A 72,089-nucleotide genomic window follows, 5' to 3' on the forward strand; every position below is an offset into this window, starting at 1 on the left:
TGAAATTAGGAACCATAGCTATTTAACCAGGCAAATGTTCTATGTGTAACTTATATAATACGGGTATACTTAAGCATTGCATATTAAGCTGTACATTCCTTTTATAAGTTCGGACAGAAACATTCTACAAGATATAGTAGATATACTTACCGTAGAAGATTTTGTTTGTTTCTTTAACCAGGATAATGACCAAATTGTAGTCGTCACTTGGAAGTATGAACCGCACCATGTAAACCTGAATGTTGATGTGTGGGAGCTGCTAGATGTGCCGCATAGCAGATTATATGCTTAAACTATATCCGGTCTTTAAATATGATCATTTGATCTGATGTTGTCATTGTATAAAAATTGGTGACGAAGAGACATAGAATTTTAAATACAAAAAAGTATCTAGAAAATGTCCGATAGGACCAAAAATCATACGAAAATCGACATCACATGTTGTCGAACGTAACGTGATGTTTCTTAGAGAAAAATTTATCAATGTAATTGTTGCACCAATGAGGCATTCAATCTTGCTTTGTGAATAGGAATATCTAATATCTAAATTCCTTTGTTCCATCATTAAATATGTTAAGTGTTTTCCCATCTTGTCATGTGATTATCAACTTTCATAATTCGGAATTTCCTTGGCGATAAGTGCAAACCAAAGAAATAATTAAATTTTTTATATTTCGTTTTACAGTTTCAACACTTTCCTGTCTGTCTGTCAGTCTGTCAGTCTGTCAATTATATCTTCAGTTTTCTAGTTACCTGCATTGTCCAATTTACTAAGTCCATGTGTTGTATATTATTTTCTTTTTTATGTTTGTTCTGGTAGAGTTACCGTTTTAAGTTAACTGTTTTCAAAAGTTTGAATTGTTCGAAATAATAGGGATTTTCTTCCCAATGCATAGTTTACCTCAGCTGTATTTGGTAAAAACCTTTCGGAAATTTGGGTCCTCAATGCTCTTCAACTTCTAACTTTATTTGACCTTTTAACTTTTTTTTATTCGAGCGTCACTGATGAATCTTTTTTAAGACGAAACGCCCATCTGGCGTTCAAATTATAAGCCTGGTATCCTTGATGAGTTTATTATAACTTTTTATGCTGCCATTTTGAACAAGGGCTAATATGCAAGTGGTGCACATGATACGAAACATTAGGTGGAAATGCCATGTATCAGTGCTGTGAAATTTCATACGATCTAGAATTAAAACAGGTAAAGATCTGTTTGTATAAAATGTCTACCTAGCGCCGTTGATCATTTGCTTGTTTTGAAAATATTTCTCTTGTGTTTTATTATCTAAGTGACCGAAATACTTTTGTCTGTAGCCAACGCTTACATCGTACTTATTCAGCTTTACCCGTGTCCCTAAACATGCTAAAGCATTATTGATAAATGATAAATAGTTAGTAATACATACTAGTCAGTAAAAGATTATACAGAGGAAAGCATTTTCCATGTATAACTTGATAAAAATTGGATACACTGTACCATGCTAAAACATTTACCAGTTGGTTAAATATTTTGTTGGTTTTTTTTATGAAAATCATTGATTTTAATCAAACACACGATTTTTTTTTATTCGCAACCTTATTGATATCAAAAAGCATTCTTCACCCAAAATTTCGAAAACCGGTTTCAGAACTTAAAACTTTTAACACAAACATGGTCTGATTAAAATTTTGAATACCTCCGAAAATACTTGAATCTAAATTAGAAATTAGAAATTTCGTGCTTATTTTTGTCCTAATTTTCCGCTTAATAAAATTGATCTCTGATTTCATGAACACGGTGTTTTCTTACATTCTAACTTGGTAAGATTTTCTTTATCATACATGTCATTTGCATATGCTTTGCAATTGAACATTTTTCATTTGTTAATTTAACAGTGTTTCCTATTGATCATATTTCGTTATAAATTTGAGTTCAAGCTTGTGTATCGTTGCTGTTGCTGACTAGTACAGTTAATGTTATTATATTTGATTATATATATATTGAAAAAGTTATAATGAATCCACACGAGTAATGAAGAAGGAAAAACATATAACGTTGGAAATGCAGTTATATATTCACAGTCATCTAAAAACAATAAAATAATATACATATATATATACATTTTGTTTTAACAATAACATATATTATCTATCTTTCTAGTTTTAGTTATTCACAATTATATTTTTATTTTTTTTACACATAATTTAATATATTTTTTCACAAGTCATTTTAAGAAACAACAACCTAGAAGTCAATATATTTCACGTCGTGCAGATGAACATATACACTGATTCGGGAAAACATTTATACTGAAGTGTCAATTATTCACAATTTATTTTGTTTTTGTTCACTCATAATTTAATATATTTTGTCACAAGCAATTCAGTGTTTTTTTCAAGAAGTAACACTGGAAAACTCGCCAGAGTTCCCGTCGTGAATATTCACAATCATTTTGTTTTCGCAGACTAGTGATACAGTTTATTTAGTCACAACTAATTCGGTGATTTAAGAAATACTAATAATACTGTAGAACTCACTACAATTCCCGTCGTGAAGATGGACATAGATACTGATTAAGGAAAACATTTGCACTTGCAGTTTTTGGTTTTTGAATATTCACAATTTATTTTGTTGTCCCTGACCAATGATATTTTATGTTTAGTCACAAATAATTCTGTGATTTAAGCAATAACACTTGAAAGTTCAATAGAGTTCCTGCAGTGAAGATGAACATAGGCACTGATTCAGGAATACATTTACAGTACAGTTTTCGGTTATTGAATATTCACATTTGGTTTTTTTTCCCTGACTAATGATATGATAAATTAAGACACAACTAGTTCGGTGATTTTAGAATTGACACTGGAGAACTCAGTACAGTTCCAGTCGTGAAGATGAACATAGACACTGATTCATGAAAACATTTACACTTGGGAATTGTGAGCACCGTCCATGAACATGAATCATTCAAAGTATTTTCCATTCTTATATTTCACTGGTTCTTATCATTTGAAGTCAAATTCGCGGAACATCTTTTTGGTATCTTGGATGGCTTGAGGTGTAGTTCTGGCTTGAAATTGTCCCTGTAAAACTGATGACATGATCGGCGAACCAACAGGTGCATCCTCAACACTACTTACGCTTGCTCGTCTATCCCGAGTGTCGCCGTCGATACTGGCTCGTCGATCATTACCAACACTGTCAACACTCGTTCTACGTCCAATAAACCAAGAACGCTTCTGTTTCTTTGGATCTTCTGGTAATTTGTTCATTTCCGGCGCATAATGCTTTTCTTTTACCAAAAAAGAAGCCCTCCATTCCTTATTATCCATGGCTTGCAATATAATGTAGTTCTTTAAAAAAAAAGATGTAACTATACATTACAAGTATAGAAGCTGCAATCTTATAAAACTAGATAAAGGTTTTATCCCGGCTCTCCCATCTTGGTGAGTTTTTTTTTTTTTTTTTTTGGTTTTTGTTTTTTTGTTGTTGTTTTTTTTTGGGGGGGTGGGGGGCGACTTTGAATGCTGATTTTTAAATATACCTTCACTTTGTTTTCTATACAAATGCATGCATTTCATTTCAGTATGTGGTTGTGATCATGCAACAACTATCTACTATTTGCATGTAGAAAACGACTTATTATAATTACTGACGAAAATGCAATATAAATAATAGTCAGGCAATGAAACAATTTTAACAATAGTTTTCAAGTTCATTTTCAGCTGCAGTAGGAACAACATTCTGATATTTCACGGCTTTAACTTATAACTTTAAAAATGTTTAAATAGAAACAAAAATAACATATTCAAAATATTTTTAAATCGTATTATTTCAAATATCTGATATACATGAAGCATTTCCAAATATATCTATGGTAACGTGCGAGTTTAAAAGAAAAATAAATTAAAAACTGACACGCTTACCGTTGTAAGATGCTATAGGATCCGCAACAAGATTACTTTGCGGCCAAATCAATAAACATCTCTTTTATATGAATAAACATTGGCTTTCTGCCAGCTACTACGGAGACAACCTTCGGTTTAAAATCGATCATATCTAGATCTCCAGATAAAACGGATGACAAAGTATACATAATACGAAAGCTATTTTTAAACATCTGCATATAAAGTAAGTCAATGAGGCAAGTTTAAAATTAGCTTCTTATTTCGTTCACCCATAAACTGTTTACTCTAATTTATTGTGAAAAGCAAATCAAAAATATACGATGAATAATTAATCAACATAATTAATCTTAATAACAGTATGTAAACAATGACCAATGTACAATCCCTTGCCATTTGTCTTAAAATAACTCTAAATTTAAATTTAAATATTTGACAGACTACATATTGAATAAAAACAGTACATTGATAATAAAATAATTCACGTGTCCTATTTTGTTTTTCTGTTGTGACCAAGGCCGTTGGATTTCTTGTTTGAATTATCTCACATTTTGTCATGTTGAGGCTCTACGATATGGGATTTGCCTTTGTTGAAGGCTTTACAGAGACCAATAGTTGTTTACATGCACGTCTTTTATTATGTGGATTTTTTCTCATTGGCAATCATACCACATTTTTCATTATTTCTATATTATATTTTTCTCAGGTACTGACACAGGAGTAACGAAGAAAAGGCAAACCAGATAAAGGAAAAGGAAAACAGAAACAGGAACTAGTATACAAATCAAATATCTATATATTGTATAAGGCTCCGAAAGTCAACAATAAAAAAATCGGATAATAAATTCTTTAACATTCAATATAGAATCTAGGTAGTGATCAATATTACTGTTTCAACGACAATGAAACACAACCATCTTTGCATCAGCCATTGGATGTGTTCAAACACAAATTATACCCATACATACAAGAGAACCTAACTAAGGTTATAACTCCCTACTGAAGGAAGCCAAGAAGTGGCAATACCTCACATGGCCCATAGATAGAAATCACATGAACTCATAGCGGGAAAAGACCACATGCGTCTTATAACTTGAGACTTGCTAGTCAGACCTTATTTGTCCTCCTGAAACCAGAATCCTTCTTCTAAGGCGTGTGAGAACACATAATGTATAACTAGCTAACAGATAATGTGTACATAGACTTGCTCTATTCAATTGGGACGATGTACACTTAGATATATAAAAATAAAGAATGCAATGTAAAATGAAGGTTGCAAACACCACTTATATGTTACTCCTCCAATGTAAATGCGTAAATTATTGATTCAGAACGGCAATTATACAAACATACGAGAAGGCCATCGTATGAACTTTATCTGCTAGTCCGAATTTCGTCTCAGTCGTCTTTTTATTGATTGTTTCATTTGTTGATTGCTCTGGTCCAAATTATGTAGATCGTAAGCACCCGATTGTTTCTATCATTGATAGCAACACGATGATCGTCAGGAAGGGATCAATGAGGACAGGTTTTTCGCAGTGTGTAGTACGAACAGCAGATTAAGGATGTATGAATACACGACTATGTTTTTTAGGGGCATTGATTCTGAGTAGGTAGGAAATCGAACTAAAATTGCTGTAATAAAAAAAGAGGAAAAATTTGAAAGATTTCAGTCAATCACCAAAGAGAGGCAAAAGATACCAAGGGGACTAATTGACAATGTCATGGTAAAAAACTAAAAAATATCGAAAGAAAATTAAACAACAGTTTACAAAGAGCAACATGAACAATAGACTCAGTAGCACGAATCCCACCAAATCCGGGGGTGATCTCAGGTGCTCAAGACGGGTAAGCAGATCCTGTTCGTCTTGGCGCTAATGTGAGTACAAACCCGGTGACAAGTCTATTTCGGAAAGGTCACATTCGAGGAATAGATGACGTCATTATGGTTACGACAATTGGAACATATACCCGTCCCCAAATGTTTCATTGAATATCATTTGATAGTTTTTCCCGGGGAGCGGCCAGTGTAAATAGATATTGATTTTTTAACATACCTTAAAGTTTGATATTTGTGTTATTCCCTTTTCATGTAAAATTATTCCGTTGATGGTAGTTTATGGATTTTCCTTCGGCAGTTAACATTTTCCGTCAATCCTTTTCTTGACATTAAATTGATATGACCTTAACTATTTCGGAACGAGGAAGGTTTGTATCTTTTCTCAATACCGGATTACTCTGTTGATGTTCAACTATTATTATAATCAGGATCTCTAAGCCGAACTTCTTGTGGTCTAACAACTTCTTTAGGATTGAAAATATTCGGTTTTAAATGTTGAATGTCTGTATGTATTGATATTTAAGTTTACACAAGGGTCGGTTCAAACAGGTTTCGCTATGAATATAGACAGAAAAGACACCATCCGACAAATTAAAGTATTTAAAGCCATATTTTAATAAATCCGTGTTGGCTATTTGGGTCTTCAGACCTTGCTGCCGTTAATGTTTTAACATCCTGGGTTTGAATCCCGTTGAGGGAACGATTAAAAGTAGCTTATTCAAAATTACAGCTCTCACATTGCTTGGTTAATCAAGGAGCTAGAAGAATATATATGAATATAAATGTATGATGTATAATAAGTTGACTTTTGCATTGAAAAAGTCTGATAGTATTGTTATTTATCTGCGTTTTTATTGTATTTTTCTTATCATTTTTGACTTAATATCAATATGACATAAACAAAAACATAGAAGTTTTATTTCAAATCGGTACACATACATTACAGTAACATAATAGCCTTAAACCAACATATGTGTTACATAATCATGCAAACCATTTTTGTTCAAATACAATATACTTTAAACTTTCTTCCAAATGCGAACAGAGTCGATTTTGAGTGCTGAATCATCTCCATGCCACGTTGGCATCCAGAGATTACGGGCATTCCAGAATTTTTCAGGTGACTTTGGGTCATGATTTGCCCACGGTTTATTGTAGCCAGCATTTTGTACACCATCAGGAAAGAATCCATTTGTTCCTCCAACTGCTGTATTCATTTGGAGGTAAAACTGTAAAACAGTTGTTAGGTTGTTAGTTAAAGTTTTAATAATTCATTTGAAGCAGTAATTACTTTATGCGATTATAATTTGATCAACAATATCAAATGTGTTCGTTTACGACTGGTTTCAGCATTATAACAAATATTATTATCTCCATCTTTACGAAAAAATCATAAATATCGAGAAAATCTTTTCTTCATGTAGAGGAACCATGAGTAGATAGACCTTGCTCTATACATGTCCCTCTAGTTTAAAGGAAACAATTCTGAACAAAACAAGACGAAAGGTTCCGAACTGTATTGAATGTTGAAGATGTTCGACTGAGAATTTCATGATGTTTTTACTGGTTTAGGAGGGGCTTTAATTGCAGTTGTGCTTTAATTAAAATACAAAGAAATAGCAAAGCACATAAATTCTTAGACAACAACAATAGTTCATCACTATCTAGAACTCTATAAAAAACAAGGGTTCTTTAAGACAATGAAGATTCTGTTAGATCGAGAAAAAAAACTTGAGTGCATTATGTCAATGAGATTCTGTTAGATCAAGAGCTCGACAAAACAAGGGTGGATTATGTCAATAAAGATTTTGTTAGTTCAATAACTCGGGGAGAAATAGGTGCATTATGACAATGAATTTCCGTTAGATCAAGAACTCGAAAAAACAAAGGTGCATTATGTCAAAGAATATTCTGTTAGTTAAAGAACTCGAAAAACATGGATGCATTATCACTCGTATCATGGACTCAATCGAAACAATCCTATGGGAACCATGTGATTATGTGATCGTATCTGAAGGTGGACGAAATAATCCCTGGGCAGCACAAAGCGCTTCACACAATAGAAGATGAGTTTTCTGAAAATTATTGAAGAAAGACTTCTCACTCGAATTATAAATATTTAATTAACATCACTCACCAGTAAAACTGTTCTTTGATAAAGGAAACACAAAAAAAATACAATTTGTAAAATTTCGAAATAGCTGCAAAGGACGATATTACCACAAGGAAGATATAACACACAATATGAGCAATCACAATGAAAATACATAAACGTTGACATATTCGACGTCATAATATACTGAAAACCAAACAATTGAAAAAAAGATGAAATAACAGCAAAATATGAGGAAGGCACTTAATCGTGAAACATGTTACTAATGAAAATGAAGCTATTGATTTATGGTAACTTTTGAGATACAAGCAAATTTAAATGATCAGAACAGGGACTTATTGCCTGCTACACATTGTTTCTGTAATTTTTTTTTCAAAAAGACTTAAGCTAACACATATAAATCTCCGAACTTTAGAAAACCATAAAGGAAACTTCAATCATATGTAACCCTTTTCTTTTTAATTTTCCTCTGTATGTTACTACCACTATATATAATTTAACCCTGACATTATAGTTAAGCTAGAAATATAACACATAATCTAAGTATATCTTTGTTTTGCCTGCTATCAATGTTCTTTTCTGTGTTAATCTCAGAGCCAAAAGTTGAGGCACACAAGTGGGATAAATACTTTGAGAGTTATAAATCGTAACCTATCCTAAAAGGTAAATCCAGAAAAGCGCTTTTTTAATAACGTGTTGTTTTCATTTATTTTACAGCACTGGGTAGATACCTCTGCTGGTGGACTATCAGTCCCCGAGGGTATCATCAGCTCAGTAGTCAGTACTTCGGTACTGGCATGATTTATAACAACCCTTTCTAAAATTGTCCGTTTATAAATTTAAAAATTATGAAGAAACTTAGGTTTCAACTCCCTCAGGCAAAGTTGACCTTGGATGGATTTGGCTATTGTTTTAGGCACTTTTTTGGTCATATAGCTCTTCAACTGTTTCGGTCCTTATACATTCTCGGCTTTCAAATATTTGGCTTTGAGCCTTCCTGATGAAGGTAAATCCAGAATTTATTTTACTAAACCAATTGCAATAAATCAAAAGTCAACTTGTCAAAAGGTGTTGCAACGTGGCCTTTGTAGTACTGGTTAAATTATAAACTAAGAATTCATAAAAAATTATTCGAAATAAATATTGGCCAAATCATTAATAAATGACACGGTCTGCAATGGTACCGATCTATAACTTATACATAGAAATTCTGTTAATTTGTACAATGCACATTTTTTATTAACCTTCATCAGAAACGCTTAGAGTTAGTAATGAAAATTAAAAATAGTCTGTGTAAACTTCCATGCTTTTTAAGTGCCAGTGTTCTTAATATTGGTTGTTGCTCTGACTGTAGATTGCAGTTTCAATATGTTATGGTGGGTTTTACGCTTTAATAAGCATATTAAACTTATGAGTTTGAATGTCTCTTAGGTATCTTTTGCCTCTCTTTTAAAATGTTAGATTTCATGGGACCATCTATCTCAAGGTTAAAATGGAGTAATGTCAAAATTAATATGAAAAAGTTATCTACTTCTCTGTCAAATGGTGCATCACGACCACCATTAGACCACAAGTTATTTCCAGAAAATCCTCCAAGTCCCCAATATCCATTGTGTGGTGTGTTTGCCGTTAGTACAGGTTCGTCATCCACAGACAGGCTGAAAATGTATAAATCTATAAAATAATGTCTATGAAACAGATATCTCAGCATGACAACACTGCAATAAGTGGCTAATAATTCAGCCTATGGCAAGTTTTCGCAGATATTACCAGGTTGTTGCCATGCATTTGGATGGTGGGATGAGGATATGTAATAAATGGTTTTGGTTTTTTGGGCTAGATTTATAAGGTAATAATATTTCCGAATATTGCTTTGCATATTGAAAGTTTTCGGCTACTAATATAACGGATAAGTAAGATGACGTATACGAATGGAAAAACCTTATTACAGTAAAACTGAGAAAGGAAATGGGGAATGTGTCAAAAAGACAACAACTCGACCAAAGCGCAGAACACAGCAGAAGGCCACCAATTACAGTGTATGTTATTTTATGTTAAAGTGATAGTATTTACTTACATGATGTGATCTTCATTCCAATCCATTGTGTACTTATGCATTTTTTCACCCCAATTTCCACTAGATAGATTTCTGCAATTAAAACACTATAAGATTATATGAAATGTGTCAGTGAAGCTGCATAGGATGACCAAGAAATCATCTCTCCCTTTTAAATCTCGTACATTTCTATGCCAATAGATAAAAGAATATGTGGTATGAGTGCCAATGAGACAACTCTCCATCCAAGTCACAATTTGTAAAAGTAAACCATCATAGGTCAAAGTACGGCCTTCAACACGGAGCCTGGGCTCACACCGAACAGCAAGCTATGAAGGGTCCAAAAATGACTAGTGTAAAACCATTCAAACAGGAAAACCAACAAGACTATAGCGTCACATAATGTCTAATGTTATGACTATTTAAATAAATATAAAACTTAAGTCTTATTCATACGTATCAAAACAAATCTTCGAGAAACTATCAGAACGGATTCTGACTAGGATTTATATATCCTGTCACCAGGTATCCACTGATCATGACTTTATAAAGCACAACTATCAGTCTATGTTTAATAAAAGACCGTTAACGAGTTACTTAGCAGCTGTAGTTTTCTGCCAAGGGTCTTGATCCCAGTGAGGTCCCCAGTGAAGAGTTGACATCATACGCTGTATTCCAATATCTCCAAATTGCCTGTTACCTTTAAAATATTCAAATAAGACCTTGGATGTTGATTGTATATTGTGCAATGCATCTGTACAAGAGCAATAAAAAATACTCTCATTAACCTATTTAAAGCAAAAAAAGTACGAACAGAGGGATATTCTTTGTTTATGTATTTTATGTAGGGTATGCGTCAAAAGTAGTTTATTTTTTAAGATATCTCAATGCCATAACTTAAATTGGACATTTCTTTTAAAAAAATGATTTTACACGTACCACCTTAAGTGGCAAAGTTGTCACAAGACGGTTTCAATTATTTATAAGACTTTTTGATTTTATAGTTACCTGTGCAAGAGTACAATTATGGCTTTCTAAGCTTGTGATTCTGAGAGTTCTTTATGAAAATGAATGCTAATCGGTAGGTTTCACTGGTTTAATCGTCTATATTCAGGTCTAACAACCAAAACATAAGTGGAGGGAAAACAGACAATGTAAAGATAAGGAAATTGCCAATGAGACAACGATCCAACACACTCCAAATGACGTGGATGTGGGCAACCCTAGGTCACTGTACAGTTTTCAACAAATAGCAAAACAAATACCGTATAGTTGTCTATTAAAGACCCCGACATGACAAAATGAGAAACAATTCAAACACCATTGTGAATAAAAAAAACGTTGAAAAGACAAATCCAGAACAAAACACTATGCAGAAAACTACATTTGTACTTATTGAACAATATTAACCCCATCCAACTCATGTGCGCAGGAAGAGTAAACAGTTCCTACGCTATTAGTTGCATGAGTAGTTGCTCATGGCAAGTCGGATTCGTTGATTGCACGATCGAAAATACTAGAATAATACTGTTGTTACAGAAAGTGGAACATACTAGTATCCACGATAAAGATGTTCCATAACGATCAACCAAATCATATTGGCGTCCGTAAAACATAAGAGGGGTTGACTTAAACTTTACCATTAAGAACCATTGGTTCAATAGGTTTGTAAGCAGCAACACTCTTGAAAGGAAATCGTGATAGAAGGCATAAACCGTGGAATATTGTATTACTTGGTAGTTATATGTCAAACGGTCCTAATTGGCAAATTCTAGATGTAAGCCATGATATGAATCAGACTTAACTCTGTCTTAAATCTCAATTTATTCGTATAAACGCCTTACCCCTGACGCTGACGACGATTTAATGTTGCTTTTCTTTCGTTATATTCTTCTGGCAACCAACGCAGTTTATCTACACATATTAAATTCCATAGAAATAATGATACTCACACCTCGTTTCCACCATATCTATTTCTCCAGACATTGGCCATCCTCCATAATGTTCTTCCTTTGGCATCAACCAAATAGCTGATATATAAAAATTGTTCGGTGAATAAATTTGATAAACAGTGCATATTTAGTACATTCAATATGCTAAAAAGAAAATAGAACTTCAACTTATTAGTATTTTAACAAGGTCAACGAACTATGATTGCACGCACAAATCTATCAAATACGAATGATTAAACGAAAATTTCATTAAAAAAGTGGTTCTAGTAGCCTTAATATTTATTTTCTTGAACCCAATTCTTGTAAGGCATGCCTATTGATTTTAAATAATCCAAACATCTTCCATGTGGTAGTCTATTTTAAAGAAATTACGCTTGGACCAAGTTGAAGGCGTTATAATTGTTTTGACTGGTGTGCTGACGGATATCCATTTTTTTTTTAAATAGAACATATTTTGAAAAAAATCATCTACAGAAATACTGCACGAATTCTTTACTTAGCATAGCTATATTATTATCAATTCAAGGCCTCCTTACTGCCAGCCAGTAGATAATAGATATGTAAAACGTTCATTTATTCTTGAATGTATATAAAGAATATACCTATACGTTTTATAAAATAGTTATAATAGATAAAAAATATACATCAGGTATAAACAAAAATAGCAAAATTACAGAGGATGTTGCTATGATTTCTCAAGGGGAAAATGTTTTACCTTTACAACATAAACAGTAAAAACATTGTTTTAACAAAAACTGAACCGAAACATATCAATCTATACATATTTTTACCTGGCCATATCCAATCTCCGATCGGCATCTGAGCCACAACTTCAACTCGTCCATATTTGAAACTAACTTTTGATATAACCTTTGAAGACATAATTGGTGGTATCATTGCATCTTTAGAGTTCCTAAGGCACCCATAAAATTCAGATTTGGTGCAAGATCCCCACTCTCCTACGAAAGAAATTCAGACAAGAAAAACAGATATGTTTATGAAAAGTGTTCAAATTTGATTTGCTTTTGATTGGTAGCTTATACTGTCTTAAAAAATATGTTGTAGCTTTAAAGTTAAAAGTATCCAAGAATTTGAACATTATGTATCGGATAGTCTATGAAATAGTAGGTACTATGAAATTTAGAGCAAGGGGCTTGCCCCGTGCACTTAATTTCATAGTATATACCTTTTCATAGACTATCCAATTTAGCACATATTTACAACTCAAGTAATCTTTTAATTGGTCTATTGAAAGTTTATTTTGGCTGACTACTTGTATCATAGGTGGAGTTCATTAACTAAGTTTTATGTTTTGTTAATTTACTCACTAGTATTATAGCTATCATATTTGTTCAATTTGTGACAGTGATTTACCAGATCATGATTTTATAATTGCATCAAACACGAATTGGAAAAATGGGGGTTTCTAAGTCAATTTTACATAAACATATGTGATTTTAAAAGGTCCTCGACTCCAGAATGAAAAGATAGTGGCTGCTAGTGTAAGAATGTGTATTAATATAAAGCGGTGTTTTACTACGTGTACTTCTTTACATGGTAAGATGACAAAATAAATTGACCAAAAACAGGCATATATTATAAACATTAAATAGCATTCGAAGCTTTACATGTGTTGAAAACATTTTTCAATTTCACAGTAAAACTAAAGCTATAATAAATTTGAAAAATATAGATATATGTGCGCGTAGATAGTCTAGAGGATAGGCATTAAAAAGCAACTACCAATAGATTTTTTTTATATTTCAAAGTAAAAATTCGTAAGGGTTCCGCGGAACCTAGTGTCTCGCCTACTTTTTCTGTTAATTGCAGGCTCAACAAAAATGAGGAAGTAAATCAATAAAAATATTCCACTTGATACTATCTTTTGATTGTAAGAAGCTTCTGTCCAAGTTTGGTAAAAATCAAGGATAGTTTATGAATCTAATAAATGTTTAAAAACTTTAACTGCAGACTGAATATAATGTTAACTGGGAGAAAACAAAATTTCCTTCTAGATACTAGCTTTTGGTCATAAACAAGCTTCTGTCCAAGTTTGGTACAAATCCAAAATAGTATAAGAAAGTTATTAAAATTTTAAAAACTTTAACCACAGAGTGAATGTGTTGTTTCTTGTCAGAAAATCTAAGTCCATTTAAAAGTAAAATACGGAAAAAATGGATTTATTTTTTTACAAAATTTCCTTCTAGATACTAGCTTTTGATCATAAACAAGCTTCTGTCCAAGTTTGGTACAAATCCAAAATAGTATAAGAAAGTTATTAAAATTTTAAAAACTTTAACCACAGAGTGAATGTGTTGTTTCCTGGCAGAAAATCTAAGTCCATTTAAAAGTAAAATAAGGAAAAAATGGATTTATTTTTTTACAAAATTTACTTCTGGATACTATCTTATGATCATAAACAAGCTTCTGTCCAAGTTTGGTACAAACCCAGGATAGTTTAAGAAAGTTATTAAAATTTTAAAAACTTTAACCACAGAGTGAATGTCATATTTCCTGGCAGAAAAACTAAGTCCATTTATAAGTAAAATACGGAAAAAATGGAATTTTATTTTTACAAAATTTACTTCTGGATACTATCTTGTGATCATAAACAAGCTTCTGTCTAAGTTTGGTAGAAATCCAGGATAGTTTAAGAAAGTTATTAAAATTTCAAAAACTTTAACCACAGAGTGAATATTTGTGGACGCCGCCGACGACAACGACGACGACGACGACGACGCCGACGCCGACGGAATGTAGGATCGCTATGTCTCGCTTTTTCGACTAAAGTCGAAGGCTCGACAAAAACTAAAAGCTTTATCAGAATATAGATATAGGTGGCATATTCCCTTTAGACATTATCACGGTTTATAAAATAAAATTCATAATGAAATGGATCAAGTTCCTTACGAAAGTTAAAAAAATCATTATTAAGTTGCCTTAATGTTCAATCACAAGGTTTCATAGTACACACTTTTTTGTATACAAAGTATTTGCATGGTTGATAGATTACCACCATTATAAGATAGCAATGTACTCTAATCAAGGTATATTCAGGGTCATATTTGTTATTCTTTATGTAAATGATAGAATCTTGCAAGTGTTAAAAAAACATGTTTTAAAACCAAAGATTTTAAAAGCAGGATACATAAAATTCAATGTGAAAACTAATTACAAGCATTTTTTTTTTAATTTTGGACACAAGTTATTCCAAAATAGCCAGTCGCAATTTTTTGTCTTCAATATATTGATTATGATACAATGAAGTCTTACCCTTGTGGTAATTCATGCAAAGTTACTTAGTACACGGAAAAAGTATGTACGATGAAAATTAGAAGGCAAATTCAAGCAATTTGATTGGACGAGAAGTTGTAAGTATGTGCTAAATAACAATCAATTATACTATTCAAAAACAATTAGGCTTTATATTCATGCCAGTCTACTTCTATTCTACTTTGTTTAAATATAGGCTACTTAAAACACAAATTTTTGAATCTATTTATTAAAACGTTGACATTTCTATTAAAGGACGATTCACTTCTGGTTTCTCTCTTTCTTCTTTTTACTTACATATTACTTTTTTATTTATTTTCTCTTCTTTACTTTTGTGTTAATTTTCCATTTTATTCCTTTCACTATGTATGACTTACTTCTAACGTCAAGGACTCCATGATGAAGGAAATTCTCGCCAAATTTCTCTGCTGTTGTTGTCTTAAATTATAAAAAACAGATATATACTATTCACGTTATTCTAAGTAAACAAAAACGGGTTAAAATGTTTATAATTTATTTTAAATCAGATTGATTGGTTGATTAATTGTTGTTGGTTATAGTAAATACCACTTTCAGCACTCTTGATTATATCATATCATAAATTAATAAGTTTCTCGTTTAATATTCAGTGGCTTGTTGTTTGATATTCAGATCTTCGAAATGATTGAGAACAGCAGCAAAAAGAACATACCAAATGGACAATAAAAATACAAAGGTCAAAGGGAAACCGACAAAACAATGGCACAAATCTGAAAAATAACAAAAAGACAAAATAGTCTACAAAACACTACATAGAAAACTAAGGACTGAGCAACACGCCCCACAAAAACCAGAGATGATCTCAGGTGCTCCGAAATGGTAAGCAGATCCTGCTCCACATGTGGCACTGTCGTGTTTCTCATGGTAAGTGCAAGTTTAACAACAGAGGAGAGGGAGATCCGATATAAGATGAACCAACATCATACATCAACAGAAAATATATACACCACCAGAACTCGATTATCACCAATTGTGCACTATCCATCTTAAAATGACTAAATAGTCTTGTAGTAGGGTGCACATCTTGAATGCGCGACCCGTCTGAGAGACTTTGCCGTACAATAGAATGAAAATCGACTCGTGTTGCTTTCCCGCCAAGCATCTGACATTTAAATGTAAATGAGCCCAGAGTACGAAAAATAAGTCCGGATTGGGTCATATGTCTTCATGTGGACTATTACTTTGTGAAGTAGCATTTTAAAAATCTTGCTTAGAGAACAGTCTGTTACAAGCATATCATTATAACATGTTCTCGTTCTAAATACTTGAAGTATAGTTAAAATATTATTTTTTAGGCTTTACACACAGCCGTCCTATATTATCTCTCGCAAAATTTAATGCCGTCAATTGAAGCTAAATATTTGCTTATAAAGGGTTCATTTTTGTTTTGTTAAATGTATTACAATCAAAATTATGGAAACATTAAAGCAATGAATGGAACCTGCTTGGTAAATTTAACCAATAAGATGCTCTTGATGACGTCACACAAGATATGAGTTTGAACTCTATAATTCTATACACATTTTCTACCTACCGGTTTAAGATAAAGAACACCATCTCTAACAAATGTGTTCGTTGTTTCCGGAGAATAAATTTGAAATTCCCAGTTCTGGAAAGTAAAGAAAACAACTATTTTTCACAAAGAAAACCGAATTTTCTTCAAGGCGTTTGTTATAAAAAAAAGACAGAAAATATGTTCTCAACATTAATTCTTATGTTGCAACAAACATATTCTCTTAATAAACGGCGTCATGTATTGTCAAACCTATACATATCACTAGTAAATATAGCTTTTGAACTCACATACACGTTTTGATCTGGAATAATCTGCAAAATGTGGACAAGAAAATATTGAGTATCGGCCACTCTTTAAGTCATGCAGTTATTCAAGCATTTCGCTTGCAAATTTAAAAAAAAAGTGAACTGAACATTTATAAGTTCAAAAAGTTTATATCAATTATTTATTTATTTATATTCATAGATAATGTTTTTCTAAATGTATTTTAATATAAAAATCGAATATCAATATGGCAAAATTAATAATCACGATTTTTGTAAACATATTATCATATAACTTTGATAAAAAGAACTTTTGACAGTGAGGGCCATCTGAGTAAAGAAGCAAATACAAAATAGTTAACACCGTACCCCACCACCAAAAGCTGAGATTTCATTCGTCCATTTGCTTTTGTCAAAACCATTATCGAAAGTATCTTCAAATATAAGCTGCAGTCCTCCTGGTATTGGTGGCTTGGATGTTAGCCCTGTTGAATTAGTGAAACTCTCAAAAGTAGTGTGCCCAGATCCTGCGCTACTTGTGACAGAGCTTCCGCTTCCTGCATGTAAAAAAAATAATTTATTGCATTACTTTAATAAAGATGGCTGCTAAGATTTTGAAGATTTGACTGGAGTTTACAAAATAGAGAATAATACTCAGAAAAAAAGAAATGAGAATTATGTGGTGCTTAAATATATAGAATCGGGAACAATGGGGTGCTTACAAAAATGGACAAAAAATAAAGAATAGAGAAAAATGGCCTAAAGAATTCTAGAATTTAGAAATATACATGATGGCAAACCCTTATTAATAACTGTTTGAAGTTTATTTAAACTGCATTATTTTTATATTATGTTAATTCTGTTATTTTAACAACCAATTGTTGTTAACCTTTTTGTGTAAACCGTTTATTCTCCAAATATTTCATATTTCTTATTTCTGTATTTTTCCAAATTTTTTGTCAAAGATGTATAAATCTAGCTTTGTCCAGCAATACCTTAATATGCAACATTTAGTAGCTATGGTTAAACTTACCAAAAAGCTAGGACATATCCGTCTTGACTTGTCCCATGCCACTGGTTAAACTTATCCAAAAGGTAGGACATAACCCTCATAAATCGTCCTATGCCATTGGTTAAACTTACCGAAAAGGTAGGACATATCCGTCTTGACTTGTCCCATACCACTGGTTAAACTTATCCAAAAGATAGGACATAACCCTCATAAATCGTCCTATGCCATTGGTTAAACTTACCGAAAAGGTAGGACATATCCGTCTTGACTTGTCCCATGCCATTGATTTTGTAATATAACCAGTAGTACACAATGTCGCCTGAATGAACCTGGACCCCTGTGTTCCTGTGGTGCCAATATCCGTCAGCTTTAAACGATAAACATAAACTGGTTGCTGTCGTCGACTGACATTTTATTTTAAATCTTAAATTCTGCTATAATGACAAGACATTTTCACTAAATTTATAAACATTTAATTATTTACATGTATTAGTATACTGACCAAAATCAGGAAATCGCCGAAAGAAGGTTGATCAAGATGCATTTTAAGATAGAAAAGATGATTTCGAATTCTAAATGATAAAATTTTGATAGAACTCGATCATTCAATAACAGTTTAAATACATCTCAGTCAACACAATATTTCAAAACCTGTGTTTCTTATTCTCATGTTTTTGGTAAATCTCTCTTCATGGCACGACTTTATTGGTGTTTATAAAGTTGTCAACCGACGATCATACCAGGAACGAGTGTCCGCTTATTTTGTCCCTGGTATTTGCTCACAGATGTTAAAGGAAGGTCTGGATGGGGTTTTTAGAATAGGGAATAATGTGCAAACAAAGGATACACAAAAAATATAAAGAATAGAGAATAATTTGCAAAAAATAAACAATGGAGAAAAATGGTCGAAAAAATAAAGAATACAGAAATGAAGACCACTCTCCCTACCCCCTCCCCCTCCAAATGATCCTAAATCCAGACCCACTAAATGTTTTCATAGGTTCTTTTACTTCTAAGTTTCTAGTTAGTTCTTGTTGACTTTCTTTTATGTTTACTTTCTTTGTGGAACCATCTAACCATTGCGTTTCAGATGAGTCGGTTTTGGTCTCATTTAATAAAATCGTACTGTAACATGAAATACTTACCAGACTTGTGGACTATTTCATAATTTAAAGCGCCTGCTCCTTGCGCTCCAGACAAAGGTTGATTTACACTGTAATGAATGCCGACTTCTTGTAGGCCCGATACATCTGAAATCATTCAACAAAATAACAAAAGTAAAATAATAATTATGTTCACATGAGTTTCACTTAACAGTTCATTGATTGTCAAAGGAAAGATTCAGTCGAATTTTAACATATAACTTGTACTAGAAAACTATCGTAAAACAGAAGGAACCATTACAAGAAAAGCATATACACTGTAAGACATAGAATAACTTGAGAATTAAAATATGCAACTATACAAAAAGACAACACTTCATCCAAGTAAAAGACTAAAGTTGCTACGTGCAATGAAAAAATGAAGAAAAAAAATGAAAAGATAACAGAACCTGTTGGTTTATAACATCAGAATAATCTATAAGTATTATTCATTATTATTATACAGTATTTATAACAGCGCATTATATAATATTAAAATTACCCTAAGCGCTTTACAACATATATCAATTCACATATATAAGTATTTACAAAAGCATATAAAAAACAATCATAAACAATAAAAAAAACAAAAACAAAAACAAAAACAAAAACCGATCACTAATAGAAAAAAAAGAGATGTTATAAAATCCTAAATAACTGATTTCATATATGTACTGTCGTGTGAGAATATATCAAAGTCAATGTCATGCCAATGTAATCCCAAAAATCAGTAGAATGAAGAAATAAAATAAGACGCGCAAACACATATCATCTGAGTAAAATTATGTGAAAGTTTCACGATATCCTGTCAATCGGTTCAGCAGTACTTTGCCGCAATACAAAACAGAGGGACAGATTGACTAACGGTTGGAAGGATGAACGATATATATACCACCCGCTCTAGGAACAATAATAAGGAGATATGGTATGATTAACAATGAGACAACTCTCCGCAAGAGTTCGTACTAGTAAATTTTCGATGAGTTTTGACCCCGAGTTTTGTAACCTTGAACCGTCTCTGTAAATAGTAAATAGTTATCTGCCAAAATTTGTACAATTTACCTGGAATTCTAAACTCTATCCCTGGTGACAGTAGCTGTATTTTTGCCTCGGGTAAATCATTAACCAAGAAACTGTAGGCAAAACTCACAAGAAAAGTCCCAAGTACAACAACAGTATTACAAATCATTGGTGTGTATATAAGGCTGTCAATATATATAGAACAGTTATATGTATATCAAATATGTACTAACATGCTAACCTATTTTATTATCTTTAATGGTACACGAACACTGGGGAATATTTCTATCTATAGTATAAAGATATGCAGAGAAAAAGTTTAAAGGTAGTACAGAAGATAGTATATTGCACATTCTAGCTTCTATTGTCTAATATAACTCCTTCGCAAATCATGCAATCTTCGTCTATATCTTTTATAGCAGATCAAATGGTGGAGAGATGCATAGATGAAAGGGTGATAAGCTTGCCTATCATTTTAAAAATCGGTTCTCTTAACTTTGATAAAATAAAAACAACAAACAACAAACAACAAAAACTGAACAGCAATATCACGATATAATTGAGAAATAGTCAGTTTTTTTTATGGTAATTTTATGTATAAAGCAAAAAACGTTCAAGAATTGTTGTTTATAGTTTGTTTGGCGCTATAGACTTATTGAAAATGTTTATAATTATGCTGTTGGTTGTTCTGGCACCATTGGTTCTTGCATTTTTATGATGGATGTCGATTCGCTCTTAAAAATTTGAAACACGAATAAATATTGTGTTTATTTCCTGTTCTGTATCGAAATCCGAAGCACAAAAGATGGGGTATGATAAGAGTCAATTTAGTAAAATTCTTCAATCTTTTTAAAATCATGTATTTTCTATTGTTAAATGAATATCGTGATATAATCTGGACATTTCAGTTCAGAACATGTCAACTGTAATATGACTAGGACTTCATAAACATGTTGAAATTGACGTATTTTGACTAAAATTGCCATTTTATATTTATTTTTTGGTAAAATATTTATGAAGCAAAGCTTTCCTCGAATGCTATTTTGCTTGCAATATAAACATATCTCCATATGGCATCTTGAAGCAAATTATCATTTGGGGTAAGGTCTTGGCTCATATATAAATATTTAGGACATGATCGCAACATCAGCCTATTTTTACTGTTTTTTGCATATTTGCATTAATGTAAGATATTTGAAGCTCTGACAAAAATAAGTAAGACGCAATCCAATTGAAGCTTTAACACAAAAAAAGTAAGGCACAATTAAAATAATATCATGTTTGATGGGTTTATATTTTATAATACTTCTGGATTTTCGAAATCAAGGAGTAATGTGTCCTTATTCTACCTTCTCATTAACTAAAGGCGTTGCGCAATATCATGTATTTTCTGCTCTTTCATTGACATTGCTGTATGAAATCTACTTGAAAGTACAGCTGCCGATATTAGAGTGTAAGTTTGCATGTTTTCAATTTCATCAGTTCTTTGAATGCTTTTAGTAACTGACTATTCTTGTAAAGTTTTAGTTATAAGCCAGGTACTTTTGATGACATTTTACTTGCACCAGCCTGTTCTTTTTTAAATATGCATTAGAGAGGGAAAAAAGAATATTAGATGTTTTTTTTTTTTTTGCTAAACCGACTTTATTGCAGTTTCCTCTTTGTAAAATAAGTGGTTTTAAATCTTAATACGAATAAGTGTACCTTCTTTGGCCTGTTTTACTGATTGTGGTTGACTTTTATGTTAAAGTCTTTAAAATCAATGTCTTAGTACAGAAACTAAGCATCATCAATACTATGTGAAAATTAGGTTAAGGTCAGATGAACCTTACAACCAGTCAATACACAAAATATATTTTATTATATCTGAAAAACGGACCGTACCATGAAAACTTTACGTTTCCTCTTTGTAAAATAAGTGGTTTTAAATCTTAATACGAATAAGTGTACCTTCTTTGGCCTGTTTTACTGATTGTGGTTGACTTTTATGTTAAAGTCTTTAAAATCAATGTCTTAGTACAGAAACTAAGCATCATCAATACTATGTGAAAATTAGGTTAAGGTCAGATGAACCTTACAACCAGTCAATGCATAAAATATATTTGATTTATAATATCTGAAAAACGGACCGTACCCAGAAAACTTTACGTTGACCTATAAACCATGAAAATGAGGCCAAGGTCAGATGAACCCTGTCAGACGGACATATACTGTAACACTTTACAATAATTTCAAACAAATACAGTTGACCTACTTGTATTTCTCGTAGAGTCTGAGAAAACTAAACTTTGATCACTGATCCATGAAATGAGGTCAATGTCAGGTGAACCTTACCAGACATACATGTACACCTTACAATGATTCTATATACCAAATATAGATATCATATTAGGCATAGTAAGAGAAAATCATGAGAAACAAGAGAGCACACGCTGAAATGTCTCGCCTGCTTTATTGACCATGATGGATTAAATGTTGAAACCCGGTCTTAAAAGTATCATATAAACTTAACATTATCAATGATCCATGACAACAAGGTGAAGGTAAGATAAACTGTGCCAGACAGACATGTACACCTTACAAACAATCCGTACACCAAATATAGTTGACCTTTTGCTTATAGTATCTAAGAAACAGACGTAACCAAGAAAACTAAATATTAACCAATGAACCATGAAAATGAGGTCAAGGTCAGATGAACCCTGCCAGACAGACAGATGGACAGACATGTACACCTTACAATTATTCTTTACATCAAATACAGTTGACATATGCTTATAGTGTCTGAGAAGAGGACCAAACTACAGAAACTGAACATTGACCAATGAACCATGAAAACAAGGTCAAGGACAGATGATACCTGCCAGACAGGCATGTACAGTTTACAATCATTCTATACTTCAAATAAAGTTGTCCTACTGCTTATAGTATTTGAAAAACGGACTTAATCATGTAACTTTAACTTATCTGATCCATTAAATGAGGTCGAGGTAGACCTGAAAGGAACTCATATATCAAATCAAGGATTTCTATATAAACCCTAGACCAAACATAATAGTTATCCTATTACTCATAATAAGTGAGAAATTTTCATGACAAAAATACTATAAATTTTGTTTTAAGGACAATGGACATTAGACAGATGGAAACTTCTATCTTAAGGCATCTGTATATAAAGTATGAAGCCTCCAGGTCTTCTACCATCTGAAATATAAAGTATGAAGCCTCCAGGTCTTCTACCATATGAAATATAAAGCTTTATACAATAGTTTAAGCCGCAGCCAAAGCTGCCGTCAAAGCTGACTTTCGTCACAGGCGACTCAAAAACTATAGTATTTTCAGCAGTACCTGATCCTTGAAAATGCCATTTTATGTGCATATTTTTATGAGGGATGCTTATATAATATATGGCCTTTACAGAATGGTGGTATTTACTTATATTAAATTGTTTCCTTATTGGGTTATTCAGAGTTCAAAGAGTTCCATTCCAATGTTCTTTAAACAATTTTTTCAGATAAAATGTACTAAATGTGTGTCATAGTGAGTAGTTGAGTAAATTTGCAATCTGATATTTTTATCAAATTATATTCAGTTAAGTTTACATTTTTTCAAACAGAAAAATTACCCAATAAGGATTCCTTTTGCACTGATATATTTCTCCTTGTAGTTCCTGTGTAAAACATGTATGTGAAATGTCCCCAACATTTCAGCCTCTAGGTCAATTAGGAACAATTGATTTCTGCCAATTTTCCATCATTCATATCAAATAAGTCCGCAATATAACTTTTAATAACCCAAGGTCCAAATATTGACTTGTGTGCTTTTTTTTCAATTTAGTTGAAATGCATATCTTTTTACAGTTACGTTATCTTCAATCTTGGACTAATAAATGACTATTGATCCCAGCTTAAATTGAGAGATTACTTTAAATTAATTACAGTAACTAAAAAAAAATTCTTACTTACCATAAACAGAATAATTTTTTTTTAATTTTTTTTTCATTTAGATCTATTATGTATCAAATGTCTAACATACTATTGATGTCAAGAGTTCTGTATTAATTGTGTAATTAATATCTATTACAGGTAAATGATTAGTAAGGTCTCACAAATACTGGGTTATTTAAACTGTTTAACATATATATATATATATATACATCTGTAAATTGCCACATGTACTAGAGGTTTCCTCGTTACAATCTTCTCACTTAGTTATGAGAGTCAAAATGTTAGTAGTGTGGTCAGTAAAGATTGACATGAAAGAGGATGAGTTCCAAATTATAACTCCATTTTTTTTTTTTTTTAATTGTTTGCTGATTTTGACTGATGTCAATCTTAATTGTGTTGTACCTCTACATTTACTTAAACATAATGACCACACTAGCTAGAAAACTGTCGAAACTAATGACATACATACTTAAATACTTACAGCTCTTAAGATACAACCCAAAATTTTACACATTTATCATTAGAATAGAAAATGGAAATGGGGAATGTGTCAAAGACAACAACCCAACCTAAGAGCAGAAAACAGCCCAAGGCCACCAATGGGTCTTCAATGCAGCCAGAAAATCCCGCACCCTGAGTCTTCAGATGGCCCCTAAACAATAATATATAAAAGTTCAGCGAAGTGGACGCAACAGTAAACCTGAAACATATAAATGAACCAAAATTAAAAAACCATACAAGACTAACAAAGGCTAAAGGTTCCTGACTAGGGACAGGCGCAAAAATGTGGCAGGGTTAATAGATATAGGAAGATGTGGTAAAAGTGCCAATGAGACAACTCTCCATCCAATTTACAATTAAACATGTTTTGTGAGACCTCAACCCTCCCCCTATACCTCTAGCCAATGTAGAATAAACAAACACACAGCAAAAGGCACAGTAAAACTCAGTTCATAAGAAGTCCAAGTCCGATGTTAGAGTAGGTATTAACAGAAGAAACTAAGCAAAATGACAATGATAAACATAAATTAACAAAGGAATACTAGCAGTTACTGACTGATGTAAATATGATGAACACATACATTTAGAACCTTAATAAAAATTTGTCATGTTCTGAATATTTTTTAATAACTTTCTGATTTTTATATGGAGTAACAATAAATTTTTATTCAGCATTGCATGTTAATATTGATAATATAAAAAGAAGATGTGGTATGATTGCCAATGAGACAACTCTCCACAAAAGACCAAATGACACAAAAATTAAGAACTATAGGTCACCGTACGGCCTACAACAATGAGCAAAGCTCATACCGCATAGTCAGCTATAAAAGGCCCCAAAATGACAAATGTAAAACAATTCAAACAAGAAAACTAACGGCCTAATTTATGTACAAAATAATGAACGAAAAACAAATATGAAACACAGCAACAAACGACAACCACTGAATTACAGGTTCCTGATCTTTATCTGAAAGACTAAATGTTTCTTCAGTCATTTGACTTTATAAATGTAATGGATGTTTTTTTTCCCACTATATCTTTAGTCAAAATTTTGTTGGTTGAAAAATTGGGTATTCATGACTTCAAACTCTTATTTGTGATAAAATGGGGGGAATAACACTATAAGAATTATAATTTGATCTTAAAAATCAGAATGTTGAAGAGAAAAATATATAAAACATCATAAATATTATTTGCTACAATAATATTGTATACATAAACAATAGGAAATCAAATCTTTAACAAACATTGTAGTGCCAATCTGAAATATTTAAATTTCTGCTATAAAAAAATACAAAAAGGAAAACTAGAAAAATATATTATATTGATCCAATTTTCTATTACACTCTGTGTAGATACTTGCATAGTAATTTCATATTGTATACATTTTTTACTACTCTTGGCTAATAGAGTATATTGAATTTCCAAGACGAATATGTGTGATACATGTTGTTGTAAATGTGTGCTCTGATTTTGAGAGTTTGTATAAGTTATTTTGAAGTTATTCATAGTTTTCAGTATATTTTAAAAAGCAATTAATGTACAATTCATTTTAAGTAAGTTAGCTGTATAGTTAACATCAAATATGGCCCCACTTTGTAATGTATTGTTCAAACATTACTTTAGGTCAATATTCTAAGCTTGTACCCAAAAGTGTACACTTATGAGTTCTTAACTGGAAGAATTAATGTGACTAGATTAGTTTAGGCAGAATAGTTAATTAGGTAAGCAGATAGTTGTAAGCCTCACATCTTTGGGATTTATTTGCATTCTACAATTTAGGATATTCCAGTTTGGTCCATACGAAAATACAAGAACGTTATTTTAGTAGTTCTTCCCTCTATGTAAATTATATAGCTGTTGGAACATTGTCCATGCTTATAAACAAATATCAGATGTTCCAGAGATTGTACAATTATTATTCAAGTTTAATAAACATATCAGTTTCTACTATGGATCATTCATTCACGCTACCAATGCTGAGAGAAAGCAGACATCAGAATTGACAGCCAAAGTTATTTATCCCTCGTAGTTTCAAGTTTTTATTAGTTTTATTGGTATTTCTTTGCTTTGGGAAAAGACAAGACATAGCAAGAAGCAGAAATTACGATAAATGTAAATATTTGAATTTTTTTTCACATTATTTAATATCTATAACATATATCAATAAAGCATAGTACAAATATAGAAAATTTTTGTTTTAAAATCTGGATACATAGAATGTATTCTTTAAACACTGTAATGGATATAACCAAAGGTATGTTAAGTTCATAAGAATAAAGCAATTGAGCCAATATAGCAATGCAGATAAAAGAAAAAAACTATTTTAATATCTAGTTACTCTACTTGTGTTTTGAAACTGCCTTTAATTGATGTTTTAAAATTTTTGATTAGTTTTTCTTTCAGTTAAATATGGAAAGTCAACCTATATTTTATCTTATTTTCAAAATTTATATCAGATTAAGTTTTAAGCGATGCTAACATTAATTTTAGTTCAGAATGTATAATGGTACACGAAAAAAAACATTCGTTTCCTTTAACTGTTCTGGTATTTCAAGATATAATTTGGTTGAAATGCACTAGAAATTAACAATTAAGGGGAGATAACTCCATAATTTGCTATCAGTCTAACCAAAATTTATCTGGATATCACTCGTATTATCAGACATGCAGTAACGAAATACCTACCGTTTCTAACTCGGGATGAGGGTAACTTCAAAATAGGATAGTTAAGGTCGGTGGGTTTTTTTCGGCCATGCTTTAAAATTCTTCTAAATTGCCTGATTCTTACAAAGACTGGCACTTAAGTGTTGCTAACAGAATGAACTATATGTGAGCAATGCTTGTATCATATCATTTCACACTTAAATTAAGATTTCTGTTTAAACTGTTTTCTCTCTTTTATGATTTTTAAATTCATTAAAAATTTTCATTTAATAATTGGAACCTTATCGTAATAAAAATAACAATAAGAGATATATTTCCAGATCTGCAATTTACATAATGCAAAGGTGATTCATAAAAAAAAGTTAACAATACATATAGTTAAGTACAACTCTACATAGAAACAGGCACACACTTCTTATCAGAAGGTAAACTGATAAAATTCATAACCTCATAAAAATATAAAATAGAATATAAGTGTTTTTCCAAATTTTGATCTTTAGCATTGGAGTATCCATTTCATGTACATAGCCATAAAATTTTCAAACAGTTTCCATGAGGTATCACCCTTTTCAAAACAATTCTAAAATATTCTACAATAACATATATCATATATATGCATGTATTTTTGAACTACTTACTTCTTTACAAAATGTAAAATTTTGAAATTTAATTATTTATTAAGGCTAAAAATAATAAATACAGGGAAAACTTGTTTTCTACATCAAGGAACTGCCATTCAGACTCTTAGGTGTATGTGTACTTAAAAAATTGTCATGCAGATACATTAACAACTTTGTGGTTAAAAACAAAAATCATCCAACTAAGATTCAAAACAATAAATCATTCTAAATATCTAAGTAAAAGTCTTTGAGTTTCAAGTTTCATACCATTAAGTAACACAATTCATTTTAACTATCCAATAGTGCTGAAAGAGGTGTTAAACACCAGATAATCAATCAATCCATCATTTTAACTAGAGGAAATACAAAGCACAAAGACAATTCACATCGATTTCAAAAATCAACAGGAAAACAATTTTACGTAACATTTGGAATGTTTTAGTTTCTGTTTAAAACATTGAAAACATAAGTTTAAACATGTGTTTAACATTTGCATAAATTACATATGGCTTGTAAAGTAAAATGCTTAATTCATAGTCCAAGTGAGTCAAAATCCAGATGACATTCAAAACTAAACAGGGCAAAGCCAGAGGAGGCGCTTTGCACACCTTCCCCCTTTTAATCCTAGATCCACCCTGATATCTTACACAAGTTTTGAAACATTTAAAACAAACATTACATATTTTAACATATACATTAAATATTTGTATAAAAATATTTTTTTTACTTAAATACAAAAACAATGTAAACAACAGCACAAATAGAGATACCAATTGTCATGGATTTCATGGATTACAAAGAATATATCATTTGTATATAGAATAATGCCATGTTCTATTTCATATTTTTCCTAAAGGAAAAAAATGTTTACTGTTTGTCTAAGACATAATTTAGAGGTTTTAATTTCACAGATCAAGAGAATAACAAATTCAATAAAGAGAAAAATATTATATACTGTAAATTCAGAAATTATTGCATGCATTTATTATTGCAATTTTTGAAGAATCGACAAAAATGCGAGATTAATTATTGCGATTTCAAGAAAATCTGCATAAAGACATATGTACTAGATATCAGAATGCGATTTCTTATTAATGCGATCCTAACCCAGTCGCATTATTCGCAATAATAAAAACCTGGCAATTATTTCTGAATTTACAGTATAAAAAAAGATATAAAAAACATGGAATTGCTGAAAAAAGAAAGAAGCTTGTTAAACAATTAACTTTAATCTAAGAAATATTGATTCTAAATCTGAATTTTTGGTCAAGATCTCTCTTTTCAAAAGGATACCAGAATATCCAATTAACATCCCAAATATTGTTATACAAGTTAAATGCCATTCCATTGACCTCATTTAATGGTTTTAATGGGAGTGGAATAGGACTAACATAATGTTGTGGAGTCAGTACATTAACCAGTGCTACATCATAAGATAAAATCTCAAGTCCTTTACAATTATTGTCAGTGTAGTATACTCCTTTGTCTACAGCTGAAAAAGAAAACAAAATTTCAAACCAAATACTTATTGCCATATATACTCCAAACAGTAAATTTGTGACAAAAGCAAATACAAAATAAGTATTATTATAAAATATAAATGACAATTCTCATATAAAATCATATTAATTAGGAAAATAGCCCGGAGTCCCCCACCCCCATTTCTTACAACTTTTCAATGTAGGTTCCTAATTTATTTACTTGTCATAACATGAAATGCTTAATTTATAGCCTCAGTGTATGAGCCAAAATTAAGTGACATACAAATTTTTAATACCTGCATGCAATAATACAAAATTAAATTTTTTTTTTGCTACGTCTCAATTTTAATCTTTTTTCTACCTCTATAAAAGCATATTCACAAGAATGTAATTAACAAATCTAAATTTCTTCTTATCCCAGAATTCACTGTTGTTGAGATACAAATTCACATCAAAGAACTTGAACCTTTAAATTTTTTTAATGTACAAATTATTTTTTGACTCACCCACAAAATTCATAAATATTAGTATCTGACATTCTAAAATAAAATCCATAAAAAATTTATCAATTTTACCATGCTGCCTCTGACTGCCATTCAGTATAACATTTAATGGATCAATCATCTGTCCCAGTTTGTGAAGTTTCCATGACATGTCTGTATTCTGTACTGGTTGGAATACAAAGTATATAGATTCTGGTAATCTAGTCGGTGCTTTCTTAAACCACTGTAAGGTAATGTCAACGCCTGAAAATTGAAAAAGGTGTTACTTTTTTCAAAGACTACTTTTTAGAACTTTGTTTATTTCTCACATCACTGTTGTCTGTGATGGTTAAAAATAGCAAAAGTCAGTATTAAATTAGAGATGAATATATAAAATACTTAAGCATAGAATACATTTAGCTGTCTTTTTATCAACATCTACAAATAGGCCAGTATTTTGGTTAATTTCAGCCTTGAATTCTACAGTTATAGATACATGACTGCAAACAACGAAAGATATTCACCCCTCATGCCAGTGTTTTGGTTAATTCAACACTGACTGGGGCCTCGGTGGCCCAGTGGTCTAAGCAGTCAAACTACTGTATCACTAGCCTGTCAACACTGAGGTTGTGAGTTCAACCCCCGCACATGGCAGGTGTGCTTGACTCCAATCTTAATTGACTAGGATTGTCAGTTTTCCTGCTGAAGGTCTGAGGTTCTATCCGGGCACTCCAGCTTCCTTCACCAATAAAAAACTGACCGCCACAAAATATCCAATAGTGTTGAAAGTGGTGTTAAACTCCAATCCATCAATCAATCAACACTGACTGTGCTTTGCTCAGCTAACTATGATATGATACACAACACTTAGGCCAGTATTTTGATTAATTTCAGTATTTTTATCTACAGTTATATAAACATGACAGCAAACAATAATAGGATACTCATACCCCACCCATCACCACCTAGCATAGTATTTTGGTGGATTTCAACACTGACTGTGCTTTGTTTAGCCAACAATGATCAGATACTCACCACGGAGGCCACTATTTTGGTGGATTTCAACACTGACTGTGCTTTGTTTAGCCAACAATGATCAGATACTCACCAAGGAGGCCACTATTTTGGTGGATTTCAACACTGACTGTGCTTTGTTTAGCCAACAATGATCAGATACTCACCACGGAGGCCACTATTTTGGTTGATTTCAGCATTATATTCTACAGTTATACAGAACAGCCATACTTTCCACCTATGCTAGAACTTTGGTTGATTTGAGCATTGTACAAATGTATATCAATATCATACAGTTATAGATACAAGAAAGCAAACAATGAAAGATACTCACCACCTACGCCAGTATTTTGGTTAATTTCAGCTTTATATTCTACAGTAGTAGATACTCGCCACCTAGGCCAGTATTTTGGTTGATTTCAGCTTTATATTCTACAGTTATAGATATTCACCACCTAGGCCAGTATTTTGGTTGGTTTCAGCTTTATATTCTACAGTTATAGAAACTCACCACCTATGCTAGTATTTTGATTGATTTCAGCTTTATATTCTACAGTTATAGATACTCACCACCTAGGCCAGTATTTTGGTTGATTTCAGCTTTATATTCTACAGTTATAGATACAGGACAGCCATACTCAGACATACAGGAATGGTCCACAAAGGTTGCCATCATCACAAAGTTACATTTTGAACCTGAAAATAATTTACTCCATCAATTATTATATAAAATGTACATTATAATTTATATATGATTACAAACCTGCTTAGTGGTCTAGTGGTAGTTGCTCACCTTGAGTGACAGAGGTCATGGGTTCAATCCTTGGCCATGTCAAGCCAAAGACTTGAATTTTGGTATTTACTGTTTTGGTTAGCATGCAGCATTTAGGAATAAGGGCAATGACAGGTTGTCTTGGAGTCGTAATAATGTTTCCAAGTAGGGTTACATGTCTTCCTGGGTACTGTTATCTTGTGAACTAGCACCTTAAATATCTGGCTCAGCATGTCGGTCTAGCGTAAAGCAGGGTTCATATTCTCATTTAAATGTTCTTGTCCTAATATGCATGAAATAATTGCCACTTGATGTTAAACACAAAAGATGCGTTCACATGTTTTATATTCATATGTTATAAACTTGTACCAGTGATTGTAAGATAGTTATACTTTGTCTGACTTCAATATACTGTGGATTCATTATTATTTATGGGATAACAATTATTGTGGATTTTGTGGTTAAAGATGAACATACAAATCTAAAAGTTCAACGAAATACAAATGTTCTATAGGCTTATAAGCAAAATATGTTCATAAAACTACAAAATCAAATATCCAAGAAATTAAAAAATTTTCCTCAATTCATCAAAATTTGGTATTCACAAAAATAACTGAATCTACAGTAGTTTTTGGTGTTTTATAACGGCAGAGGACATTTTAGCGCATTTATAGGACATTTTAGCGAAAAAAATTGTTTGTTTTAGCGCCAAAGTATAACCCATGTTAGCGCAAGATTTTTAACCCATTTTTAGCGAAAATCAAAATTATCGTTGCCCATTTTAGCGCATTTTTTTTTAACCCATTTTATAATGAATAATAAATAAAAATGTTGAATAGAATCAAGACAGCACAATATAAAAAATAGCATGTCCACTAAAACTAAGTCTAAAAGGTTAAACAGAGAACGTACGTAATGGGCTCTGGATATGCCCCATTGTAATACTGTTCATAAAATTGCAGTAGGAACTGTTCTTTCTCTTTATCTTATCTAGATTGTGGTGCACATTCGTCTATACTTCATATTTTTATTTATGTTGATGTTTGCAATTTGATGATAGAATCATGAAAAACGTAAATAGCTGGGTGACAACTATAAAATTGCTCATTGTAATGGGCATGGAACGACTCTGGACTAATTCTTGTTCGCTTTGAAATACATCAAACTTCCGCCCAAAGCTTAGGTGGAAACATAGAATCTTCAGTTACATAGTATTCGACATAAATGACTGTTTATGGTTTAAATAAGGTGAGTATTTTTCAACCAGTAAGTTTTCGCTAAAATGGGCTATTGAAAATACAGGTGAACAGATTAATCCTGCGCTAAAATGGACTATAATGTTTGCACTAAAATGTCCCCTATAAGTTTCAAAATTTTCGCTAAAATGTCCTGCGCCCGTTTTATAAAGCCAAACTATAAAAGAAAAAATTTTATGTATAACATATCAATTCATTGTTAAATATTTTTTCATTACATTTTGTTTTTGTTTTGGTGATTAATTTATTTTAAAAATAATTACATCTTACTTTCACACAGAGTATGTCATGGTAAATTTATCTGATATTACGTAAAAAGATCACATTTTTTAATGCACTAAATCTAGAATTTTATCTCTAAACAGTCAGAATACTCTATATAAATATCTGATATGTCTTCTATGTGCCCTAATATTGTGTGGTTGAGAGAGAACTGCTTACCTTTGAAGAGATCTGTCATTTTTAACTTCCATATTTTACTCTCTGGTTTTGCATTTGCTGACATATTAGGTTTTCCAATTCCCAATTGAAAATGTTTAGAATATGGATAGCTGCCATTAAAGTAGTCAAAATCTGATTGGTTTAAAGACTGGTATGCAAATCTGCCTATTGGATTAGATGCAGATGCCCAATCCCTCTGTAAAAATAACAGATATATTGATAAAGCTAATTTGAAATCAATACTGTCAAAACTTTAAACATCATTAATTGTGATCATAAAAATGCTTGTGATCATAAAAATGCCTTAGAACTTTTATAGGAAATACAAATTGTTTTATCAAAACTTTTCCATTCTTTTCCTTTTAATACTAACATATGGAATTGATTTACTATTACTAAAGGACATGAAAACATATTCTTTTGTGAACTGCAGGTCTACATTAAGTAGTTTGTTTAGAAAGAAGTGGTTGTGACCGCCCTATCATGGTCATTGTAACAGTCCTAATCTGTAAAAAATAAAAGTTTCTTTATTGACAATAAAAGTGTCAAATCTCATAGTTATAGACAGACAAACAAGGTAGTGATAATGAAGAGACTAACATGATTTTGAAACACAGACACCACATGGCTCAACAGGGTAAAAATCTACTTGTTTTTACACCCATGTTAGTCAGTACATGGAAGTGTAATGATTATTTGAATTTATGCAGTGACTAAAGTTTTCAATTCAGTTATAAACTCAGATGGTCATAAAAATTCAGATCTATAAAATATATAAAGATATCTGGTAAAATGAGACCCTGAGACATTGTAATGATGATTGTATTTTGATAAGAAAATGAAAAACAACCTTAGTAATTGGGTCCCTCAGACTTATTATAGTTCCTTCATTGTCAAACTGAAGGGAGAAACCATTTGTACATTCTTGTGCTGCTAACATGTCCTTAACCTTCATTAATCCTGTGAAAATAAATAACAACAATATTTAACACATATGTCTATTTGCCGATTACAGAATTGACCATGTAATTAGAGATCCATTTGCATGACTTGTTTCCCTTAGGAGGAACATTAATTTTCATTGGCAATGAGCAAGCAGAAAGAGCAAGCTTATCTTTATGTAAAGTATTTTATCTGTAACATTTTAAAATCTTTTATTACATTTAATCTATTGTTAAGCTAAAAACTTTTGATATCAATAGTTAATTTACATGGACATTAGCTGTCAGATTCACGTTTACCAATTTTACTCAAATTCTCATCATTCTATTTAAAGCATACAAAAAATTATATCCAAATTATGAAAATTCAGAAAATAAACAATTTATGATGCATGGACTTGAGAATATGTATCAGCATTTTGTGTGCATTTTAGTCTAGACGCCATCTTATTAATCATTGAGGTAACCTCGAAAGATTGCCAATGGTCATTTAACCTGATATAAACATAAATAGTAATAAATAGACAGCGAACACATGCCAATGGATTTTTTAAGGTCTGTTTGATTTCATATTATAGGTTAAATAAAATGCTCCACTGGGCACAGCTTGATACGACTGCAGAGGTCAAACCCTCAACAGTTGGGGCAAGTATGGACACAACATTCAAGCTTGAAACAGCACTGAATTTGGATTGTGATTAAATATTTGACACAGCATAGGTTTCTGACACAGAATGAATGTGGTCCAAGAACTTAAAATTTTTTTAATTTACCTATTCAAACCATATCATTACTATTTGCTTTTATATATAAATCAGAAATAACCAATTTAAAATGGAAAATTTTAAGGGAAAAAAAAACCCTCCCCCCAATTTTTTGAACCCCCTTATGATTCATCACCCCCAAACTCAATCCCAGCCTTCCCTTTGTGGTATGGTTCCTTGCAGTATAATTTCAGAGAGATCCATACACTTGAACACAAGTTATTGTCTGGAAACTAGAAAAATGCTTGTTTTTAGGCCCCTTTTTGGCCCCAAATTCCTAAACGTTGAGGGCAATTATCCCCAAACTCAAACCCAGCTTTCCCTTTGTGATATGGAACCTTGTAGTACAATTTCATAAAGATCCATACACTTACACACAAGTTATTATCATGAAACTAGAAAAATGCTTGTTTTTTGCCCCTTTTTTGCCCCTTATTCCTTAAATTTTGAGGCAATTACCCCCAAAATCAATCCCAGCCTTCCCTTTGTGGTATGGTACCTTGCAGTATAATTTCAGAGAGATCCTTACACTCACACACAAGTTATTGTCTGGAAATTAGAAAAATGCTTGTTTTTAGGCCCTTTTTGGTCCCAAATTCCAAAACGTTTAGGGCAATTATCCCCAAACTCAAACCCAGCTTTCCCTTTGTGATATGGAACCTTGTAGTACAATTTCATAAAGATCCATACACTTACACACAAGTTATTATCATGAAACTAGAAAAATGCTTGTTTTTTGCCCCTAATTCCTTAAATTTTGAGGCAATTACCCTCAAAATCAATCCCAACCTTCCCTTTGTGGTATGGTACCTTGCAGTATAATTTCAGAGAGATCCTTACACTCGAACACAAGTTATTGTCTGGAAACTAGAAAAATGCTTGTTTTTAGGCCCTTTTTGGCCCCAAATTCCAAAACGTTTCGGGCAATTATCCCCAAACTCAAACCCAGCTTTCCCTTTGTGATATGGAACCTTGTAGTACAATTTCATAAAGATCCATACACTTACACACAAGTTATTATCCTGAAACTAGAAAAATGCTTGTTATTGCCCCTTTTTGGCCCCTAATTCCTAAAATTTTGAGGCAATTACCCCCAAAACCAATCCCAGCCTTCCCTTTGTGGTATGGTACATTGCAGTACAATTTCAGAGAGATCCTTATACTCGAACACAAGTTATTCTCTGGAAACTAGAAAAATGCTTATTTTTGGCCCCTTTTTGGCCCCTTATTCCTAAATGTTTTGGACAATTACCCCCAAACTCAATTCCAGCTTTCCCTTTGTGATATGGAACCTTGTAGTACAATTTCAGAAAGATCCATACACTTACACACAAGTTATTGTCATGAAACTAAAAATATGCTTTTTTTTGCCCCTTTTTTGGCACTTAAATCCTAAAATTTTGAGGCAATTACCCCCAAAATCAATCCCAGCATTCCCATTGCGATATGGAACATTGTGGTACAATGTCAGAGAGATCCATACACTAACACACAAGTTATGTCTGGAAGTTACAAAAATGCTTATTTTTGGCCCCTAATTCCTTAACTGTTGGTACCATAACCCCCAAAAGCAATCCCAACCTTCCTTTTGTGGTATTGAACCTTATGGTTAAATTTCATAGAGATCCATTTACTTAAACTAAAGTTAGAGTGCGAATACCAATGTGTCTTCGGACGTCAACGACGACGACCACGCCTGACAACGACGACCAAGAGGACGACACCAACGTCACACCAAGATACGACCGCGATCGTATAAAAATGCTTGTTTTTAGGCCCCTTTTTGGCCCCAAATTCCTAAACATTTAGGGCAATTACCCCCAAACTCAAACCAAGCTTTCCTTTTGTGATAAGGAACCTTTTAGTACAATTTCATAAAGATCCATACACTTACACACAAGTTATTGTCCTGAAACTAGAAAAATGATTGTTTTTTGCCCCTTTTTGGCCCCGAATTCCTAAAATTTTGAGGCAATTACCCCTAATATCAATCCCAGCCTTCCCTTTGTGATATGATACCTTGCAGTACAATTTCAGAGAGATCCATACACTTGAACACAAGTTATTGTCTGGAAACTAGAAGAATGTTTATTTTTGGCCCCTTATTCCTAAACATTTTGGACAATAACCCCCAAACTCAATTCCAGCTTTCCCTTTGAGATATGGAACCTTGTAGTACAATTTCAGAAAGATCCATACACTTACACACAAGTTATTATCATGAAACTAGAAAAATGCTTGGTTTTTTTTGCCCCTTTTTTTGCCCCTAATTCCTAACATTTTGAGGCAATTACCCCCAAAATCAATCCCAGCATTCCCTTTGTGATATGGAACCTTGTGGTACAATGTCAGAGAGGTCCATACACTAACACACAAGTTATGTCTGGAAGTTAAAAAAATGCTTATTTTTGGCCCCTAATTCCTTAACTGTAGGTACCAAAACCTCCAAAATCAATCCCAACCTTCCTTTTGTGGTATTGAACCTTATGGTTAAATTTCATAGAGATCCATTTACTTAAACTAAAGTTAGAGTGTGAATACCAATGTGTCTTCAGACGACGACGACGACGCCTGTCGACGATAACGAATAAGACGACGACGCCAACGCCATACCAATTTACGACCGCAAAATTTTTTTGCAGTCGTATAAAAATATATTAATCATCCTTTTTACCTGTATAAGAGTTTTTTGTGGATCGAATCAGTCAACCAAATGGTTTACCCTTGTTTCACTTTCAATGTTGACATTATTTTCCTTTAAATAGCTGAACACACCTATTTTAGGCATAACCCATCTCTAGCTCAGGGGTTAAATTGAAGGTCACATGAATACAGATTCAATGAAGTCAAATTATTCACTTGCAAGTATCTAAGAAACAAACTTAACCATGAAAACTTATCATTGACTAATGAACCATGAAAATGAGGTCAAGGTCAGATGATATGTGCCAGACAGACATATAAACATTATAATCATTCCATACACCAAATATAGTTGACCTTTTGCTTATAGTTTAAGAAAAACAGACCAAAACACAAAAACTTAACATCGAGCAATGAAGAACTGTGAAAATGAGGTCAAGGTCAAATAAAACCTGCCAGACTGACATGTACATCATAAAATATTTCCATACACCAAATATAGCTGACCTATTGCATACAGTATTTGAAAAAAGACCAAAACACAAACACTTAACTTTAACCACTGAACCATGAAAATGAGGTAAAGGTCAGATGACAACTGCCAGTTGGACATGTACACCTTACAATCAATCCATACACCAAATATAGTAGACCTATTGCTTATAGTATCTGAGTTATGGACTTGACCATGAAAACTTAACCTTGTTCAGTGATCCATGAAATGAGGTCGAGGTCAAGTGAAAACTGTCTGACAGACATGTCGACTGTGCAAGGTATGCACATACCAAATATAGTTATCCTATTACTCATAAAAAGAGAGAAATTAACATTACAAAAAATCTTACCTTTAAGGACAAAGGACATATGACAGACGGAAACTTCATAACATAAGGCATCTATATACAAAGTATGAAGCATCCAGGTCTTCTACCTTCTGAAATATTTAGCATTTAAGTATTTAGTTATCGCTGCCATGGCCGCCAATACCGCTGCCGGATCAGTTTCCCTGTCGAAAAGCTAATGCCCCTTTAAAATGAAAATTGGTTAAAAAGCCTATATATATATATATATAGCACCTTTAAAGTATCATGATGTGCATGGGCAGCCGCCAATTGTGTCCAGTTTGAAATCAGTCTAAAATTGGCAAAGGGAAAAAACTGGTGTTTAAAGTGTGTAATAACAGAATTAAATCGATAATTAGCAAATAGACTATTGTCTAGATACAAAAGTTTAAACAAAGTGTATTAGAATCTGGAATGATTTTGATTCATTATATTGATATGTACATATATTTTCTGTACTATAACATTCATCACAGGCTTAAACTTGACCAAACATCAGTGAATGAAAAAAGTCCTTTTGTGTGGAAGCTGACATACTCCTTTAATCCACATTTAACACAATCATGAAGCATATTTAGAATTTTCTTTTGTTATGTGCAAAAATGCATTAAAAGGTATATTCATATATAAAATTGAGAATGGAAATGGGGAATGTGTCAAAGACACAACAACCCGACCATAGAGCAGACAACAGCCGAAGGCCACCAATGGGTCTTCAATGCAGCGAGAAACTCCCGCACCCGGAGGCGTCCTGCAGCTGGCCCCTAAACAAATATGTATACTAGTTCAGTGATAATGGACGTCATACTAAACTCCAAATTATACACAAGAAACTAAAATTAAAAATGATACAAGACTAACAAAGGCCAGAGGCTCCTGACTTGGGACAGGCGCAAATATAAAAGCATTGTATATACATATTACCTATCAGTTATATCTGGTTTTTACATACATGTTACCTACCAGTTATATCTGGTTTTTATACACATGTTACCTACCAGTTATATCTGGTTTTCTGGCATAAATCTGTGATAATTCATATTTCATCTGAGTAGCTAAGGTGTGTGATCCAAGGGCATCTATTGCCATATAACTGAAGTTTCTCTGTTCTTGCCACGATAATACACCATTTGTTAAATTTATATCTAAAATCAAGTGTACTGCATGAATCTGAACTGTACAGGATTGGCTAACTATTGTCAATAAATGTGTTCGTTCAAGTTTACTTTTCAAAAGATTTTTATTTCGTTCTACAAATGTTATCTGTGTTCAGTAACCTGTAACTTGCAATATATAAATTTGCCACTTTTCAGTCCCCCAAAATCAATAATAACTCGTTTCCAATGAATGGCAAGGCATTTAAATTATAACTGATTTTTTTTCAAACTTTTGGGTTATATTTTTCACAATTTTTCTATAAATTATTAAATGAAACTTTCTTATTTTGTCTATGAGTCCAAATAAGCGAATATTTTGCATTTTATCAGTACATTGAGATGATAGTATCAGGCACATTTAAGTGTTTTTATGTGCACCTGAAAGTCTTTGCTTCTTGTGTGTTACGTTTACAAGAAATAAGAATTGAAATGACCACTTATCTCTTTAAAATACATTTATATTAATAGTTTAGATTGAGATTTCCAATACCTCCAGATGAAGCAATAGAGTATAGAGTCAGAAAATCATAGCATCAACTTATATATATATATATATACATATATGATCACTTGAAGAAAAAAAACTACACAATTGTTTAAATCCTAGTGTATTAAAAACGTACTTTTCTTTTTGTTGTCCAGCATGGCATAAAATTTATCATTTGACCAATGTACACTGTCAAACACACTACTCAGACCCCATGTATGTTCTCCCAACTTTAACATCAATACACTAGAATTGTATAATCTACTATCTGACATTGAACAACCTAAAAAAGACAACGCAAATAACAAAACTGAATTAACAGGTTTATGTGGCATTTTTATATGACTTCTTAGATTGACAATAAGCAGCAATTCTTTGGGCTGGTCTTATTTCTAACCTATTTTTCACTTTACTTGGTATTTGTTTTGATCTAGTCTTGGATACTTTAGAATATATCCCTTTTTTTCAATTTTTGAGCAGGTCATAATTTCAGGTAACTTCTTTAAATACAAGGAAAGAAATGATTAACTCTTTAAAACCAAAAGAGAGAAATTCCCAATGTTTTATTGAATTTGATGAATTTCATTTTTAAAGATTTTGCTAGTATATTGTAACATTAAGAAGTGATCATTTTTAAAAAGATATATGATACAAGTATATGTAAAAAATGAATCAAAGAAGGAGTACAATACTTATGGTTTGGAATTTGAAAGGGCAGAACAATGGTGATGATGCTGGTATTTGCTAAGCTTTAGACACCCTCTACTATTTGAATGCTAGCTTTTAATAAGATATTTTCAGCTTTTGTAAAGTTCATAATCTCCCATTGGCCGAAATGATGGTAAAAATCTTTAAAATACAAATTGTATGTTTTAATGGACGTCTGAAAAGGACTGATTTACTGACAAAACTATAATTAATTTTTCCAAAATCTGAGTTTTCATAATGAATAAAATTAATTTTTGAGACAGTAGCATGTATTGCTTTTAGTTGTATAATTTTGTTTAACAAGGAAATATTTTTTTTTTCAATTACCAGTTTCTATTTCTAGACATTTAGATCTAGCTCTCATCAAAGCCCTCATCTCAGCAACTTTCCTGGGATCTGATCCTGTTCCTTCTATCCACGTATCTCCAAATTCTTTATCAATCACAGGAAGCTTATCTTTGATTGGCTGAAGAGCTTCAACAAAGTCTTCAAATGTTGTTGCCTGTACATCAGCTCCAGGAAACTGTGATCTGGCTATCTCATAGTATAATAATACTTCCTATAACACAATTCATTTTGCTATTTTAGAAAGGTTAATAATTATGATAAACAAAATGACATGATGCTGGTGTATTCAGGTTTCTTGGCCACCTTTTCCTCTGATTTCTTTTTGTCGATTGAGGAAAAGATATGTTTTCGTGTCTATTGCATTTCGTGGTTTTGCCAAAGTTTGCATACAAGCCTATCTATATCAAATATGGACTTTGTTGAACATTAAAATTTGTGGTTCACCTTCAGCCAAGAAGTCCACGAAAATAGGTATCCCACAAATGATAATGAATTTACAGTAATTAAAATAATCAAAATGACTTGTTGCTGGTTAATTCAAGTTTCTTTACCCAATTTTCTTCTGATATCTATAATTCATATGATAACCGTATAGTTTTACTTTGCTAAACTGTTACAAATTTAGAATGTGTTGACACACCAATTAACTTTAATGGATATATGGTGCATTTTTAAACTCAGCATTATTGAATGAGATTTCTTTCACAGATTAAAATTTTCTATAAGCTTTATTCAGTACAATGCCGGTGAATAATCTCAAATTCATCATGAATAACTAGAAACTGAAAGAGGACTGTTTTGACAGACAGACAGATAGCAGTTTACCATTATATGTAGAGTGTTTGACAGGTCTGGGAATTTTTTAAATGAATTACAATGGTCACTGAAATAATGAAAGATAGACTTGTATCTTCTTATTGATAACATTGACAGCATCAAGCAAGGTGATTTTCTAAATTTGTACCTTTGTTTACAGTAGGCTTTAGGCTAGTCTTGCACAAATCAATATTCTGCAACCATGTACATATATTTTTTACCTTAGGGAAATGAATAGAATTTTATCTAGGAATTGTCGAATACAAAAATGTTTCTTTCAAATCACAGGTTAAAATTTTTGTAATTAACTTACAGTTATGTTAATTGGTGGTCCACTGTTATCTGTTCTGAAACCAAAGCAAAGTGCATGGTCAAAGCCAGGGAATGTTGCACAATCACGTCTAGACAACCCTCCAGGTATAGCTGGTATTTTTCCAGGGTTGTCAGGGTAGCCACCTGTGAATACAAGGTCAAAGATCAAAGAAATATAAATTTTTGTAACTTACAAATACAATGAGTGGTATCCACTATTATCCCACTGAAACCAAAATAGAATGTACATACATACCTAGAAGCATGGAATAAAATATAAAATTAAAAGGAATTTCTTTGAAAGTGAAAAGAAAAGAGTAGATTCATTTTAAACAAACAATCTTTTAAAATCTGAATTTGGATTAGGTATTTTTGTGCACGTTTGAACGCAAAGGTTTTGAAAACTATAAACACTGTACAGCATATTTATGATTGTCCATGTATTAAATGCTATGCTATGTTTAGCTAAATGGATGAAAAAATCAGTTATTCAATCATTTTTAAAATAAACTGTTGACACAGAGATATGTCTCGCCTGTCGGCATAAAATCAAGTAAAAGACAATCTGATGGACAGCAACATTGCTTATTAATTCAGTTGCTTGACCATGATCTAGTGGGCAGGGCCATGAAAATGGTCGACAAACTGAGATGTAACTTTATAGAAAATATTGTTGTCTATTGAAAGTAGTTCCTATCAATCTAACTTAAGCAGAAAACTTAACATTGAAAATTGTTAATTAATTCAAAGTCACTGGACCATGACCTAGGGGGCAGGGTCTCAAAATAGTCATCAAACTGATATGTACTGATAGTAATGCGACTTCATACAAAATATCATTGATCTATCAAAAGTAGATCCTATCAAACTAACTTAAGCAGAAAACTTAACATTGTAAATTGCTAATCAATTCAAAGTCACTGGACCAGGACCTAGGGGGCAGGGCCTCAAAATAGTCGGTAAACTGATATGTACTGATAGTAATGCAACTTTATATTAAATATCAATGATCTATCACAAGTAGTTCCTATCAAACTCACTTAAGCAGAAAACTTAATTGTTGATGCAGTCGTCGCCAAAGCAGTCACTAAAGCCATTGCCAGAAAAGCAATCTCTATGCCTTGTTTTCTGCGACTTTCATTGCAGGCGAGACAATAACTACGAAAATTGATAAGTTTGTCCTATATAACACCTCATGGATGATATTTTACAAATAATAAGAACAAAAGTACTAACTGCACCAGCTAATGGGCCTTTATTTTGGTAGAAACATGCACATGAGAAACTAATTTATAGCCAGATTTTTTTTAGTCCCATGTTTTCCTGACTAGTTCAATGTGATTTACACAGGGAAGAGGTAGTGTACACTTACAATCATCTACAAGCAGAGTTTAAGTAATCAAAGTATAAAATTATAATTGAACTTTAATACTTTTAAAATTGATAAAAAAAAAATGTTGGTTTGTAGAATGTAAATTAGTTTTGCAATATGATTAAAGTCTAAAATTTCATAGTCTAGGAAAAGGTTTATTTGTTTATAGGAATCATTTGAAATTGGGCTTTGAACTATCTTTCACTAACAGCAAATTCTCTTAGATATTTGTTTTTCTTTAATAGTTTTAAGCAGAAATCAGATCACTGGTTTTGTCTTATGCAATAATGTTTCACATTTAATCAGCTGTATGTTACACTTTTGAGTGGATTAAAGTTTCATGAAACCATTTCTGAAGTTACTTTTGAGTGGATTGAAGTTTCATGAAACTATTTCTGAAGTTAATCAAAAGGTTTTATACCAATGTTTATTGATTTTTAAGAAGACTTATCAAATTTTTATTACTAAATTTTACAATCCGAATTGACATAGGTAATGATTCCTAATGTTACCTAGATCAATAAAATCCTATTTAGCTAACCTGGATGCCATATTCCAATTACAGAGGAGTTCTGAAATTTCCATCTGAAAATTGGAGGGACAGCAGGAGGGGCTGTTACTGTATTGACACCAACACTGATGGCTGCCACACCCTCCTCTTCTAAAATAGGCACAATCCCCTGTGTCATTGCTAAAAAAATAAATTAAACATAAAACAAATAAAACAAAAACATAATTTGAATATCCTAATCCTTGTGTGACAAAATATCAAAATAATATAATCTGCTGATAAAACATGAAATAAGTACCAGTAATGCAATACATTCTACCATCTGTGTACCGTTTCATCCAATATTGAAGATTAAATTATTGTAACGAATGAAAATTACAAAAATATAATTTTGAATGAAGCATTCATAGTTATATGAAGCAATACTTAACTTCTAAACAAAATGTAACTTTAGAACTTGATGCATGCCTGATATATTGTGAATCATCCACAACTGGTGATAATGTAAGAATCGTTAATGTGATTTCTATAATATGCTAGATTATTAATGTGAAAAAGAAAAACATGAGTTCTAAATATTGCAATTTTCACCCTCTCACATTGAATAATTAATTTACATTATTTCAAATAAAGGCAGTTTTTCTTTTCCTAAATGATCAACTGCACACTTTCTGTTGATTTTTTGAGGAATTTTGAAACCTCACCTCAAATTTAATTGGAATTAATCTTAAATTCTAAGCATTTTCATTTTAATAAATATCCATTGATTGACATGATTGATGTTTGATAAATGTCCTTTTAATAAATAATTACTTTGTTCATTAAATTTGAAATTTTGATATATTAAAAGGAAAATATAACATTAAATATCAACTTTTATTTCAAAATTATGAAATATTTTAAATATTAAATGACAAAATTGTGGTGATATATAAAGAAATTGAAACATTTAGTAAACAGGAAGCTGATGAAAAATACAACAAAATCTTGTCAAAGACCATATACAAGTTGAGGAGATATTTTTTAAACTGCTTTTATTATAAAATACAAATACACACTGGGAAACTGTAGTTTGAAAATTTAATTTTTGCCAAGCACTATATATATATTGAGCCCAGTATCTATGGAAAAAAACTCTTATTTAAAGCCAGTAATCTAATCTCATATCATTTTAACAAAGCCACATTTTAAAAATGTAGTCTCAGTGTAGTTTACATATATGCGAAGATAAGTTCTGTAGTAATATATGTATCTGCATTCTCTTTATCTATTTAATAATAAAACCTTCAGTACCTGGAACATCTCTTTGGCTTAGTGTTCTGAATTTCCTGACAATGTTCATTTTGTCATCCAAATCCTTACTCAGCTTGATCCCAAATCTAGCAAGTTCAACATCCATAACCTCAAACTGCATATTCATTGGTCCAGCATGCCATGTGATGTCTCCTCGCTTCACAGCATTTACAAATGTGCTTATTTCAGTTGCATTTGGACACTATTATAATAAACATGAAAGTATTTATATAATCATAACTGTGCAACTGGTGTTTTGTTTATCAAAGAGCCAAGAATGTCCCTCAAAGCATTCAAAGTGAGTTGTTTAAATTCATGTTCTAATTTGTGCCTAAATCGCAGCTTGCAATGTTTTGTGAAATAATAGTTTTCATATTCAATTACATGAAATTCAAAAAAAAATCTCATGTGTTTTTATAAAATTAAATCCTCTCAAAAGGAACTCTTATCTAATACTACACTATAAAGATAAGAATATATGGTATAATTGCATTATTACTTTTCAGTCAGAGGGGAAACAATTTTGAAAGATGGAATGTGAAAAAATAAACTACCAGGATTAAAATTTTGTACGCCAGACATGCGTTTCATCTATAAAACACTCATCAGTGACACTTGAATTAAAAAAGTTAAAAAAGGCAGAATAAATCATAAAATAAAAATAAAAAGTTGGAGAGAGTGGAGGATCATCCATTCAGAAAGGTTTTGCCAAATACAGCTAAAGTAATCTATTCCTAGTGAAAACTATTGATTTTGCACAGATACATAAATCATGTCATAATCAGTACCATCAGCAATATATATATATATATACCTTTAACTTTATACCAGATAAAATCAGATTAGGTGGACAGTTCAAGTAAAGCGACACGAGCCAGGGATGGGTTGTGTATATAAACTTCTCATAATAACCCAGTATCCTTAGTTGTTCTGATAATGTGATGGCTCTTGGGAAATACTCCACAAAATATTTATTGAGGACATTGTTGATAAAGCCCAATTCTTCTGGCAGCAACCCATCATATCCTACATCTGTAAAAAAAGTATGTACTGGTAATATAATCAAAGAGAACAATATCAGGTTTTAAAAATTTTTTTTTATTCAGACATATTCAGTTAAGTAAAAATGTTACCTGTAATTTTTTTTACAAATGAACAAGTTGACATGTGAGCTATTGCTCACTAAAGATACCCCTGCTTTAAGTTTTCCGTAAACAGGAAGATGAAAAGCAATGGATGTGAAAATGCTTCACATGGGATAGCATGCTTACGTTAATTTGATACCAAATTTAAGGGTGCTCTAGATCTGATCTGTTTCGTATTAGAAAAATTCGTAACGGTTCCGCGGAACCCAGTGTCTCGCCTACTTTTGCTTTAGTCGCAGGCTCAACAAAAATGGGGAAATAATTATTAAAAATTTTCCTCTAGATACTATCTTTTGAATGTAAGAAGCTTTTGTTCAAGCTTGGTAAGAATCCAGGATGGTTTGTGAATCTTATAAATGTTTTAAAAACTTTAACTGCAGACTGTATGTAATGTCAACTGGAAGAAAATTAAAACTAAGTCCATTTATAAGTAATATATGGTAAAACAGGAAATTTTTTTTTACAAAATTTCCTTCTAGATACTAGCTTTTGATCATAAACAAGCTTCTGTCCAAGTTTGGTACAAATCCAGGATAGTTTAAGAAAGTTATTAAAATTTTGAAAACTTTAACCACAGAGTGAATGTAATGTTAACTGGCAGAAAAACTAGATCAATTTATAAGTAAAATACTTATAAACAGGATATTTTTTAAACAAAATTTACTTTTGAATACTATCGTATGATCATAAACAAGCTTCTGTCCAAGTATGGTACAAATCCAGGATAGTTTAAGAAAGTTATTAAAATTTGAAAAACTTTAACCACAGAGTGAATGTAATGTTAACTGGCAGAAAAACTAAGTCCATTTATAAGTAAAATACGGATAAACAGGATTTTTTTTTTTAACAAAATTTACTTTTGAATACTATCTTATGATCATAAACAAGCATCTGTCCAAGTATGGTACAAATCCAGGATAGTTTAAGAAAGTTATTAAAATTTGAAAAACTTTAACCACAGAGTGAATGTAATGTTAACTGGCAGAAAAACTAAGCCCATTTTCGAGTAAAATACTGATAAACAGGATTTTATTTTTACAAAATTTACTTCTGGATACTATCTTATGATCATAAACAAGCTTCTGTCCAAGTTTGGTAGAAATCCAGCATAGTTTAAGAAAGTTATTAAAATTTGAAAAATTTTAACCACAGAGTGAATATTTGTGGCTGCCACCGACAACGACGGAATGTAGGATCGCTATGTCTCGCTTTTGCGACAAAAGTCACAGGCTCGTCAAAAATGTGACAGATTTTTCATATATGGTCATTGTGTGTAAGAATATATAAGTATTCATTCAACAGGAAGTTGGTGAGCAATAAATGTGAAAATGGATCACACAGTAAAGTATGTTCACATGAAACCTGACAACAAATTTCAAGAAGCTCTAATTCCCTAGAAAAATGAGATGAAAATTTCATATATGGCTTTTACATGTATTATGTGATAGAATATATAAGTATTTAGTAAATAGGAAGTTGATGAGCAATGAATGTGAAAAGGCATCACATAGTATATATAGCATGTTCACATGAAGCCTGATCAAAATTTCAAGAAAGTCATATTGAAAGATATCTTCTGCTTCTCTTTTAAAATAGGAGTACAGAAGATGTGTCAACACAATTACCCCCTTAAAATTAGTATAGAAAAGAAAGGTTTAATTTTTTGTTTTACTAGTGTGATCTGAATTCATTACTATAAAGATATTTCAATCTTCTCTACCTAAATGATTCATAAATATGATGTGGACTTTCTTGACATCGTCAGCATCTGTTCTGTAACTGTTACAGCTCAATACTACAGCAATTATCTAGAAAATAATTAAACAGATTTAAACACAGCTAAATAATATAATCAATCTTATAAATGGTTTACTGTAAATTCAGAAATTATTGCGTGCATTAATTATTGCGATTTTGCCATTTGAGACTAAAATGCGTTTCAAATTTTTGCGATATTGAGAACAATCCTGTTTAATTCATATAAAAATATCAAAATGCGAGTTTAAATTATTGCGATTATAACGCTGTCGCATTTTTCGCAATAATAAAAACATCGCAATAATTTCTGAATTTACAATACATGTAAAAATAAAATGTTAAGAGTCTCAAGATGTTGAGAAACTGAAACATTGAATTATGAATGACTGTAAATCTAAACTAAGATAACAAACTGGAATTTCATTTTAATCAGAAACTGACAGGTTGTCATCTATGATTGTAAAAAAAATCATAATCAGAAAGAAACAGACTGAAGCTCCAAACATCAACCTACTTTGATCTTCAAACATGTTGAACAATAAATTTCATAATTACATTGTAACTATGTATTCCTACATGTATACATTTATGAGCATTTACTGTCCTACATCCTTGGTACTTATATAATGGCTTGCACAAGGTCATATTTATAACATAGCTTTACCATGTTTACACTCAATCAATTTGGATGTGTACTGTTTGATATTTAACTTGAGAAACATAATTTATTATTTGTTGTAATTGGCTTTGAACTAGCTTTCAGTACCTGCAGGTACTCTTTAATTGGTACTTTGTGTCTTCAGTCTTTCTGATAGTTATTTTTTTTAGCTCGAGTCTGATTATCAAGTCTCTTTCAACATGTTCAACTGATTTTTACAGTTAGTTCTTAACTACAAGCTTTATTTGCTGTAACACAGCTGTACCATGGATGTGAAAGGTGCGCTCATAAAAATGATTAACCCTACCACATTCTGGATGTACCTGTCCAAAGTCAGGCTCCTCACTCACTCACTCAAAGTACTTCAGGAGTTGTCGTTGGTCACTGTCTATCATGTTTGTTTTTCATTTATTGTTTTGGCCATATATGTTTACCAGGCCATTGGTTTTCTCATATTAATTGCTTTGAATTTTGTCATGTCAGGACCTTTTATAAATTACTAGACAGTACTGGTTTTGCTGATTGTTAAAGACTGTACAGAGACATATAGTTGTTTACATCTACTGTTACTTAATTTAATCTCTGGTGGATAGTTGTCTCATTGAAATCATATCACATCTTCTTATTTTTATATCTAAAGGTAGAGTCCATAATTACTGATAATATTTGAGAGACTGAAACAAACATTGTGAACAAAAATGATAGTGATTGTCCTTGAAGTCAAGGAAAGAGCAATTGGATTGATATAATATCATTAGACTGTATAGAGGTCTCTAAAGGGTTTTTTTGTTGTTGTTTGCATTGGTCATTTGCAGGTTTTTGGTTACTATCTCATAAACTCTTACACCAAATCTCAAATTATTTATTTGGAAAATCTTTCAGTAAATCTTCCTTATTTATCTAATTTGAAGTAAGATACATTGTAAAGAACAAAATGTAGTATAGGCTATAAGATCATATAAATTCTTAAGTTCTGTCAAAGGTTACATCTTTTTGTCATCCTTTTAAATGATAGCTCCAGATTTATAATGAACATGATTGAATAAGCAAGTTTTGATGCAGGAATGCTATTTATCTGTGGCTTTTAAATCTAAAAGAAGTATTTTATGTAATTTTACCTAAATATAGAGGTTTTTTTCTAATTTCAAGTAAACTGGTGTGAGGGTGCACGTGGTAAAGGGTTATTTTCGTGCAACGTTTTCTGTCTTTTTGTTTCACGTATTTTTGTGTTTTGACATTTTATTTCTCGTTTTTGGTTCAATGTGCGTGCTTCATCAGTTCATTTTTCCCTTATTTATTTACCGTGCAGTGATATTGTTGTCTTTTTTCAAAACTACCTCTACCGTTTTTTATTGGGAAAAATGCATATTTTTATGGAAATTGGGAAAATTGTATATTTTATTCTGAACACATCAGCGATTTTTTGCTGACCTTTGCTGTCTTTTTTGCACTGTTGTTTTCATGTATATTTTGGTTGTCAAGACATTTTCAACCTAAAAGGTACTTTTCGAAGAGGGGAAAGAAACAGAAGCAATGATGGTACTTAATGCATTGAAAACCACATGTTTTACAAACACCATGATGATTCTGATCAGAAAACCGGATCTCAAAAGTGCTTTCTAATATCAAAATAATAACATGAATACGATATTTACAATCATTACTACCAATGCCATCACTGTTTTGGGAAAATGTAAAACTTTTTGGGAGGAATTTTAAGCCATTTTTTTTAGTAATTGGGAATTTTCTCTAGGGGAAAAAGCCGAATTTCGGCTGTAATTTGAGGCAAACAATATCACTGCCGTGTTTCGTGTTCCTACTCTTAATTTCTCGTGTTTGTCCCACATTTGATTAAAAAGTAAACCGGGACTAATTCAAAGTCAGCCCTGATATTGTTTTTCTATGAATTATATTTTTTCAAATCAGATGCAACTATTATAGCAAACGTTAAAAGTCTTCATGTCCGTTAATTGTCTCTCACAAATTGTTTATCTATGTACATGTTATATTAATCATAAAATAATGTTAATGATTGTTTTTGTCTAAAATGATGTATACATGTATATATGTTTGTCTACTATTTTCTTGTTTGTAATCACTACAAACCAGTAAAAGTCTGAAATGGCCTATATCTGTACTCGACTGTACTGATTTTTACTCGACCAGTCTGAATTGGTCTGAATTTTACTAGACATTACTCGACCCCAGTCTTAACCATACTCGACCGTACTGATTTGTACTTGACCCTTATTTTGCCATTGAAAATAGTCTGAACTATTACTCGACCAGTCTGAAACAGTCTTAACCCATTCTCGACCTGTACTCGACCAATTTTTTTCAGTCTAAACCATACTCGACCAAAGGTCTGAACAATACTCGACCAGTCTGAACCATACTTGACCAAAAAACCTATACTTTTTTTTTAAATTTAGCTGTTAAAATTAATTTCTTTTTTTCTGACATGACAACAGCCACAATGAAATAAAGATATATATAAAAACATATTTTTACATCCTTACATGATTCTCAGATTTATCAAATAGAGATAGTTAAATTAAATTATCTTATATAATAATATAATTATATTAATTTTAAAGTTTGAGAGTTTTGTTAAAAAAAAAGATTTTTTAAAAACTGAAAACCACACCTTTACTGAGGGTAATAAAACCTTATTAAGGTGCTTCTTGTTTGGCATGTGTTTTTTTTTTTTTTTTAAACTTAATTTTCCTAAATTCCTTAAGAAAAACTATATAGGTTTCATGGTTACATACAATAGTTATATAATTATCTTTTTAATGAGGTAACAACAGCCAAAAAATCACTGAAATTGTTCAACTTTATATTAGAAATATATCTATTCTTATTATAATTTGGGATATATTATATATAATATATATCAGAAAGGGATAAAAAAATTAAAGAAATAAATAAAATTTTTCTTCTGATTAGTGGTAAAGTATAAAGTAATACCTCCTGCTTGGGGCAAACTCATTAAAAAGACCACACCTGGTCAGAGAGTATTAATTTCTAATTAACATTCATTAAAAATTGCAACATCCTATAAAACTTAAATCGCAAGGCCTTTTAAATTCACTAGATAAGTAATACACGAGTTTAAGAAAAAAAAGGGCTTTCTTTTTACCTGTAAAACACACATGTACCGAGGTAAATAAACCTTATTAAAGTGCTTCTTGTATGCCATGTCTTTAATTTTGAAAAAGTTATTTAAATTTAATTGAAATAAGTTTTTTTCTGCAACTTTGGAACACATTTCCTTTTTTAAATGGTTATCAAGGATTGCTATGGAAGTTCTAGGTAAACGGACAGAAAGTCACAGGACAAAAAGTCACAGGACATAAAGTCACAAATTGGATAGGACAAAAAGTCACAGGACAAAAAGTCACAAATAATTTGTTGACAATTGTTTGAATATATAAGAGAAAGATCTTTAAATAATTTCTTTTTTTACATTCATTCATTTTTAAGTTTAGGAAATTGTTCATAAGCCTTGATAAATGAAAAATTATCAAATTTTAATCATTCAAATGATATATTTCTTGGCACCATGAAGCCATTTAAGTGCCAAACCACTTTGACATTTTGTTATCATAACAATTATTTGATCATCATTGATATTTATTGAATAAATTTTAATTACAAAGTTGCTTCATATATTATAGTTCAAGAAAAAATCAAAAATTTATTTTTAAACTTAGTGTTTTCTTGTTCAGAGAAAAATAATCTCAAAACTGAATTGTGACTTTTTGTCCTGTGACTTTTCGTCCGTGACTTTTTGTCCGTGACTTTTTGTCCTGTGACTTTCTGTCCTACATTCAAGTTCTATTATCATGATTATATTAAATTCTTGGTCTTACAAAACAAAGTGCGATTTTTAAAATTTATTAAGTTGCTTTATATACTATTTTGAATATATTTTACTAAAAAAAAATGTTCACTGCATTATTAACTAAACTCAACTGACACCATAAATCTATACAAGGCTTAAGTAAATGGTGAAAATTGTCCAGTAACCATAAAATATATCTGAAACATTAAAAAAAAATTGAATAACATTGAAAATATTAGTCACAATTCAGTTTTGAGATTATTTGATCAGCTTGTTTATTTTTATTTTAAAGCGAAATATATATATGTAAGTGTTGATAAATATGTTTATTGTGAAATTTTGGTTTCAATGCCATATTGAATACATTTTAAATTTCAAATTGTTGTTCAAATTTATAGCCAGGGGAAATAGCAGTTAAAACAGTTCCTAAATTGATGAAATAGAATAGATAGATACAAAAATTAGGTCTAGGTTGGTTAAGACTTAGTCGAGTATGGTTCAGACTAGGTCGAGTATGGTTCAGACTAAGTCGAGTATGGTTCAGACTAGGTCGAGCATGGTTCAGACTAGGTCGAGCATGGTTCAGATGAAAATAAAATGGTTAAGTACTGGTCGAGTAAAGGTCGAGTACAAGTTCAGACTGTTAAGTATGGTTCAGACTACAGTCGAGTATTATCAAGTAAATTTCAGACCTATTCAGACTGGTCGAGTAAAAATCAGTACAGTTGAGTACAAATATAGGCCATTTCAGACTTTTACTGGTTTGTAGTGAATTGATATGCCCTTAAGGGCCCTTTAATTAGGCAATAAAATGATTTGATTTGATTAATAATGACTGCATGATCTTCAAGAACTGCTGAGTTATAACTTCTAGTATTTTTTCCAAATATTGACGATTTTATATCTCGTGCTTCGTTTTTCCCGATTTTTATTTTCCGTGCAACGTTTTTGCGATTTTTATTTCACGTGTTTCCGTGTTCAGACCCCCCATTTACCACCCTCTGATGTCAACATGTCTACAGAAAGAATGTTCATATTAAATTAATTGTCATGACTAATTTACTATATATTATAGTACTCGCAGTATTATTTTTTCCTTACAGTTAATAAAACTGCTTTCATCTTGTCTTGTCCAAAAAAAATAACAAGTATTTGTTTACACAGGAAGTTAAGCTGGTCCTCGACTGACTACTACACTTTATGAACAGAGTGTAGTAGTCAGTCGAGGACCAGCTCTGTTCTGTTCTTTACAGGTATTTTCCTCCGTTATATATCGGAGCACTCCCACTTGGGATATATAGGTTTAGTGCTTAATCAAATATTTACACATACATTTACAGTGTGGTGGGGTGCTTAAGTTTAAAACTTTATATACAGGTAAGATTGTGAATTTTAAAAACAAGTGTTTAAAATTAAGTGCTATTTACATCAATTATAATTCTATCTAGGTTTAAATTTTTAATTTTAAAAACTGTTTTGATTCCTTTTAATGAGACAATGGGGGTGTTTCTACCATATGTTTAATAAGTTAAAGGATTAAAATATGAAAGAATTATTCGAGTTAGATGTAAGCCGCTAATCTAACCAGCTTAACAGGAAGTTACATAAAGGGAAATCTTCTTCTTCTTTCGTAGTTCCCTCCTGTTTAGGAGTAACAGGGGTTTGATTCCGCCAGTGTGCTTTATCCGGAGGATGAAAATTCCTAGTGTGTTTTATCCAGCAACAAAAATTCACTAGGTTAATCCGGGTCTAGTGTAAAATATCCACCACGCATGATAAGATTCTAAAGAGAGTTTTTCGAAGGGGAAATATATAAAAAAAATCCGGGTCCGTTCGCGTTCGGCCTAATACCTGTTCGCCCTGGGTCTGTTCGCTCTAATTCCTGTTCGCACTGAGTCCGTTCGCCCTGATTTCTATTTTATTTTGTTGTCTTGTATAATATAAATTATTTGAATTAATTATGTTAAAGTTTGTTGAAAATTCCGCCGAAATATTTATGTTGTATTGATGCTACCAGATAATTATTTTTCTTTTGATTTGCATTGAATATTCTTGCCAGAATATTCATCATGTTGAATGTGGACAGTATTTTGAAGAAGAAGATCGAGTGTTCAGGAACTGGAGACCAAGTTATCTGTATGAATTTATCTTTTTTGAAACCTTGTAACAATTTCAAAACAATCCAAACAGGTATAACAAGATCCAACTCACTCAACACCTTGAGATCAGAGAAGCCAAGCGGCGAAAACAATTTCCCTTTAATGTCTTACAATTCTTACATCACTGTTTTAACTCATTCCAAGATGTCTGTTTATTAAAAAAAAAAAAATTTCATTATTAATCCATCAAAAACAATAACTACAACAATCAGTGAGATCAAAGACATCGTAATCATATCTAATCAGCATTCTAAATTACAAAACTTTGAATTTTCGGAATAATAAGGCTTTTCCACCTCAGAAATATACTACCTTAGCTGTATTTGGCAAAACTTTTAGGAACTTTGGGTCCTCAATGCTCTTCAACTTCGTACTTTATTTGGCCTTATTAACTTTTTTATTCGAGAGTCACTGTTGAGTCTTTTGTAGACGAAACGTGTGTCTGGCGTACAAAATTTCAATCTTGGTATCTATGCTCCAAAAAAAAAACTTTTTTTTTTAATTTCAATGTTTATTCATGATTTTGGAGATATACATTTTTAATATTTACCATTTAAATATCTGAATAAGATTACAAAACTTTAAATTAAACCATTAATATTATTTTTTTTTATAAAAATTAGGGCGAACGGACCCAGGGCGAACGGACTCTGTGGGCGAACGGACTCTATGCGCGAACGGACTCAGGGCGAACGGACCCAGGGCGAAACATGTAATTAGGGCGAACGGACCCGATACCGGTATTTTTGGGGGATATTTCAATTAACTAAAACTTGCATAACTGATTTGTGTAAAAAATGGACACAGTAAACTAGTGTTTTTCATACATGGAATGTTCACACAAATGTTTTGAACCAGGAATGATTACACTAGTGCTTTTGTACCAGGAATGATTACACTAGTGATTGATTACACTAGTGATTTTGTACCTGGAATGATTGCACTAGTTACTTTGAACTGGGAACAGTATATCAATATATATGTTCCTGCTTTGAATCGGGATTTATTACACATTATAGTATTTTAGATTCATATATTGAAGAAGTGTTTTAGTACTCATTTTGAACACATGATAACACAATATAATACTTTATTTACAGGTATGAATGGGTACAGATAATTGTAGAACTGGGCATGCCCAAAAAGACAAATATCGGACTAATCGGTCATGCACAATTCTGCAAGTTTTATTAGTTCTGAGCACTATTAGCAAAATGCTGCATACACTGGCATACATCGTATTACTGGATTGTCGAAGTTTTTCTGTGCACTGGCGTTTTGGTAGACTTCTATGTCAATATCTCTTAATCAAACTTGTTCCTTGAAAATTATTCAAATTTTAACCTATTATTTTATGTAAACAAAAAACCGGTCTAATATAAACAAAACAACGATATCAATATCGACGCTTTCACACTATTTACATCCAATATTCTCTAGTGAAAAACAGTTACCCGGAATAATCAAAGTGCTGGATAGCACCTGTGGAAACTTTGCAACGGTAGATGTGTAATATTTCAAATAGGTTGTAAATGTGTAGATCTGTTGTTTAACTTTTTTTCCGACTTTAAAAAAAATTACTTAATACAAGAAATAATTGTAACATGATGCTGTAACGAAGTCTCCCAAACAAAGCTCCCATTATTAGTCATTCCCAGGAAGGGGTGGGAGTGACCCCAGGGGATTCGCCTTTTATTTCATTTGATTTGTTTTATTGTCCCATACAAGAATATATATGGTTTCGGGGTGAGGATCTTGACCATTTTAAAGTTCTCATTATAACAGGATGGGGTGGGGGTGACACCCAGGGACTCCCCCTATATTTCATTTGATTTGTTTTATTGTCCCATACAAGAATATATATGGTTTCGGGGTGGGGATCTTGACCGTTTACAAGTTCTCAAAACAGGAGGGGGGGGGGGGGGGGGGGGTGACACCCAGGGACTCCCCCTATATTTCATTTGACTTGTTTTATTGTCCCATACAAGAATATATTTGGTTTAGGGGTGGGGATCTCAACCGTTTACAAGTTCTCAAACAGGAGGGGGTGGGGCTGATCCAGAGGGACTCCCGCTATATTTCATTTGATTTGTTTTATGATCCTGTGATCATCACTGATAACCGCGTGTGTCTATCACTTACTGTTTTCACGTTATAGTCATTTGAAAATTTATTACAAGTGTAAGCGTAAAAAAAATTAATCCCATAGGGTTCTATAGTAAATCCATTCCTACTGTTGGCCCCTCAAAATACCCCTAAATAGACCTCAAGAAGAAAAATAATAAGAACTGGGCAAAACAATAAGTCTCCAAACTTTGTTTGGGAGGCTTAATAGCAAGTAGTATAATTACGAATTTTGTTATAGTCCGATTTTCTGATGCCGATTATGTAATAGGCCGAGTTTATTATAGTCCGAGATTGTTGTGGGCCGAGATGAGATACCGGGATACTTTCGATACACTCGGGCTTTTACGTCTTTAATAAACATTGTAAAAATCGAAGTAAGCGTCGAAAAATGTTCATTCATGAAATATTTTAAACACGGTATTTATTTTCTCTTCAACCGGAGGACGGGAGGAAACCCCTGAAACCGGTATTATAGTACTCCCGTTGATATGGATTTCACGCATGTCTGGGGAATACAGATAAAAGCATAACGTAGAAACTGCTGTCTCGTGTAGATGTGTATTGATTTTAATTTCCGCGCAGCGCAGATCCGCGAAGTAGTGTTTGTGATAGCCATTTTCAAAATGAAGTTGAATTATTTGAATTATCGATGAACATTCAGTACATTTTTATTCAAGCTGTAAGCTAATCAAAATAGAAGTAACTCAAAATTTCAAAAACATCTTCCTAGAATTAGTTGTCAAACACCAGTACTACATTATCTAGGAGTAGAACACACATCATAAAGTAAGATAGTCTGTCACTTCCGGTTTGAGGCCGATGCCTTAGGAAAGTTTTTACTATAGCAAGCTATAGCAAACTTTCCAAAAACACAGTGGAATGAAATTACGCTTACACTTGTAATAATAGTTCACAATGTTATCATTTTTAAATCTAAAAATATGTATTTGATTGTTTTGACAAGCATTGTTTTTAAAATAGCTTAGCGTTAGTTTAAAATGCCAAGAGACAGAAATAAATTACATGTTCGTTTGGCTTGGGAATCATAATTATAAAATTAGTAAGTGTTCTTATTAAATGCAATTTTAAAATCTAAAAGCATGACTATGATGTTTGAGTAGTATTATTTTAATTGGTTTAGCGTTAGTTTAAAATGCCAAGAGATAAATATAAATTACATGTTCGTTTGGCTTGGGAATCATAATTATTAAAGTAAGTGTTCTTATTAAATGCGATTTTAAAATCTAAAATCATGACTATGATGCTTGAGTAGTATTATTTTAATTGGTTTAATAATGTTCATATAGAATACTACTTTTAAGATTTAAGATATAAGACTGACTTGACCATACACAGAGATTTACCCCCTCATTCCACACGCTAGCTACGCATTAGTAATGTTCATTCTTTTCATGTGGATTAGGTGGCAGTAGTCCCTTGATTTCATTTCAATTGTGGGTCTTAGAACCACTTTGTCATTTGGGAGAATGTTCCTTTCAACAAAACTTTGACAGTCTATCAATAGTTCTGTGATAGCCACTTTGTTATATTGAAATTGTTTGTCCATACTCTACTTCCAATTTTACTAACAACATATTCTTTTATCTGTTGAAAATGAGATTTTCGAATGTGTCTATACGCTTGGCAGCTTGTTAGAATGTGTTGAAGATCTTCAGCTTCAAGTTTACATGTAGGGCAATTAGGTCTACCTCAGCTTGGTTGAATTTGACTTTTAGGGTTTGAAGCATATATGTTCCAGTTAGCATGCGTACTTTTGTTGTTGCTTTTCTGACATCTTTAACGGAGTTTGATATTGTATCCCATACGCTGTGAGTTTGCCCAATATTTAGGTTTCTTTTTGATAGCAATTTGGGTGTTGATTTTTCTTCACAATCTGCTTTAAGCTTATTTTTCCAGTGAGATGAAATAGCTGTTCGTACGATGTTTTTCCAGTCTATTTTGTTGTAATGTTGATTCATTATTTCGTTGAATGATGGGAGTTGATACATGTCCAGTATGTCATTTATTCTTTTGAAGAAGATATATTTGGTCGACCTGCTATATGTTGCCTCCATGCAATCTGTCGTATTGATTTATTGTGACTCATTGCTATTGAGTGTAAGAGACTCATCTGTCTTTTGTGGAGCTCATCAGTTATCGGCAGTGCTCCCAGAAGCAAGTAGACTGCAGATATAGCTGTTTTATTTGGAAGTGATTGGATATGCTTCAGAGTGCTAAGATGAAAACTGCATAGTGCTATTGTGTCTTTGTTTTGGGGATTTAAGGTTTCTAGACCATATAGAAGACATGGAATGACGTAGACTTGATAAATCTTGCATGAAGTTCTTTGGTTGAGTCCATTTGTACCATGAACGCCAGTCTTGATCAGGGAGTATAGCGTTCTTCGTGCTAGTGATATCCTGTCATTGATATTAATTTTAGTTTCCTCTGATGTTGTTCTTTTAAGACCTAGATGTGTAGTTTCTGATTAAAATTCCATAATGTTATCACCTAAAGTAAAATTTTCTGTTGTTTCCTGCATATGTATTTCCTATAGATATTCCCATGTTGTGAGCTTCTAGTTCTGAGAGTAGCTCGTTAATATATTGTTTGTATAGGTGTGACGATAAGATTCCACCTGGACTTACTCCCTGACCAATACTGAACGACAGACTTGTATCTCCTTGCCATTTCACAGTTGAGGTGACACCATTACATGTACATATCCTCAATAACATGCCAATATTCAACATCTACTCCTAGATAGTAGAGTTTGTCTAGCAAGATTTGATGATTGACCACATCAAAAGCTTTTTGACTGTCTAGTGTTGTTATAAATAATAAACATTTTCCTTTGATTTCTGAGCATACTTCTGATAATATCAGCGCCGCCATATTAGGTGAGAGAGTCCTTCAGTAAAACCAAATTGTATGTTTGATTGTTTGGTCTTGTGTGGACGAGACGCTAAGCCTAGTACCTTCTGCTAGCTATTATTCGTGTGTTTCTTTGTCCTATATGTTCTCCCATTTATTTGTATTGTGGTCCTGTCATGTGATGTTGTCGTTTTGGTGTTGTGTTTGACGTTGCCATAAAAGCGGGAGGTTTGGCATGCCACAAAACCAGGTTCAACCCACCATTTTTTTCTTAAAATGTCCTGTACCAAGTCAGGAAAATGGCCATTGTTATATTATAGTTCGTTTCTGTGTGTGTTACATTTTAATATTGTGTTTTTGTTGTGTCGTTGTTCTCCTCTTATATTTGATGCGTTTCCCTCAGTTTTAGTTTGTAACCCGGATTTGTTTTTATCTCTATCGATTTATGAGTTTCGAACAGCGGTATACTACTGTTGCCTTTATTTGATATTCTTTAGACCTGCCTTTTCAATCAGCACATACTCATATACTTTCCCATGAGCAGATGTAACTGTTATGCCTCTGTAGTTTGTAGCTTGGGTTAGATCTTTCCACTTTTTTGGAACTGGCGTTATTACACCTGTTTTAAAGCTGTTTGCCACTTTCCCTTCCTCAAAGATCTGATTGAAAATGTGTTGGTATATGCGAGTTATCTCATTCCCTGCATACTTGATAAGTTCGGCTGTGATACCATATTCATCAGGCGACTTTCCATTTTTAAGTTTTTGAATAGCATTTAATATTTTTTGTTGGGTAACTAATATTTTCTTCTTGGTAATATTTATGGAGACCTCTTTTATTATATTACACCTGATTGTACTGTTATTAAGTAGTTCGTCTTTGAAATTGGGATTTTCTTGTGGAGTAGCTAGATTTTTGAAGTATTCTACGAAAGTTTCTCTTTGACTGGAAGGCGTTTTTGCTGTTTTAACGCAATCTACCAAAATTTCAGGAGTATTGTTCTTTACACTGGATTAATTTCGCTTAATCAGTTGGAAAAAAGCCTTATCATTTGGGTCCTTTTCTAATCGTTGCAGAAATGGTTCTCTTTCTATTGCTGCTTCTTTCCGTTGTTGACGACGCAGAGCCCTTTTTGCTGATTTTTTGTCCATAAAAAGTTTATGATTGTTTCTTGGTCGTCCGGCATTGTCCCATTCTCTGTGTTTCTGTTTGCTGGTTTGTATTAGCTGGCGAACATTTGGCGAGGCTTTGTTTTTGAAACAGTTAACTTAATAAGTTTTTTGGTACTACTTTGTCTGCTGTTTTGTGTAGGATGGAAGTTAGTTTGTTTACTTTGTCGTTCACATCACAGTCGTTCCAGTTGCAAGTTGCTATTATCTAGTTGAGTATGTTTCTGTATTCTTTCTTGTCAGTTTTTTCCCATAAGAGTTTGTAAGTTGTGTGGCTTTTCTTTCCCTTTTTCACTTCTGTCTTTAATCTTTTTGTTAAATTGGCTATGACCGGCAGGTGTGACGATGAGTTAATAGGATCTTGTTGCATAACCATGGCAGTATTGATAACATCGTTGTTTGAAAATATGTAATCTATTTGTGATGTTGATTTGCCGTCGTTATGATAGAAGTTTGGCGTTGAATTTGTGATCATCTGCTGATGGCACGATCAGTTTGTTGGTTTTGATAAATTTAGCAAGTTTCTTATCGTGACTTTTGTTTCTTTCCTTTATTAAAGTGCCATTCATATCACCACAGTACACAATCGTATGCGTATCTTCATATATATCCGTTATAGCCTGTAAGGTGTCTAAATTAGCTTGATAGTCTATGTCAGAGTTGGATTTTTTGGTTAGCATGTACACATTCACTAGGCAGGTAGGTTTGTTCATAGTTTGAATTTCTGTGGCTATTATTCTTTCATTTCCGTCTTCTAGTTTTTTCACACGAGAGTCTTAAGATGTTGGCAAAAGGATTGCAACACCTCCTTTTCCTCTTGGTATTTGAAAGTTTGATATTTGTTCGTTAAAATCATGACATCGACTATGATTTATCATGTCTGGTATATGTTTATCAATATAGTCCTTTTAAAAAGTCCAAAGCCAATGTTCCTGGAGACAGATAAATGCATGTTTTTAGATAATTTTTCTAGAAATGTCATATTTGCCTTTACACCCTCAATGTTTCATGTTATGACATCTATATCCTGGTAAGGTTGATTTCCATTTGTATTGGGTCTAAAACTGGAGGAACTTTTTTGAGGCTTGGAATTGATAAAAAAAAATGACGATTTGGTTGTCGATTTTGGTCCACTGCTTGTTCTTCTAAGTGCTTGATGGCCTCTCTTAAGTCTAGTTCTTTTTGGTTGTTTTCTTTCCTTTGACTCTTTGTTGTGGATGATTTTTATTTTCTTTGGTCTTGCTCCGTTGTTAGCCTCTTTGGATTCTTCCTTGTGGGTGTCCAGGTCATTCTCGTGTGGCATATTTGTATTAACTTTGGTCTGATCTTCATGGTTATCTATTCCTAGTTGGAATGCGTCAGTAGAATATTGAGGAGATAAAGATTTCTATGTTCTGAGCTTGGCCTGAATGTATATTTGGAGGATTTGTATTGGAGCCACTTTGCATATATGTTGGTGGAGGTATTCTGGGACCACTCAGATGGTTATAATCTGATATTGGTACCTTTGGTTTGGTGGTTGGTTGAATGATGGTACATGTATCTGATGATGAAATGGCGGGGGTTGTTGCAATACTGTTGGTGGGGGTTGCCCCATATGTTGGTTAATAAACTGGTCTGGTCTGAAAGTAAGCATTGGCGGTGGTATATGAAATGAAGTTGGAATATGTGTCCCTATTGATGGATTCATTGTATACATTCCATGATTGTATGGCTGGTGTTGTCCAGGCAGTGGTATTGTGGGTGGACATGTTGCCTGTTTTAGTATACTTTTTGCAGTTGCATTAACATTTGTGTGGTCAGTGCTGTATTCATGCACATATGTTGAGTAAGCTGGAACTCAAACATTTTGACATTGTTCATAATGTGTTGAATTTGGCAGCTGTTGTTAATTGAATTACATCCATTACTTGCATGGCAGGTGTTTGTATAATTCAGTTCTTGGTTGTTCATGAACGATTTTTGTTCTCTTCGTTCTAGCTGAGATAGCCTCTTTTCCATTATTTCTATTGTTCTATCTCGATCTTTTAATTTCCTTTCTAGATCTAGTATGTAACTTCTTTGTGAAGAATCCATGGCTTTTGATTGTTGCCTTTGACTAAGACCAGTATTCTTGGTTGCTTTTGCTTGTTTGGCAGTAATATTTTGTTGTTCATTTAGCATAAAGTCGGATGTATTGATTATTTGTACTATCTGCTCATTTTGCTGTTCTGTAGAGGTTGTCAAGTCAGTATAGCTCGGGTAAACCCGTGCTGACTGACTGGAGGCCTGTTTGTTACATTCTTCTTCTATTTGAGGTGTAGTTTTAGATACCGCTTTAGCTATTGTATGAATATCAGTAATCATGGTTATACCATTTGTAGCGTCATTTGTAGTATTAGTGCATCTCGGAAAAGCCTGTGCCGGTTGGGATGTGGAAGTTTTATTTGGCGTAATATCAGTTATTGATTTAACTATTGGAGGAAGGTTTGTGTTGTCATAATCAATTCCAGTGTAGCTTGGAAAAACCCGTGCTGACGCGGAAGCTTGATTTGGTTCTTGTTCGATGTCCTGTTGTTACGTAACCACATCCGTATATTTATCCATGTCTTTTGGAGGTTGATACAATTGGTTCTCTAGCCATTGTTTTCATATATATGGTATGTTATGATCTATTTTTTGGACTTGTGTTTTGTAAGTCCTACACATTCAAAATGTAGCCAATCATCACATTCTTTGCATTCAATGGTGTGACCTTCAGCCCGTTTTTGACATACTGGACAGATATCTATACTTTTCACTTCTGTCTGCATGCTTTCATTTGTATTAGCATCTATTTGGTTAGTTTGTATACATTCTTTGGTTTCAGAAGTTGGTTTTGGACTTTTAGCAGCAATTTGTTGGTGCTCAGTTTGACCCTGTTTTATGTTTCGAACAATAGAATTTTCAATTCTGTAGTTAAGCTCATTAAGGTTGTTACAATTTGCATCTATTGCCTCTCTTATTTTGGGCAAGATGTTTTCAATGAATAAATTGAGTTTTGACCCATTAACAAGTAGGGAAGTGCTTGTGTGGTAGCAATTAATAGTGAATTTTAATTTATTTCCTGCCTTTCCAGTTTTGAGTTGGTTAAGAACACGAAATCTAGTGACTACTTCAGCAATATTCAGGTCAAGTCCTCTGTGTATAGAAATAGCAAGACATTCTTTGTCCGTATAGTTCTTTAGGATAAAAGGTAGCGGTAATTCATATGCTGCTGTGCTCATGCATGTACATCCTTAAATTATCATTTTGTTTCATTACAGTTTGCAGATGGTCTGTATTGCAATTTGTGCGTTTCTTTTCAAGTGCTTTATCAACATTGAGCTCGTATGGTTTTGATGTTTCATATACAATGTTTGGAGTTTTCTGTGGACTCAAGCTTGATCTTGCACACCCGTAGCCAGGGGGGGGGGGGGTTCGTACGAAACCCCCCCCCCCCTTTTTGAAAACAAATAAGCACTGTTAAAGTCGACGTTCTGTTTGAATTGTAACTGTTAAAGTTGAGTATGATTGTATCGATCCCCCTTGGAAATTCCTGGCTACGGGCCTGTCTTGTAAAGTTGGTTCTTGAATTCCGTTGGCTTTTGCGCAAAGTTTTCCCCCACTGTTTTCAAGTGTTTTTATCTCCATATTAATGCTCTTTTCTTGCTTACGCAGATATAAGGTGGTTTATCAGTATAGCTCGGAAAAACCCGTGCTGACTGATGTGCAGATGTTTAGTATATTCACGTTAGACAAATAGCTAGTGTTTATTGTTTCAATTTCTAGATAGGAATATGAGGTTATTTATCACTATAGCTCGGAAAATACCCGTGCTGACTGATGTGAAGATGTTCAGTATATTCACGTTAGGCTGATAGCTATTGTTTATTACTTTAATTTCTATTATGAGGTTGTCTATCAGTTTAGCTCGGAAAATACCCGTGCTGACTGATGTGCCAATGTTCAGTATATTCAAGATAGGTAGATAGCTAGTGTTTACTATTTCAAATTTCCAGTAAGGAATATGAGGTTGTTTATCAGTATAGCTCGGAAAATACCCGTGCTGACTGATGTGAAGATGTTTAGTATATTCACGTTAGGCGGATAGCTATAATAATATTGTTTATTACTTTAATTTCTATTATGAGGTTGTTTATCATTTTAGCTCGGAAAAACCCGTGCTGACTGATGTGAAGATGTTCAGTATATTCGCGTTAGACATATATATAGCTAGTGATTATTGTTTCAATTTCTAGATAGGAATATGAGGTTGTTTATCAGTATAGATCGGAAAATACCCGTGCTGACTGATGTAAAGATGGTTTGTTTATTTATTTCCAACAGTCTCTACTCATTTGGTTACTTATTTTCCGTAGTCAGTATCTAGCTAGTGTATGACCAGGATGTAATCCGTCGCTGTATAGCTCAAAATTGTAGTAATTGCGATTTTCAGGATGTTAAGGAGCTTTAACTTTTCTGTGATTTTCAATGTCAGTAGCAAATTGAAGACTGTATACTCCTTATGCTCTGTTGAAGTTTCTTATGAAGTTATTAAGAGTGCATGTACATGTGGACTTGTTCGTCTAGTTGCTTGTCTTGACTTTCAAATTGATCCGGGGATGAGTGTCGTAATGATTTGTTGTACTTAGAATAGAGTATGTGGGAATTTCAAGGATTGTGATTTTGAAGCCTAGATGTTCTTGTATCAGGTTAATTATTTTCTGTATATATTCTACACACTTGTCTACAGTAGAGTTGTCAGTGGATATTTGGCGACATTTGAGATACTAAAACTATATTGAATGAAAATCTAAAAAAAAAAAATTAAAATAAAATTTTTTGAGCAAAAAAAGTTGACCGGACGGATTTCACAGTCGCCGATGTACGCTTTGGATATATTAAAGAGATATTAACACTTTTTGTCAATCAGTTGAATATATTCAAAGCGTACATTTGCGACTGTGAAACCCGTCCGATCATCTTTTTTTTGTAGAAAATCATTTTTTTTTAATATAAAGTTTATATTTTCATATATAAGATTTATTAATCTCTCAGATTTCTTAATTTCATGATAATATATTGTAAAACAAAAGACATATGAACACTTTTTGTCGATCAGTTTAATATATTCCAAGCGTACATTGGCGAATGTGAAATCCGTCCGGTCAATTTTTTTTGCTCAAAAAAAAATATTTTAATTTTTTTTTTTAGATTTTCATTCAATATAGTTTAAGTATCTCAAATTTCGCCAAATATCCACTGACAACTCTACTGTAGACAAGTGTGTAGAATATATACAGAAAATAATTAACCTGATACAAGAACATCTAGGCTGCAAAATCACAATCCTTGAAATTCCCACATACTCTATTTTAGATTTTCATTCAATATAGTTTAGTATCTCAAAGGTCTCCAAATATGAAAACAATCTTCCAAATAACAAAAAAGTTATGATCATTTATATCTCATCCGGTCATTATCCTGTCACTATCCAGATTCAGATTCAGATTCTTTATTAAGATAACTAATATTACATTAGTGTTCTCCATTACAAATCATATGATAATATACAAAACAACATTTCAAAGTTTCACATGTAATATATATATATATATATATATATATATATATATAATAATAATACAATTGTGCCCATATTTTTAAGAATTGTTTCTTATTTCTAATGCATCTCTAATAAATTTGTATAAATAATTACATTCAGTAATATTTTGCGGATTTAAAAGTTTATAAACTGAAAAATAAATATTATGCGAATCTTTTATCTTTTAAACCATAAGATTGGAAAAAAGTTTGCCTTACATCTTTATATTTATCACAAGATATTTTAAAAAATGTTCTTCAGTCTCTACTTCAGTGCAAAATTTGCAAAAACGTTGTTCTCTTGGAATTTTGGGTTTATTATATCTACCCCGTTCTATATTTAAACAATGAGCACCGATACGTAGTTGTGTAATTTTACTTTTTATTTTTTTGGTAAGATTGGTTTGAAGATAGTAGGGAACAAAATTTGGAACAAAAATATTACTGAAAAGCATCAGTTTACTGTCCACAACTCCAGATTTGATTTTTTGTAGTTGTAAGTCAGATTGCTGATTATAGTATCTTATTAGATTATTTCTAAAAACACTATTATTTGTCAAATTTATTGTATCAAGTTTAAGTACTTTAAAAACTTTAGTTAGTGTAGAAAACCAGCATTTTGTGTTTTCTTACGATAATTCTTGATCTGCAGTAAATGCACTATATAATATTCTATCTCTACTTATTTTAAGTAGTCTCATATAGTAATCATACATTAAACATAATGAAAAAATTAACATTGGATTCCTGTTACATTCAAGTCTACTAGCCATATTTGATGACTGTCTTTTGACCCCCAGAATAGATTTCATCATCTTGTGTTGTAATCTATCAATTGGTAGATTGTCAAAATTATTTAAATTTATGTTATAATCAGATAACCATATTTCACTACCATACGTGAAAATAGGTTTAATTAGACTATCAAAAAGTTTAAGGCAGGTTTTCAATGGTACCTCTTGGAAGTTATTAAATTCACTTTTAACAGAGAAAAAGGCTTTAAGAGCTTTATTATAGATCGAGATCATCTGCGGCATGATTTAGATTTCCATTGAAATAAAATACAATACCTAAATATTTGTATCTTTCCACTATTTCAATTTGTGAATTATTTTGATAAAAATTATATTTAGAATAATCCTTTTTGCCTTTGCCATGTTTGCTAATAATCATTATTTTGATTTTATTTAAGTTAATTTGTAATTTCCATGTAGTACAGTAGGAGTTTAGTTTGTTAAGACAATGTTGTAGACCTTCTCTATTTTCTGATAAAAGTAACAGATCATCTGCAAATAGTATAGATGATTGATTTTATGATTTCCTAGATCTATAAATGGATAGTTCTCTTTGTCATCAAAGCATTTACCTAAATCATTCAAAAAAATATTAAATAATGTAGGGCTAAGACTGTCTCCTTGTTTTACACCTTAATCATTTTTAATTGGATTGGTTATAAAATTATTCTTTTTTATGCAGAAAAATGTGTTCGAATACATATTTTTATAACATTAAAGATGTTCCCTGTTATTCCAATTGCTCTTAATTTGAAATACATAGCTTCTCTCCAAACTGAATCAAATGCTTTACAAAAGTCAACAAAACATACAAATATAGGTTTTTAGCTTATGTAAGTATTTATTTAACAGTGTTTTTAAAATGAATATTTGATCTGTAGTTCTATAATCTTGCCTAAAGCCGGCTTGGTTATCTTCAATTAAATTGTTTTCTTCAAGGTAATTAGATATTCTATACTGCAATATTTTGGTAAATAGCTTTCCTAAGCAACTTCCAATACTTATTCCACGGTAGTTATTACAGTCAAAGATGGAATAGCTTTTATGTAAAGTTGAGATAGTTGAGGGGGCTGATTGGTTATTTTCGTCCTTCGTGATCGAGGTACTTTGCTTGCCGTGATTCGTTTTTGCATTGATTTATTGTCCGTGACTTGTGATAAGTGCATTTTTCGTGACTTGTTTTCAATTAAATTTTATTTACGTTCTCCGTGATGGAGGTGTTAAATCGTCGTTTTTCGTGAACAGATTTGTGGTATTACAATAAAAACAAGCATTCTGTGAGTATTGCATGGCAATACATATAGTCCCCTACAGGTTAAAAATTCATTGTAATGCAACGAAATTCTAACTTGATCTATAACTTGTCATGGTGTAAACTACATAAAAATATCAAGTCAAAATCTTCAATCATGACGAAAAAACTGTTGAAAACTGATTATTTAAGTGAATTTTCTATGTTCAAAGACCATAACTCTGCACAAAATTATCAGACTGGAACAAAATTCCAACTTGATCTGTAACTTGTCATGATAAAACTATATACTAATTATCAAATTAATATCTTCAAGAATGACAAACAAACCTGCCACTAAATTCTTCAAACAATTTACCAAAGAAAAGGAAAAAAATCCAAAATATCATTTTGTCTTTTGAAAAATTAGTTATTTCCCTTTGAACAGAAATCTACTAATTAATAAGTATTTCATCAAAAATTTAATTCTAGGGAAGTGGCTTTAACTGAACAAAGAGAAAAGCTAAAATCGTGAAAATTGAACTTGACCTGTAACTTGTCATGATAAATCAATAAACCAAATATAAAATCAATATCTTCAAGCATGAAGAAAAAAAGTCTGGAAAACTGATTTGCCGGACTGACAGATGGACAGACAGACAGACAGACAGACATACAGATGGACAGACAGACAGACAGACAGACAGACGGACGGAAAGACGGACGGTACGACGGACGGACGGAGTGTAACCTAAATTCCCCTTTCACTTCGTCGGTAGGGGACTTAAAAAGTAGAATCACAAAAATACTGAACTCCGTGGAAAATTCAAAACGGAAAGTCCTGAATCAAATGGCAAAATTAAAAACTCAAACACACCAAACGAAACCACCCTAATTTATCTTAAGAGTTGTCGTTCTTAAACTCTATTTATAAAGGACTGCATGGTACTATTTGAAGCAATTTACGGAAACCAGTCGCTAAAGTTTAAGTAGCGCGAAGCTGGTTCCTGGTAGTTGATCAGGTTTCAGTGTATGATTCTGACTCCAATTTTGCAAATGAACATGTAGATATGAGACCTATTTTTGACCCCAGCTTGTTTCTATTTAATTTATGAAAGGGGCTATAAGTAGAAGTGAGACTATAAGCCTAGTCGTAGCTTACGTTGCGGCAACCGAGACACAAGCCTCATTAAAATAATAATAAAAATAATAAAAACAACTTTTTTTTTATATTCTTTTAAACAATTTTCCAAAAATGCAAAATACACCCTACTTAAGGTTTATACCCTTTGCGAGGTACTCGCAGAGGGTGTTAACGTCAGAGTAATTTAAAAGACATATGGAAACATGTACATCTCCATGCATCCCCTAATTGGAAATCACTACCCCTTTGCGGTAGTTTTTAGTAATTCGAATATGTCGGAGTCAAAGAAATCGACACAATAAAAGCTGACAAATTTCTATCGGTCTATATCCTACCCCAAGCAAAATTAATTTGAAAATTTCTAGTAGCCTTTATTTTAATGAGGTTTAGAAAATACACAAAAATGCCAAGAAATTAACTTAAACTTTTAAGAATAGAGGTTTAAGATGGTGTTAAAATATAAAAGAAAGGCAAATTATGGATAACAAGAATTAACAATGAATATTTGAAGACCCCATTCTGAAAATCCTCATATATAACCAGTAACGTCTAAACTTAACATCGTTGTGTGTTGACATTCACTACGTGTACACAGGGGTTTGTTACTATTTGACAGTTTTACTATCCATGGGAACCCCTAAACATCGCTAGCTGAGACCCGGAATATTTTTCGATTCTGTAAGTCAGCTGATATGGTTTCTTAGTGGATTCACAGCTGTATTATTGTCTTGCTGTGTCATTAAAGTCTACCCCATATCCATCTCCTTTAATTCATAAAGAATTATAACCTAGGAAATTCACTGCCATTATTCAATTTGAAATAAATGTGTATAGTGTCCACATGTGGACACAGATGATGCCCCCGCTTTCATATCATATAATTATAAAAGGACATAACTGAAGAACAGTAAAAGTGAATCTACCCAAATTTGAACTTGATCTGAGTATTGTGGTAATAAGCATTGTGTGTAAGTCTCATAACATTTGGTTGAGGCTAACTTAAGTAGAGAACAGAAACTAAAAATCCATCAATTTTCTATTTGTAAACACGCATAAATCTAGAACGGTTGTGTATAAGTTTTATAACATTTGGTTGAGACAAATTCAGCAATTTTTATGTTTATAAAGGGACATAACTCAAGAATGGTAAAAGTGTCGCCACCAAATTTCGTACTTGATCTTTATTTTGTGGTAATGAATATTGTGTATAGGTTTCATAATGTTTGGTTGAGGCAAACTTAAGTTAGAAAACGGAAACAAAAATTTTTGCAATCTTTCGATTTATAAAGGGGCATAACTCAATAATGGTTAAAGTGACACTACCTAAATTCAACTTGATCTGTGTTTTATCAGTGCAAGTCAAAATTGAACATTGCATTGTATAAAGCATTTATTGTAGTTGATTCAACTATAATCATGGACAAAGGAAGATAACTCCAATTTTAAAAATTACTTGTTATTTAGAAGAAACTAAAAATTTTGCAATTTTTCCATTTATAAAGGGGCATAACTCTAGAACGGTTAAAGTGACGCCACCAAAATTCAAAGTTGATCTGTGTTTTGTAGTAACAAGCATTGTATATAAGTTTCATAACATTTGGTTGAGGCAAACTTAAGTTAGAGAACGGAAACTAAAAGTTTTGCAATTTTTCCATTTATAAAGGGGCATAACTCTAGAACGTTTAAAGTGACGCCACCAAAATTCAAAGTTGATCTGTGTTTTGTAGTAACAAGCATTGTGTATAAGTTTCATAACATTTGGTTGAGGCTATCTTAAGTTAGAGAACGGAAACTAAATTTTTTTGCAATTTTTCCATTTAAAAAGGGGCATAACTCTAGAACAGTTAAAGTGACACCACTAAAATTCTAACTTGATCTGTGTTTTGTGGTATCAAGCATTGTGTATAAGTTTAATAACATTTGGTTGAGGCAAACTTAGAGAACGGAAACCAATTTTGGGACGTACGTACGTACAGACGGACGGACAAGGATAAAACTTAATGCCCCCACCGCTATGGCGGGGGCATAAAAAGTGTTAAATGTTTTGAGAACATTTATATATTCATTTGAACATTGAATATGATATTGG

At 32.2% G+C, this 72,089-nt stretch overlaps 2 protein-coding genes and 1 long non-coding RNA gene across 3 annotated transcripts; all 3 read right to left on the reverse strand.

The window, feature by feature from the left end:
* Positions 1–2,031: 2,031 nt before the first annotated feature.
* On the reverse strand, positions 2,032–4,108 carry LOC127701710 (uncharacterized). The gene is made up of 2 exons (XR_007982130.1): positions 3,908–4,108; positions 2,032–3,334 (listed from the first exon to the last, which is right to left on the reverse strand). It is a non-coding gene; the product is annotated as an uncharacterized LOC127701710 (long non-coding RNA).
* Positions 4,109–6,627: 2,519 nt separating this feature from the next.
* Positions 6,628–18,304, reverse strand: LOC127701708 (beta-1,3-glucan-binding protein-like). The gene is made up of 10 exons (XM_052205711.1): positions 18,192–18,304; positions 17,308–17,495; positions 16,694–16,768; positions 15,498–15,558; positions 12,639–12,806; positions 11,848–11,925; positions 10,493–10,595; positions 9,917–9,988; positions 9,371–9,497; positions 6,628–6,955 (listed from the first exon to the last, which is right to left on the reverse strand). The coding sequence occupies exons 1-10, from the start codon at positions 18,226–18,228 to the stop codon at positions 6,746–6,748; spliced, it is 1,119 nt and encodes a 372-aa protein (XP_052061671.1). The 5' UTR covers positions 18,229–18,304; the 3' UTR covers positions 6,628–6,745.
* Positions 18,305–25,161: 6,857 nt separating this feature from the next.
* Positions 25,162–54,082, reverse strand: LOC127701658 (uncharacterized). Its single transcript, XM_052205650.1, has 14 exons — positions 54,000–54,082; positions 48,356–48,443; positions 46,305–46,522; positions 45,491–45,692; positions 44,228–44,377; positions 42,316–42,458; positions 41,166–41,397; positions 40,267–40,413; positions 39,485–39,631; positions 34,147–34,256; positions 33,297–33,492; positions 31,398–31,523; positions 29,907–30,077; positions 25,162–29,342 (listed from the first exon to the last, which is right to left on the reverse strand). Exons 1-14 carry the CDS (start codon positions 54,018–54,020, stop codon positions 29,083–29,085), a joined length of 2,211 nt encoding a protein of 736 aa, XP_052061610.1. The 5' UTR covers positions 54,021–54,082; the 3' UTR covers positions 25,162–29,082.
* Positions 54,083–72,089: the final 18,007 nt, after the last annotated feature.

Source organism: Mytilus californianus, unplaced genomic scaffold, assembly GCF_021869535.1.
Source record: "Mytilus californianus isolate M0D057914Y unplaced genomic scaffold, xbMytCali1.0.p SCAF_5, whole genome shotgun sequence".
Classification (NCBI taxonomy): domain Eukaryota; kingdom Metazoa; phylum Mollusca; class Bivalvia; order Mytilida; family Mytilidae; genus Mytilus; species Mytilus californianus.

Bases quoted from the DNA above. Each gene is read 5' to 3' on its own strand.
- LOC127701708 (XM_052205711.1), bottom strand. From the start codon at position 18,228: ATGGGACAAGTCAAGACGGATATGTCCTACCTTTTCG. The intron at 11,926-12,638 runs GTAAAAATATGT...TTTATATATCAG, and splicing joins CGGAGATTGGATATGGCCAG to CTATTTGGTTGATGCCAAAG. The intron at 6,956-9,370 runs GTAGATAACTTT...ACTGTTTTACAG, and splicing joins ATGCACCATTTGACAGAGAA to TTTTACCTCCAAATGAATAC.
- LOC127701658 (XM_052205650.1), bottom strand. From the start codon at position 54,020: ATGAAAGCAGTTTTATTAACT. The intron at 44,378-45,490 runs GTACTGAAGGTT...TTATTTTTTTAG, and splicing joins AAGCCAAAGAGATGTTCCAG to CAATGACACAGGGGATTGTG. The intron at 40,414-41,165 runs GTAATTGAAAAA...TGTCTTTTTTAG, and splicing joins ATGTCTAGAAATAGAAACTG to GTTGTTCAATGTCAGATAGT.